Here is a 60,948-nt window from a genome sequence, read left to right as displayed (position 1 = left end):
AGCATGGGGACCAGCCTCAGCATACAGGATTGGGGGAGAAAGGGGGGGGTACACACGAGAGGTTTGGCCCATCTGAGCCCCTGGTCATGGGGGTTTGGGGATGCTGCACCAAGGCTCCGAATGCCCGGGGGTCTCCTGAAGCCTCAGGGGATGTGCCCCTGAGCACCGAGCTGGGTGCAAACCCGGGGGACCCCAACCTGCAGCTGCAGGGTGCAGGGACACGAACCAGCATACGGGGACGGCTCGGGGGCGGGGGGCACAGCTCACCGAAACCGTCGCAGGAGGGGTGGGGGTGGGGGGGGGATGCAAGTGGAGCCTGGCCCCCAGCCCCTCGGGCAGCCGGAGGTGCTGCCCCCCGCAGTGCATCCTGCGTTCAGGGCACCCCGGGGGGGGGGGGGGGGGGGGGGCTGCGACCTCCCCCGGCTGGAGCACAGATCTCCCCCCCCAAAAAAAGCCCCCCCCCAGCTATCCCACCCCCGCCTGCCCCAGAGCTCATGTCCCCCATGGAGGGGGGAGATGCTCTGCCGCCCCCGGGAGGAGGAAGAAGAAGAGGAGGAGGAGGAGGAAGGAAGGAGGAAGGAAGGAGGAAGGAAGGAAGGCAGCCGCGCTGGCGGCACTCACCGTGCGGGGTGGGCAGCGGCTGGACCCCCCCCCGCTGCCTACGGGCGCAGCATCTTCCCGGCCAGTCCCAGCCCGAGCCCGAGCCGGAGCCGGAGCCGGAGCCGGAGCTGGGCATGCTCGGGGCCCGCCGAGCGGCACGTGATGCCGGGCTGGCACCGAGCACCGCGGGGGGGCCGCCCCCGCCCCGCCACCCCCCGCCACCCCCCTCCCCGCGCTGTCCCCCAGCATCACCCCGGGGGGACCGCAACTCCCTCCCCCAGCATCGCTTATGGGGAGCCGCCGCCGTGCTACCCCCCCCCCCCCCACCCCCACACCCCCAGCCCCCCCTCCCGCAGCGCTGGGGAGGGGTGCTGGACCACAGTGCCCCCCTTGCATCCTGGGGGTGCATCAGTCTCCATCCCTTGGGGGTGGCAGCCGGGACTCATGTTCCCCGCCACCCCCCCCACCCCCCCCCACCCGCAGCCCAGCGTTAGGGGGACAGCCCAGGGCTCCCCCCGCATCCATCTCCCCGAGGGATGATGATCTCTCCCCTTAATTCCCAGCCAGGCCCGTGGGAGCCACTGCGGCACCCCCAGGCTCTGCACCCCAGGGCGCTGCCTGCAGGGAGAGGAGGCAGCACCCTGAGATCGGGGAGCAGAGCAGCTCAGCACCCACAGCTCGTCCTCAGGAGCACAAAAGGCCATTGCTTGGTGCCCAACATCGTGCTGAGGGCCGGTGATGGCTCAGGCAGGACCCTTCCCCAGCCCTATGCAGGCCCCCAGCCCAATGGCAGGGTGACCCCCCCAGACTGCAGAGCTGCAGCGCTGGGGAGCTGCAAACTCCAGCCCTACAGCGATGGCACCGTGCCCTGATCCATGGCACTGCCCTACTTCTGCCTGCACCCAGCCTGTGCAGCTGGAGGCTCGGAGCCCCAGGTCCCAGGGACCCTTCATCCTGGTGTGGGGACAGACGTGGTCTCTCCAGGAAGGAAAGCCCGGCGGCTGCCCTTGATCCTATAATCCCCCATTAACCACACGGCATTAGGGGCTGGGGAGGGGGCGGGGGGTGGCTTTCACTGGATGCTCTGCCTCCTGCTTCCCCCCCCCTCCTCCCTGCCTCCTTCCTCCACAGCAGCGGGTGAGATCCTCCCTTCCTGCAAGTCCACAGCAAAGACCCCCACACCCCCAAAGCCCCCCTCTCCAGGGTCACTGTCTGCAGCCATTCCTCTGCTCCACAGGCTGTGGGGACCTGCTGGGATGGCTGTACCCCCAAACTGCCCTCCTGCTGCCCAGGAGAGCCCTGAGAGCTGATAAACAGCCCACAACCAACTGGGGAGCTGCACTGATTTTGGGGGACCACCTCCCATTGCGCCCCCCCCCAAAGCCTAGTCAGGCAGCCCTAAGCACCCTGCCAGGTTGAGGGGCTGGTGGGTGCCCACCCCCTTGCCCAGGCGAGAGAGGCATCAGCCCCCACCCATGCCTCAGCCCAAAGGAGGGGGGGGGGTCTTCTGCAAGCAGGAGCGGGGTGGGAAAGGGGCCCTTTGTGGCAGCGGTTCCCTGTGGGAGCGCCCGGTAAGGGGCCAGGGATGCTGTCCTCCCGCACCTCAGGGCTGGCTCGCAGAGGGAGGGTGCCCAGCATCCTCGCACAGAGCCAGCGAGGCCCTTCCCCGCAGCCTGGCCCCGCACACGTGTGCGGCAACGTGCAGGGCACGCACCGCTGCGCCAGGCTCCGTGCCACCTTGTGGGTGCTGCTGCAAAGGCAGGAGCCAGCGCAGCCCACGGCGGCAGCCGGGAGTGGCGATGGGGGAAGTGTAGGGTGGTGGTGGGGGGGTATTTTGGGGGGGGGCGGGGGGGAAGCAGCTCCCACTCTCAGCACCCCACCTCCTGCTTCCACCCTCTCCCTGCTCAGCTGTGGCATTCCCAGCCGGCACGGTGCGCAGGGCATGGATAACACCTGGAGCACACGGTGACCATGAGGTGTGGGGAGGTGGTCCCTGCTGTGGGGAGGTGGTCCCTGCTATGGGGAGATGGTCTCTGCTGTGGGGAGATGGTCCCTCCTGTGGAGAGGTGGTCCCTGCTGTGGGGAGGTGGTCCCTGCTGTGGGGAGGTAGTCCCTGCTGTGGGGAGGTGGTCCTTGCTGTGGGGAGATGGTCCGTGCTGTGGGGAGGTAGTCCCTCCTGTGGGAAGGTAGACCCTGCTGTGGAGAGGTGGTCCCTGCTGTGGGGAGGTGGTCCCTGCTATGGGGAGGTGGTCCCTGCCGTGGGGAGGTGGTCCCTGCTGTGGGGAGATGGTCCTTGCTGTGGGGAGGTAGACCCTGCTGTGGGGAGGTGGTCCCTGCTGTGGGGAGGTAAACACTGCCGTGGGGAGGTGGTCCCTGCTGTGGGGAGGTAAACACTGCCGTGGGGAGGTAGTCCCTGCTGTGGGGAGGTGGTCCCTGCTGTGGGGAGGTAGTCTCTGCTGTGGGGAGGTGGTCCCTCCTGTGGGGAGATGGTCCCTGCTGTGGGGAGATGGTCCCTCCTGTGGGGAGATGGTCCCTCCTGTGGGGAGGTGGTCCCTGCTGTGGGGAGGTGGTCCCTGCCGTGGAGGAGCTTTGTGGACATGCTGCCAGCACGTAGCTCCAACCTGACCAGGAAGCTCACGGCCACAGCCCTTGCGTGGCGAGCCCCAGTGCGGCAACGTTGGTGGCTGCATGACTCAAGCACGGGGCTGATTCAAGGACACCTTGGCTCCTGCTCAGGCAGATTAGACCAGATAATCCCGGTGCTTTGCTCCAGCCCTCAGCCCGGTTTGGGATCTTTGCTCTCTCTCTCTCTCTCACCAGTTTAACCGCCATCCAGAGAAAACTCCCTGCGTGCCAGATAGGGACGGGCTCAAAGATCCCAACACCCTCACCCAGCAGGACCTGGAGCCCTGTGCCCCGCAGCAGCCCGCAGCTCAGTCTGTCTAGACACCAGCATCATCCCCGCCAGGGTCCCAGTTCCTGGACTGGAGGCAGGGATGGGGTGTGTGTGGGGGGAAGAGACAATGGGAAACACCCCACTGGGGTGAAGCGGGGCGATGCCTGGGGATGGATCCTCACCGAGTTACGCAGCGAGCACAGCCAGCTCTGCGCTGCGTGCCCCGGGCTGTGCATGCCCTGGGGACCCTCTGCAGCGCTGAGCTGCCTCCTACCAGGGTAAGGGCCTGGAAAAAGCCCCCACTTGGCTCCAGGGGACCTTTCCCAGAGAGATGACACAGGATAGGGGGGCTGGCTGGCTCATTCATGCTACCCCAGAGCTCTTGGAGTGTGTAGCTCCAAGCCTGGAGGTTGGTGGCCCTGCCTGTGGCAGGGGGTTGGAGCTCTGTGATCCTTGGGGTCCCTCCCAACCCAGACCAGTCTATGATTGTGTAGGAGCTCCCCATGATGGGATGGGGCATGATTTCCCGGTGCCAGCAGAACCAGGCGCAGGATTCAGGTGCAGGACAGAGCTCAGAGCTGGGCCTGATCCCTGCTAATCATGCACAGGGACTGCCACGGCCACACAGGGCCAGGGGACTCCAGCCTGGCCTTGTTATACCGTGACGAGTTTTAGCCCCTTGCCAGTTCTCTGTGCACAGGGCTTGGCTCACCACAGCATCCCAACAGCCCCTGCGACACGGCCCCGCAATGCACCTCCTTAAACCCACACACTGCCTTCTCCATCACCAGCTCTGGGCTTGTTCAGCTGCTGGGACCACATGACCAACACAACCACAACCACAACCACAACCACATCCACAGAGGCTCGGGACAAGCCACAGCAGGGCCAAGAGCACACGCTCCTGCTGTCCAAACCCCAACACGGACCCTTGGCTACATCCTCTAGTGACTGCTATGCTCCAAAGCCTCCCAAAACACATCTTTACAGCCCTGGTCCTCCACAAGGTTGGACCACAGCAGCCCACGCTGCCCCTGGAAAGATTTTGGGAGAAGCTGTCCCTGGGCAGAGACGAGTGCACCCTCTGAGCAGCAATGGCACTTGCATGGGGGAGGCAGAAACTTCTCCCCCCAGGTTACTTCTCACTTACTTGATGAAGTACAAGCTCCCATGCGGCGTGGTGTCCACCTCCCAGCCTCGGGGCAGCCCTGGAAGGAGAAGGCAGAAAGTGGTGGTGACCCTCCCTCACTCTGCACAGCCCCTGCCCTCCCCCTGTGCAGGCTGGGGGGGTTTACACTGGAGCAGGAACTTGCCCAAAGGATCTGCTGCTGGATGGCTGGCAACACTCAGCATCACCCTGGGGTCCCACTTCACCAAGGGGTGACTGCAGAGGAGACACCCCCCTCACAGGAGGTGGCACAAGGAGAGAAGAGGAGTGTGTGGGTAGGGAGCCCTGGGATGATCGTGCCACCCATGGGGTGCTGTGTCCTGCTGTGGTCAGCTCCAACTGAGGTTTGAAAGGAGCTTGGGCCCCTTCCCATCAGAGATGGGGGTTCAGACACTGCAGGGAGTCTCTCTGAGGAAGGGGACTCCTAAAAAGCTCCCCAAAACCATCTCTCCAGCTGGAAACCCCACGCCGGAGAGATGCAGCATCACCTCGCGCATCATCCAAAGTCCCCCCCCTACCCTCCCTGGCTGAGAGGCAGATCCTGCTCACTCGGCTTGTCAGGGTCTCCACTGCCTTCCTGAAGGGTTTCCCTCCCCACTCCCAGACTCCTGTCACTGTTTGGGGTGGGCAGAGACCCGGGAGCTGTCCCTTACCGGCGCAGGAGAAGTGTCCGCTCTGGATGGTGTAGCCTGTGCTTGGGTGCACCCAGCTTGTGGACTTGGTGTCATCGCTGTGGAAGACAAGGAGCAGAGCTGTCAGCACCCACAGCAGGCAGGGAGCCCTTTCCCATTGCTGGGGAAGGGTCTTTGCACCACAGGGTGACTTTTCCAAGCCAAAGAAATGGAAGGAACAGATTTTAGAAGGGAAAAAAGCCCCCAACCCATCGGGCTGGGGGAGCGGAGACCCTCCCCCAGGAGAGAGAAGTGGTGGGAAAGATGACTGTGATAGGAAAGCAGCCAGACACAGAGGCTTGAAGCAGGGGTTCCCAACCCAAACTAAGCCCCCAAGCCCCTTTGGCCCCTCCAGCCATGCACTCAGGCCCCCCCACCCCCCTGCTGAACCCCCTCACCCCCCAGCCGGCCCCGCGAGCTGCCCGGCAGCACCGTACTTGATGAAGAAGATGCGCCCGTCCCCGCAGACTCCGTAGGTCCACCTGCCCGGCAGGTCCAGCCAGTCGATGTCATCCCCCATGGGGGGCAGCGGTGGGGAGAAGAACAAAGGAGGTGGGGGTGGGGTGGGGGTGGGATGGAAGAAGAAGTTGGGGCGCAGAGCAGCCCCGCGCTGCGAGGAGGGACTGCACCTGGCTCAGGAAGTGCCAACCAACTCCCAGCCTCCCAGGGAGCAAACACTTGCTCAGCTCAGACCTTCCACCCGGACTCTGTTTGCAGCAAATAACCCGAGAGGGAGGGAAAGGAAAAAAAAATCCCAACCAAACCCATCACCTTAACCCTCTCAGAGCCGGGCTGCCACCCTGCCTGCGAGCTGAGCTGGGGTTCAGAGGGCATCCTCCCCAGCACCGTGGCACGGCTCTCTGAATGACTCTTCAGGGCCAGCCCGTCACAGCTTCCTCCGCTGCCTACTCAGTGTAATTACTGTCAATTAACTCGGGGTGAGTAATTATGGAGTTGTTACTTCCCTCTCCTGTTCATTTTAAACAATGTCAAGTTCTTCTCCCCGTCTGATCTGGCAGGCAAGCCGAGGCTGTATGTAGGGCACCCTGATGATTATCTGCGGTGCTTTTGGAGCTGCCCAATGGGTATTTTCTCTCTGCTTGTTCTTAGGTGTCAATTAAATGTCTTTTAAGGGGAAAGGTGGGGTCTGGGACGCACCCCAGGCTGGGTGGCTGTGAAGGAGGCAATTGCTCTCGTGTCTCAGCGGCGCCTTTGCAAAGCTGCTCGTGGCACGAGGAGGAAGATGCTGGTTCAGGAGAGACCTGAGAGGTGGGAAGGAATGAGACCGTCCCCAAAGCAGGGGGGAAAGGGGTTTGCCCTGCCCAGCTGAAGTGCAGTCCCCACATCAGAGGCAGTTCCCTGCCAGGGTTTGGGGAAACCAGTTCACCCAAAGCCTGGGGAAGGTTCTTCCTCATAGAGCTCTTTGAATCACTGGGTAGGAAAAACACGTCTGGTTACTCCCAGCCAGCTGGTGGGGAGAGCACACGATGGGACCCTGGGGTAGCACGGGGCGATGCCGTGGTCCTGAGCACCCATTCACCCTGGGGAAGCTCCATTCCCTCAGCTGCAAAACACGGACCAAGCTCATGTCCCACCTGTGCTGTGGATGTGGCTCAAGGTTCCACAGGGGCAAACCCACGCTCAGACCTGGGGAGCTCAGAGAGCAGCTCCCCAGGGTTACCTTGTGCACTGGTTTCCTGCAAGAGGGGAGTTGGGTTTGGGCTGAGCAGGGGTAGTGTCACCCCTGAGCCTGCCCTGGGTTACGGTCACACCTTTATCACGCTCCATCTGCAGAGTTAACTGTCAGTCACCACCACAGGAACTCCCAGGGCGTTGATACTGCGATGCACCCCGAGATTGGAGAGGTCACAGCATGAACCCAGGGAGGCTGCTCTGCTTCCCCTGCCCCTGCTCTGCCTGTGCAGGGGTGGCAGTGCTGGAGCCAAACCCCAGTGAAGGAATCCCAGGGCTTAAACCTCAGGAGCACACCAGCAGCTCAGCATCAGCTGTGGTTCATCTCAGGGCAACTCAAAACTGGATGGCTGCGGGCAAAACTGCCACATGAACCTGTTTCCATCATGGGATTTTTTGGGGGGAACCCCCCACTCCTCCCCCCCAGCCAGCTCTGGCCTGGAGATGGCTCAGGCACAGGCTGGCTCAGGGCAGAAAGAGTTTTAGAAGGTCAAACACAGCAAGGGGGCTGTTCCAAAGGTGTCCTAATGCCATTTCAGTCCTGGGGAGGCACTGTGGGGATAACCATGGTGATCCTGGGAATGGTGGGTGCTCTGGGCCACCCTGCCTCTGCAGATGGGCTTTCCTTGCTGGGAGCAGCCTCTAACCCACGTCAGGGTGTTATGCCACAGCATCCTGGGGACCTGGGGGGCTGGAAGCAGCTCCTGAGGGTCATCCAGAGATCTCTCTCTCTCGTGACCAACGCTGATGACTTCACAGAGACGGGAAATAGAAACCTTCAGAGAACCAGCCTGCTCTGCCATGCCAGGGCTGGCACCTCCTTGGGCACAGCCCTCCCTTTCCAGAGCCAAACCTTTCCCTCTACTGCTGGATTATCCACACACACCTCAAGGGGGGGTCTCCAGGAGCAGGGCTGTGCTGGGTAAGCTCATCTGATCTGAAAATATTTCCTTCCTGCTCTAGTAACCCCAGGGAGGGAGGGAGGGAGGGATGAATCTCCACTGTACATACTCTCAGGGTCCCTCTCTCCTCTCCCTGACAGTCAGATGGGATGGAGTAATCCAACACGAGCTTCAGAAAGGAGAAGGAGGTGGTGACACCCCCCCAACACTGGGTAAATAACGCCCAGATTGTTGGATGGCTTTGTAGGACCTTCAGCCAAGAATCCTGAGCAGCTCCAGGCTCTCTTCTGCCAGGTAAATAAACACATCAGCTTTTATTGCTTTCCACAAGAGACTTTTCCCCCTGTTTCTTGATACGTTAATCCCATGGAGATTCAAAGGAGAAACTCCAGCTGGGGGTGGGTGGGGGGGTTGGTTTTCATTTGGCTTAAAAACCCTTTTACAGGTTCCTTACTCACAACCACTCCAACTGGGAAGGATGGGGACAGCAAGTGAGGTTTTCTTTGCATGACCACCCCATTTCAGGGTTTCTACTGATGATCCCAGGGAAGCTCCAGCAGCATCAGGTGCTGCCACACCACTGTGCACCCTTCAGCAGGGACACAGAGGGATGGGGCAGCCACAGGTCTCCTTATGGGACCATCCCAAGAGCAGAAGCCTACGTGCAGGGAGGCCCACCATTGGGAAAGGTGTTTGCATCAGGACTGGGCACAGGGAGGAGGTGAAGAAGAAACCCCAGCAGATTTATGGGGTACAGCCAAAAAAAAACCCCAGCCCCAGCAAATCAGATGTCTTCCAGAGATGTTTGGCTGCCAGCAAACCTGGGCCACCACATCACTGTTGTGTGGAAGATGCTGGGATGGCCAGAGGGTTTCACCTGCCAATGTGCTGGGAGCAGCTCAGCATCACGGTCCCTGTGGAGCAGCCACCTCCTCCTCCTCCATCCCTGCAGTGCTGAGCCTTCACATCAAGCCACACTGGGAGCACACAGAGAACACAAGGGCTGTGCTGGGTGAGCAATGGCCTGGCACAGGCACCGCTGTGGGTAGGGAAGGGTGTCTGGCCCCGGACACCCAGCTCCCAGCCCATGGTGGGTGACCTGCCCTGCTGAGGAAGGGCTGACGAAGTTTCCCTGCCTGGAGTCGTGGTGGATCAGATGTCAGGAATGCCACAAAACGGGTGTTCCTGCTGGGAAGGGGATGGTTACTGCACCTGCCCCACATTGGCCTGTCCCGCCCAGATGCTCCCTCAGCGCAGCACCCTCAGGCCACGCTGCAGGGATGGGTAGGAGGGGACTCCACACTGGGGGACCCACGCACCCAGACGTGCCTTAGGGTGTCGGTGGCCCTGGCAGTGTGTCCAGCTGCACGTCCTGTACAGCTCTGGCACCATCTCCTGGACAAAAGCTTCCCCAGAAGGGATTCCAGGAACGCAGCTGCAGAGCGAGTCAGGCCTGACACCCCACATACCCCATCACCAGCCCGCAGCACGCCCCCCCAGAACCTCAAGCTGTTATCTCCCCCCTTCCCCTTTACACCCCCCAATATCCATCCAACTGCTCAAAGGTCCCAGCTGGGAGCCAGGCTGGGACAGGGCAGCCATGACACCCACAGTGCTTCATGCTCCAGGAGTAGGCCGGAGCTCACCGCTCCTGCTTGGCGTTCCCAGCTGGAGCCCAGAGCCCAGTAATCACCTCCAGCAAGAGGGAGTTGCTAAGCACAAAGGGCTAATTGCTTCATGCTCTTTATGTCTGGTTGTAAAGTGCCCATAATTTGATAGATAGGGCGAGGGAACGCCGTTGCCAGGAGCGCTGGTGGGTGCTGCTCAGCAGATCCTACCGGGCTGGTCCACTGGAACCCAGACACCCCACAAGCAGGTGTTTAAGAGCCTTTGATCATCCATCCAAGTAACACGTTTACAGCAGGCACAGCCACCCCGGGATCTCCAAACCCACCTACTGCTCGTTTCCATAGCTCCCAACAGCCAGCATGGGAGGAGGCACTGGAAGGCGCCAACGTAACATCCCCCAGCTCCAGAGCAGAAATCTTTTTAACCTGCTCCTGCTTCTCCTTTGCCAAAAGCCTTGCTTAACCTCAGGCCTGCCCCAAATCCTATCAGCAAGCTGAAAGAGCAGGCCTGAACCAAGCAGCAGGGTGCGTGAGGAGGGGAAGAGGTGCCAAACCCAAACGTCCCTGCTGGGTCTTTGTTTCTTCTCAGCACAAAGTCCCTGGGAGAGTCCTGGGAGTGGATCCCAACCAAAGGCTGCTCTCTGCATGCACAAGGGCTGTGCTCTGTAGCTGCTTGGTGTCTCTGATGTCTGGTGTCTCAGAGACAGGGAAGGAAGCTTGCTGGCATGTCCCACGGGGCATGGAGCTGCTGGCGCTGGGCTGGCACACCCACAGCAGGGTAGGAACAGCAGCTCCAGAGTAACATTAAACCTGCTGCTTCCACACACCTCCCTGGAGCCACTGAGCATCCAAGCCCTGTTTTCCAAGCAGGACCTTTGCTCTGCTCCATATGTATTGGTTATTCTTTGGGGCAGGGAACTTGCCCAGGGACAGGCAGCGTAGGATGGTGCCATCCAGAGCTGGCAGACCCAGGCAGTAGGACTTTAGCTGCAGCAGCTGCCTTGCAACCAGCTGCAGGGGGCTGGTGTGGACCAGGTTTGTCCCCTGAATTGGTAAAGCAGGCTGAGAAAGACTGCCTTTCCCACAGATGCTGCAGAGCTCGGAGCCCAGCCTGCCTGAGCCAGGTCTCCCAAATGGGCCTTTTCCACTGGGACCTGTAAGGACCATCAAGTCCAACTCCTGGCTCCACACAGCCCCAGCCCAGTCAGAGCATGGGGCTGGGGGCATCATTCAGATGCTTCTTGCTCTCAGCCCAGCTCGGGGCTGTGACCCCTTCCCTGGGGAGCCTGTGCCAGTGCCTGACCTCCCTCTTAGTACAGAATCTCTTCCTGACACTCAGCCTAAACCTTCCGTGGTGCATCTTCACACTGTTCCCTTGGGTTCTGTCCCTGGTCCCCAGATAGAGATCAGTGCTGCCCCTTTGCTCCCCTCAGCAGGAAGCCACAGGCTGGGGTGAGGTGTTCCCTCAGCCTCCTCTTCTCCAGGCTGAACAACCCCAGAGCCTTCAGCCTCTCCTCATGAACCTTCCCCTCCAGACCCTTCCCCATCCTTGCTGCCCTCCTCTGGACACTGTCCAATAATTTCCTGTCCCTTTTGTCCTGTGGTGCCCAAACCTGCCCCCAGGACTGGAGGTGAGGCCACCACAGAGCAGGACAATCCCCTCCCTGGACCAGCTGGCTATGCTGGATGCACCCCAGGATACAGCTGGCCCTCCTGGCTCCCTAAGCAGCAGCACACGTGGTGATCACAAGGGGAAGAACAGAGACACCAGCTCACGTGCCCAGCAAAACACCACGTCATCCTGGAAACATCCAACAGGCCAGGAAAGCCAGGGATGCCCCTGTGCTCCCACAGCACAGCAGCTACGGAGCAGCCAGTGCTTTTACTGCCACCAGCCTTACTGTGAGCACCACAGGAGGGGCAGGTGGGTGCCTGCCAATGGGTGCTCACACCTGCTACCCTCACCACTCACAGACAGCTTGTACCAGCCTCCCTTTCCCCACCACTCTGTGGCAAGAAACCCAGGGTTATAGCCGAGGTACAGCCCCTTGGGTTGAGGCTGTGTGGCTGGAAAGCAGCTGGCTGTCCCTGGAATTACACTCAGGGTGTGATTCAGAGTCACCAGTGCCTTCTCCTGCTTGCCAGCTTCAGAAGAAAGTCACTTTTGTGGGACCAGAGCAGCTCTACAGCACCGTGAACCCAGAAATGACGTGTGAGGGGACACAGTGAGCAGCGACGACAAAACTAGCAGCTGACTTACTCCCCGTGTGCTCTGCTGACAAACAAGTTCTTAAGTCCTGTGGAGAAGACACAGCTACCAGAGCAAGAACAATCCTCCCCTAACACAGATAAATTGCCAACTAAACTCTGACTGCAGACCTCGGTGCTGATGGAATAAAGAAATCCCAGCAGGATTTCTACATGCCAGATGGCATCTGGATGCGTTGCCAGGCACAGAGCAGCTTTCATTTAGCTCACTGATGATGTTTCTTTAAGCTGAAGAAAGAGAAATCACAATGTTCCTGTTTAAGGCAGATTTTAGAGCCAGAAAAACAGGTGAATACAACTTTAAACCAAAGCCCAGGGTGGTTCCCAACACCGGTGTTTAAAGCAGAGAACAAAGAGCATCGCGGGAGGCTCAGCCCCTGTTTATCCTTGTCTGGTCCAGCAGCTTTATTTATCCCCAGGATGCTCTCAGAGAAACAAACACAGCACCGGGGTGTTTTAGAGACAGGATGAAATATGGCTTGTGCTACAAGAGAGGAGCAAACAGCACACAACCCCATTCCAGCCCTGAGCTCTCAGCAGAGCTTTTATTCAAGGCAGAGGTGAGGTGAAAGCTCTCCCCTAAAAACATCCCTCTGAGTCGAAAGCTCTCCCCTAAACATCCCCCTGAGTCGAAAGCTCTCCCCTAAAAACATCCCTCTGGAAGAGATGTGACCAACCCCTGGCCCTTGACCTCATTCCAGAGATTCCTACGCCATGAGAACTACCCCTGACTTGTCATCGGAGGAAATTCATCAGCAATATCCTGACGCCCAGTCAGCCCAGTCTCATTTCCCAGTAAAAGCCTGGAAATCCCTGGAAAAGCCAATTTGTGCCCAGAAACCACTCCAGACACCTTCCCCTCTTTGAGATATGAAGCTGTCACCCTGTCTGCACCCACGGTAGTGCTTCCAGCCTCCTCTGTCCCCACCAGCTGAGGGGCACAATGTCCTGGAGAGCACCCAGAGGCACTCTGGCTTCTGGAAAACTGTGCTGGAATCAAGATATTCCCTAGTCTAAAGCCCACAGAGGGATGGATGAGCTTTACAGGACAGAAAAATCCCCCATTAAAGATACCAAGGCTGGACACCACCACACAGGGTGGGGCATTGCCACCTTCCTGTGCTCTCACGTGTTCCGAGCTCCTTCCCAAACATTTTTAGCCAAATTAATTAATAACACAGAACAAGGGAACAAACCCCCAGGTTCTGGCTCTTCTGAGCCAAGATCAGATGTTTGGCACCTTGGAGTCACTTCCACTCAACAAGGTGACACCTCAAACTTGTTTCTGTGACAAAGCCTGAAAACACCTTAAAACCCCACCCTGAAATATCTTTAAAGCACGTGGTGTTCCTACTTCACACTGTAATAACCAGCTAACAAGCTTAAAACATCAGATCTCAATAGATGGCTTCAATTAGGGCAACTAAACATTTCCACCCTGCTTACACCAAGCCAACACCTCAGTTGCAACTTGTATTTTAGCTTCAATCATCAGCAGTGCAAAGAGCTCAGGTGATCACACCTGGCTTGGAAGGCAAGGTCACAGGGGACAGCACCTGCTTCAAAATGCCCATAACCACCTCCAGAAACACCCAGGGTGATGAAGAAAAATTAATATTCTCATAAAATCAAATATACACAGAGAGAAATAGGGGTTTCATGGTTACCTGAGGCCTCCCACAAGTTCTTCCCAAGAGAAACTGAGGCAGCGTTATCTTGCAAATCTCTTTATTACAATGTACAGATTAGTTCTGAAGAGCTTTATTATGTACAGAAATAGAACTTTCCATATAAAAACCCAACAAACTCGACACAAATCAATTAAAATCTGTATAAAGCCAATGTTTGAAGGTTTTCTGACTTCCTCTAAATTATACAAAAATAAAATCTGATAATTACAGTTTTGATTTAAAGTTCACCAAGTGTTATTATTACTGTCACTTACACACAAGTCCTTTATAAGCATTTTAAGGTGTGTTGTGGGGAAAATGGTGACAACCAAAGCTTAGCTTGCTTTTGAGATCTTTGTGGTGATGAATTTAGTGTTAATTTGTAACAGCCACTTTGAAAACATGAGGTTGGAGGGGGGGGGAAAGCTTACCCAAGCAGGTATGTTTCCATGAGAATCAGCTCAGGGTGCTCGATACGCTGCAGGTTGGGAAGAAAAAAAAAACTTTCTTCAGTGTTAGAAGTGTTTTGGAAGTAATTTTTAATCTAGTTTACATCCAATTTGTCAGTTCTGTTCATTCCCAGCTGCTGCCTTTTCCATGCCTCTGCAAACAGCAGCTCAGGATTGGCAGGTGTTAATTCACAGCGCTCCAAAGCTTCTGCCAAGGACCAGGAAACCAAGAGGGTTATCCAGAGTTAACAGAAGCACCACTGAGTTCTCCAAGATCAAAGCAGCTGGGAGTGTCACAGAAAAAACAACTGGATTGTGTTTTACCAAGAGCAATGAACAGCATTTTTACTTGTCAGTCACACTTGGACCATAAATCAAGGCAATTTCTATTGGAATTCTACATTTAGCATCCTGTGTGCTTGTTGCTCCTTAGCAGAACTCCTGTTAGCAGGCAAAGGAACTCCTCAAAGAATTAGCAAGGTATTTCACAGGATTCAATGATGATTAGAAATACAATTTCACAGCAGAATTCTCCTTTGGAATAAAGGAGAATCCAGATTTTTTAATGCCACAGATATTAAAATCAACATTGCTGCATTGCTTCCATGTAGCCAGTCCATAAGGCTGCTTGTTTGGGTAGGTGACAACTCTACTGCAGTTAACCCTCTCAATTTCAGAATCAGAACACTTCTAGCAAAGGCAGTATTTCAACTCAAAGAACACACCTCATGCAATAAGAATAAACCCAAAAGCTCTGACATTTTTAAGACAGAAATGGCCAAAATGATGCCAGGGTAAAGCAGAAATTCAGTAAAGCTCTGTGAAGGCTCTTCTGTGATTTCCTTTCTAATTAAAAATTGAAGTAGTTTCTAAGCCTGAAGTGTTTAGGAAAGGGAAACCATTCTAGTCTGCTGAATAATTTATTCACACAACTTCATACAGACAGAGAACACACTCTTTGACGTTTGGTATTCATTCCATTGCATGACCTCATCATACCTGCTTGGATAACAGCCACACAAGATCCTTCAGGTCCAAACACGTATCCAAACGATGCTTTTTATTGACTTGAAACAACAATTAAACACTTTTTAAAGTTAGGAACATAAATAAGAAGTGTTTTCCTCCCACTGAGGACCTCAGTTTTCAGCCCCCCCCACAATGTGAAATGTTATTTGGGTACCAGATGAACAAAAGTGCAGGCGCAGAGAGGTATTAATACTGGCTTTTGGTAACGAACACAGCAACCTGTAGCCAAAGAGAATTCTCCTTACAAGTACCAAAACCAAACATGTTGGATACAAGGAATATGCATAATCATCCACTTCAATACACCTCCAGAAAGCAGAATCAATTACAGCAAAGTTCTTTTAAGATTTAAGTTCAGATCTAGGGCCTATTCCCCTTTGTGTGGCTACCTAAACTCAACCTACCAGCCAAAGCATTGGTACGTACTCAGAAGCTTTTAATGATTGATTGGGATGTGGCTTTTTGTTGCCCTGGGAGCAAAGAGGTTTGGTGCACAAGCAGCCAGCGCCCTTTGGAACAGTACTGAGTCATGGTATTTGTATTTAGATAAAGAGAAACCAAAGGGCTCGTAGTGCACCAGTGTTTCCCCAAATCCCCCAGTATGCCAGACTGGAATATTAAGACATCAAAGCACTACAGACACACTTCAAACACTAGATATGCAAACCTTGGACCTTAAAAGGAATAATCTGCTCCACACAGTAAAGTTAATGTTATTAGCTAACAAAAGGTGAGACTTTTATACAAATTAGAGAAGATGGAGAACCACGAGGAAGTAGCACGTACCCCTAGAATCTTTAAATCAAAACTGCAATAACTAGGTTCTGAGCCCCATAAATATATCCTTCAAAATAGGTTTTGCTTTTTCAAAGTGCAAAAATTCAACTTAATAGTCACCACTTCTCCACATACGGCAGACAAGGCATTTTTTTGGAATGGATTTAACCCAAAATCAGTCTGTTTCTCAAGTGTTAACTTAAAAAGGAATGCAATTATACCACCCTTACTCTCCATGACACTCAGAAAGGTTTGTTTGGATAGCAAAACGGGGACACACAGGTATTAGGGGGTTGGCTGAATATTGAACTGGGCAAAAGAAAAAAAAGGGGTTGAAATCTCACTTTTCTCCCCATTTCAAAATAGCACATGCAGCTGCCGCTTCTCAAAGATGCTCATGAGTGCTTAGGGTCACACAACTACCAAATCTTTTAAGGTGCTAGAAGAGATCAACCCTTTTGTAGTAGGTTTCTTGGAGTCTATCAAATACTCTTTGCCTGTGCTCTGTTGTGAAGCAGTATCCTATGGCTTCTTCTGTTTCTTGGATCCGTTTCTGGAACCTGCATCCATCTCGTGCAAGCTCTTCCCAGGGTCCTTTCCGATCCTCCTCGCTGCTTACATAATACTCAGTAACTTTTTCAAGGAAGGTTACCTGGAAAAGACAGGGCATTTAGTAAAGCATTAGCCAAATACTCATGCAAGAGGGGCTTAATAGTTATTTACACATGCTATTTGTTTTTAACAGAAGTTGTAAGTGTCTAAACCAGTGTGAAGCCTCAGATATACTCAGCGCAGAGTGTGAGCTGGTAGCATACTTCACCTCTCACCTTTAAAATCAACCAGTTGCCAGTTTCCTCCCTCCAAAAGCAGTGCTCAAACTACTGCAGTGTCTAAACTGCAGGCAAAGGGGCTTCTTCAGGCTGACAGCAGAGTGTTCCCCATGAAATAACAGCATCCCCAACATCAGTACTGAGTCACACCCTTACACACAGTTCAAGCAGGACATGCCAGAACACTCACTCAAGGCTAGAAATATGCTATCTGCCAAGATCTCCAGTTACAGAACAATGCTTCTTCCCTTTTTTATTATTGTGTCAGCTTCAGCAGCGTAAGCAATCCCCTGAGTCAGCCTGTACTTCAGCACCAGGCAGAGAAATGACACTATGCTACCCAGAAGGAAGCCACACTCATCGCTACGTGACTGGAACAAACCCTCTATTTAGAGCTGGTATCAAATTCCAGAGGGCTGAGGTTCACACAAGGAAACGAAGTAAGAAGGCAGGGCACTTCAAAATGCATCATGAAAACTTTCACTCTTCACTGTTTTTGAAACTTATAAAGCTATTTGGGGGAAAAAATATTACAGGCTGAGGATCTGAAGAGTATTTTAGACCACAGCTATATACTAAGGACTTATCAAGCAAGAGCCCAGCTATTTCAGGCTCTTATTGGATTCTGTGTGGTGTTTCATTTGGCTCTAAACCCAAGGACAAACTAACAAGCTGTCAGAATCAGCCAACACTCAGAGAAAGATTCCTGAAGCCAAGCCAAACACAGTGGTTTCAGATGACCCCACTGAACCTGGAAGGTCAGAAAAACAGAACCTGTGCTAAAAACATCACTGCTCCTTCCTTGTGTCTCCCCAACACACAGCCCTAGTTTCACACCTGACTGATGGTAACACAGTGAGTGCAGAGTGAGATTGTTTGTAGTAATAGGGTCATCCCCCAACATTCAGGAAGGGCCATCTCCCACCCTTCAGAGGTGACCTACAGGAACAGTCACCAGGCTGTGCTGAAGGCAACCTGACTGCAGTGCAGCCATCCCAACACTGCACGTGTCTGTGCACGCCATGGAAGCTCTGCTAACTCCCAAGCACAACAGAACACTCCCAGGCTTTATGCCTTTACAAACATGAACCTTGCTGCTGCTGGGTTGCTGTAGGACAGACAGGGAACAGCCTTCAGTGTAATAAAGGATTTGAAGATTTCCCAGGAACAGCTCAGGTCCCTGCTCAGCAATCTCTGCTGTTTCCCAGAGGGGGCTCATTAAGTACCTGCTTCCAAGCACACGGAGCTGTTACATCAGCTTATCCCTCTGTGAGTTCCTACCTTAGACTGATGTAAAAAGGATGTAAGTCACCCTTGGGCACAATTACCCCAATTCTGTAACCTCACACTCAATATTGCATCCAGCTCATGGTTCTTTCACCAGCAACAGATGACAGCATCAGACAGCCCAAACAACAGACTGGTAAACAAACATTACCAGTATTCAGTTTACACTCCTGAGACACCACGAGGTTTTGATGTCAGGGCAGGATGAACAGCCCTGCCTCACAGCCTTTCAGACAGATATCAGGCACAAAGGACCTCATGCAGGAACAGGTTGGAGTATTTTCTGCTTAAGCTCTGAGTTTATCCTGTGTGAGCTGTTACATGCTACTTATCCCTAGAGAAACCAGGTATGAAGCTACCTCCAAGCCAGGCTCTCAACTAAAGGGAGTAAACAAATTCCCCCCAGTTCTAAGAAATCCAGAACTTTTCTAGTGCAGGAACTTTTTACACAAGTCACACCAATCGTTGAGCTATCTGGCAAAGCTCCCACAAAAGCCACCTCATATATAAAACTTAGGAGAGGTCAAATTTATTGCTGTTTATCTGAATCCTAGTGTATTTTTTTCTTAATGCAATGAAGCTCATAAACACACCTCTGGTTTTACATCCTTTTGATCAACAACTGCTGAATTATAATCGAATGGAAATGGCAGCTGTACTATACTTTGTATTGAAACTTCAGTGGTTTAGTGTTGCAAGTGTTAACTGACACCAGGAGAGTTCTTCCTACTCCAAGACACTCAAGCAGCCTTGCCCAAAGTCCCCAAACGCTTCTGACGCTGAGTCTCGATGACATCACGTGCCCACAAAGGTCCTAAAAATACCCTTATCAACATTATTCATAACAGCAACTAGTACTTTCCAGAGGGAAAGCTTCACGTCACAGTTTCTCTGTAACCCAGTTTTCGGTCTCAACACAAACACAAACCGAAAAACTACTCCCTGAAAAGGGAAACTGAGCTTCAAGACTAGAAATTTTAAGGAATTCCCTGCCCTGTGTCACTGAGTTACAACAGCTACCCTCACGTGCAGATGATGAGGCACACTCATTTCAGCCCAATTACACCATAAGCTCAGAGGCATGACGTGCCCACTGCTCTGGCCCCAATCCTGGCACAAGTGACCTCTCACCTGCTAAGGGAACACATGGCACAATGGAGGTTTGCTCCTGGGTTAGTTTCTTTTAAGCATCCCCCCCAAAACCCAAAGCCATAAACAAAGTGTATATACCTTTTTCTGCTTGGTCCTCCTGCATTTCTCCCCAGAAAGAATGCCAGGCTGTGCAAAGTCAGTGACCCCACAGTTATGTCTGTCCAACTGCACCCGACAGACAGTTAAGTGACTACGCTCAGCTGTGACCCAAGGTGTCCTCTCAGCTCCTTTTAAGCCAGGTGTCCCTTTTTTCTCTGCTGTTTGAAAGGCTGCCGTGAAGTTTAAGGGATTATATGGATCATCTGAGGTACAGAACGAGTTCCAGAGTTTCAAGTTTTCAGCCTCATCCACACTGCTACAGTCCCACTCATCCTCCTCTTCAGAGCTAGGGTGAGGAGACGCTGAAGAATCTTCTGCCCATGAAGAATCTTCCTCCTCCTCCTCTTCCTCCTCCACATCCAACATATCCTTTCCCAGATTATTGGCAGATGTCTGAATAGAGGCTGTGAAGTTCTGAGGGTTGTATGGATCCAAACTGTAGAAGGAATTCCAGAGATGGAGTCTTTCCCCATCCTGGCTACCAGCATCGGAATCTGAAGGGACGCCTTCACTGTCAAACCCATCGTCATCATCATCATCCCAGTCTTCCTCATCACCCACACTCTCATCCTCACTGGAAGCTCCCCCTATAATATAGTCTATTAATTTATTAGTACAGGCAGGTCTGGCTGAAACCAGAAGGTTTCGCTCTATTTCCGATTTCCTGTCATCCTCTTCAGTCAGGGCTTCCCCCTCAAGCGTCCTCTTCTCAGGTGAAGCCCTTACACCCTCCGTCTCAAAGGGATCCCCCCCTCCAGGTTGTCTCGCGGTGTCGCTCAGCTCCTCGGGCTGCTCCTGCCGTCGCCCTACCTCTGCCTGACAAACGCCCTTGTGCTGATGCTGCTCTTCCTCCAGGCTGTGATAGCCGTGGTCCGGCTCTGGCACCGCCAGCCCACTGCTCGCCAAATGCCAGTGCTGGAGAAACGCCAAGTGCTTGCTGCGGAGGAACTCGGCCTCCGCCAAGGCGCTCCGGCCTCGCAAGGCTTCGGCTGGAGCTTCCACTCGCAGGGGCTGGGGCAGGTGGCTCTTGCCGGGGCAGCCCTGCTCCAGCCCCAGCACGCACAAGTCCACCCGCGGCACGGCAAAGGCCGCCAGGCTGCTGCGCACCGGCCCCGTTCCCCAGAGGCCCGGCGGAGGATCCGCGCTACCTTCTCCTCGCCCCTTCTCCTCAGGCTCCTCCGGCCGCATCTTCTCCGCGGGCAGCTCGGACAGCAGCAGCAGCGGGGAGGGCTGGGGGCCCTTGGCGGGGCAGAGGGAACTGCTCAGCGCGGGGCCGGGCAGCAGCCGCTGCAGCAAAGCGGGCAGCGGGGAGAGGAGCTGCGACATCAGCCGCAGCCAAGAGAAAGGCGGGCTCGCCTGAGGCGAGGCGCCGGCTGGGGCCGCGCTGGGCCCGGCCATTTTAGGCCAGGCGGCGGCTAAACCCAACCGGGCGCGCCCCAGGCTGGGGCCGGCTCGTTCCCGGCCGCTGGGCTCCATGAGCGGCGGCGGGCAGAGGAGACTCTTCAGCGCTCCCAGCGGGGCGGTCGGGGCTGCGGAGCGGGGCTCCGTGCGGGGATAGCGGGTCCGGGGGCTGCGGGTCGGCGGGCGCGGCAGGCGGGACGGGCGGCGGGCGGTTCTCCTCGGCTGTTCGGCTCCATCCTGCTGCGGGCTGCGGCGCAAAATGGCGGCGCGGGGGCGAGCGCTGCACCTCAACCCTCCGGCGGCCCCTCCGAAAGGGCGGGGCCGCTCCTAAGGCGCAAGCGCGCGCCCGCCCCCTTTCAATCAAGCAGCCCCGCCGGCGCTGATTGGTTGAGGGGCGGTGACGTAAGGCCCCCGCCTGCCTGGGGGTGGCCACCGGGGTTGAAGCCCCGCCCCTCCCGCTGAGCGGGGATTGCATCAGCCGCGGGGTGCGGGCGCGCAGCAGCGCCCCCTCTGGCGGCGGGGGGTGGCCCAGCCCTGTCCCCGGTACCGGGGCGGGGGGGGCGGGGGGGAGGGTTGGGGGCGGGGAGCGGCGGCCCCGTCCCCGTCCCCGTCCCCATCCCCAGCGTGGGGAGCGGCGGCCCCATCCCCGTCCCCGTCCCCAGCGTGGGGAGCGGCGGCCCCGTCGCCATCCCCATCCCCGTCCCCATTCCCGTCCCCATCCCCATCCCCATCCCCGTCCCCATTCCCATCCCCGTCCCCATTCCCGTCCCCATCCCCATCCCCGTCCCCATCCCCATCCCCGTCCCCATTCCCATCCCCGTCCCCATTCCCATCCCCGTCCCCATCCCCATTCCCATCCCCATCATTCCCGTCCCCATCCCCATCATTCCCATCCCCATCCCCATTCCCATCCCCGTCCCCATCTCCGTTCCCGTCCCCATCATTCCCATCCCCATCCCCGTTCCCGTCCCCATCCCCGTCCCCGTCCCCATTCCCATCCCCGTCCCCGTCCCCGTCCCCATCCCCGTCCCCATCCCCATCCCCACCCCCATCATTCCCATCCCCGTCCCCGTCCCCGTCCCCATCCCCATCCCCATTCCCGTCCCCATCCCCATCCCCATCCCCAGCGTGGGGAGCGGCAGCCCAGCCCTGTCCCCGGCCTCGGTGGGGGGCCAGCGAGCAGCTCACCGCTGCCCTTCACCGGCCCCTTCACGGGATCGGCTCGTCAGCCGCTGACCGCGGCACCGAGGGAACCGTGCACCGGCCTCCCGCATCCTCCGGGCAGCCGCCTGCATTCCCCCGCCGCCGTGTTACCGGGCGGGATAAGCCCCCCCTCAGCCACGCATCCCCTCTCCCCTCCCTCCCCTCTCCCCTCCCTCCTGCCCCCCGGCCCGGCCCCGCTCGGTAACGGTATTTCAAACTTTTAATATAAAGGTTCAGTCCGTTATTCTCGATCCTGAGAAACATTTCGTCCGTTTACGGAGCTCTCGCTGTAAACAAAGCGCCACAGGCACCAAGCCCGCAGCCCGGCGCGGGCATCCCGGCCCCGGGGCAGCCCAGGAGAGGGGTTATCCATCCCCACCGGCACGGGGAGTGGGCTTAGAGGGGAGGGGAGCTGTGTGCATCCCCCCCTTCCTTCCCCCCCCGCCCCCCCACCCCGCTCTCCTTTGGGAGCGAATTCCCTGGGATGGGGAATTGCTGGGATCCAGGCAGGCTGGAGATGGACCCCAACAACACAGAGCAACACCCCCCCCACCACCCCAAAACCACCTCCCACCCCCCTCCCGGTGCCCAGCCGCACGCCGCTCATTAAAAACAATTAAAATACAGATATCCCAAAGGAAGAAATCCCCCCCTAAAATATCCCCCCGGGTCTCCCTGCCCTCCCCTCCCCACGTTGCTCCCTTGACACAAGGTAAACTTAAAAAAGACGGCGCTTGCGGCAGCACCCAGTGACACCCCAGCACCCAGCGACACCCCCAGCACCCATCCACACCCCCAGCACCCATCCCCAGCCGGTCCTTGCGGAGCTGGTGGAGCTGTGGCGATGGTGCCATGGGTCCCCAGCCCCGTCTGGGGGAGCTCAGAGGGTGGCGTGGCTGCGGGATCCCAAAGCGAACCAGCCCATCTTCTCCTGAGCCAGGTCCAGGTCCCGCAGGCGGATGCCCACCTCCCCCAGGAGGATGTTCTCCCAGAAGCCTTCCTCGCTCAGCACGCTCAGGCGCAGCTCCCGCTGCTGCAGGTCCCCCCTGGGGATCCCATCGTAGACGAGCTGCAAGGACAGAGAGGGTAAGACCCTCAGCTATGCCCACCCCTCACCACCCCAGTCCCTACCCCCCAGCCCCATGGCCCACCTACCATCTCGTTGTAGGTAGGGTTGCAGGTTTTTCGGGCCACTTTGGTTTTCCTCTTGGTTGTTTTTTGGGGGTCGGGCAGCAGGTAGGTCTTGACATAGGGGTCAGGGTCATTGCCATCCTGCAATGGTGGCTGTGGGGCAGAATTAAGGGGTGGGGGGCACACACCCTGTGAGTGCAGCAATGGGGCAGGCTCCCCCCACCCCGCTGCCAGCAGGTGCTGTGGACCTACCAGCCCTCGGATGTGCATCACCATGATGAAAAGCTTGTTGTTCTTGTAGGAGATGGAGAGCTTCACCTCCCCGCCAACCTTCCCCAGGGGCCGAGCCCAGGTGGTGTCTGCAGAGGAGGAGAAGAGGGGTGCAGGTGGGACAGAAGCCTCCCCCACCCTCACCCCACATGCTGCCGGCACTGCCAGCAGCCCCCCTACCTGCTGGTTTTGGGGTGGGGTTGGTGCCAGCTGCCTTCTCATCCCGTGGCAGCGGGTGGAAGAAGGTGTAGATGAGGTCACACTGTGGGGCAGGGAGGTGATGTTAGCGATGAAGGTGATACCTGTGTCCCCCCAGCATTCAAGACCAGTGCACTACATGGTGTGCTGGTCCCCAAACACTTCCCCACCTCGCTGATGGCCCCATCCCCAGCTCTCAGGAAGCAGCACCCCTCCTCCCTTGTTGGGACCCCCTCCCCCCCCCAAACCTCCACACCTCTGCCACCTCGGGGGTGGCGTGGATGAGGTGCCAGATGTAGCCGTTCAACTCCTCCTTCCGCCGCTCGGCCACCGCTTCGCCCCGCGACCGCCCGATGACAAACCGGCTGGGGAAGCTGTGGGGACGGACACTCAGCAAAGCCCCCCAGGGTATGAAGGGGGGCGTGTGAGGGGGCAGCAGGGAACCCCAGGACTCTGCCAAGGGTCTGCAGGGGGTTACCTGGGCAGCAGCGAGGAGGGAAAGAGGAGGCGCAGCTTATTATGCAGCTCCTGGAACTCCTCGAAGGTCCGCTGCACGAAGGTCACCTCGCCCGGGCTCTCCCGCTGCACCTTCACCACGTAGATCTGCAGAGAGATGGGGGTGGGATGTGGGATGAAGGCCCTGGGGATGCCCCAAGCCTGTGTGGGGAGAAGCACCGCGACAGAGCCACCCAAACCCTCCCTTCCCCTCTCCCCAGCTGTCCCCACTCACGTAGCCCTTGCTGGGGTTGAAGACCCTCTCGTGGCGGCAGAGGAAGACGTCGCGGATCCGGCCGGATGTCTTGATGGTGTGTGCGCGGGGGGCGAAGGAGAGGGTGGGCCGGGCCTCAGAGCCTGTGAACTTCATCTGCGCCAGGTTGTGGATGAAGAAGTTGAGCTTGGTGGCCACGCTGCCCAGGCTGGACTCAATCAACCTGCAAGGAGGCCACTGGGAGCTCAGCATGGAGGAGCTCCGCGTGCCGAGCTGGTGCCTCCATCCGAGGGCTCCTTCTGTCCTCTCCTGTCCCATCACCCCCCTCTATCCTCTACCTGGTGAAGTAGGTGGTGGCATCAGCATCAGAGTCCTGTGGCCTCAGGGCATCGTAGACATACTTGAGGTCCTCCAGGTCAGAGAGCTCGGGGATGCCACAGGAGAGCATCTGGGAAGGCAGGCAGGGGGTGAGGTGAGGTGAGGTGAGGTGAGGTGAGGTGAGGTGAGGTGAGGTGAGGTGAGGTGAGGTGAGGGCAGGCGGTGGCAGGGAGACTCCTCTGCCATGCCAGGGTGGGGGAACACAGCTGTGTGGTCCCCCAGCTCTCACCAGCCCCAGGAGGTTGAGGAAGAGGTGGGTGTGCTTGCGGATGAGGTTGTAGGCCTGGCAGCACAGGTCCACAAAGTCATGGAAGCGGCTGGAGGGCTTGTCCCCCCCATTGATGACATAGGCCATGTCTGAAGTGAAGACGAACGGTGCCCGGTCCCTGCGGAAAGTGATCGTGACCGGGGCTGGGGGGATTTCCCCACCACCAGGAGATTTCCCCCATGAAACTGGGGTGAAGCCCAACCCTAAAGAGCCCCAGCCCCACAGGGATGAGTCCAGGGAAGGGGGAAGGGGACAGCAGAGGTTTCCTCACCTCTTGATGTTGCCAAACATCTGCGCGTGGCCCAGGAACCTGCCAAAGTCGATGTGGAACATGTGGCCAGTGGTCTTGAGCATGATGTTGTCGTTGTGCCGGTCGCAGATCCCCAGCACGTACGTGGCCACACAGCAGCCGGCGCAGGAGTAGATGAAGTTCTCCACAGCCTGGGAGGAGGGAGGGAGTGATGGAGAAAGGCTGGATGTGTTGGGAAGCGACGGGTCTCGTCGCTGGAGACAGGAGCATGAGGAGATCCTGCCAGACCCCTCCTCACCTTCTCATATTCATCCTCCTTGGGGTTGTGTTTCTGCAGCCAGTCTGCCAGCGGCCGGTCTTTGAAGGAGCCGGTCACACCATGTTCCACCTGGATTTTGCGTAGGGTCTCAGCGTTGGGGATCATCTCCACCATGCCTGGCAGCCGAGACAGCGGGGTGAGACCCATTCATCCTGCACTGAGACCCCCAACCCCCTTCTGCCACCAACCCAGCTGCCCCCCATTGAGTGGCAGCCTGCAAAGCCACGTTCCTACAGATGGGCTGGTGGGATCAGCCCCAAAAAAGGATCACGGCTACTTGCAGCAGCTCCTCTCTAGCAGAACCCCAGGACCTCCTGTGGCATCACCAGCCCAGGAGGACCTGGGGCCCGATGCTGCTGGGGGACACCCCGATGCCAGGTTACCTCGCCCGCGGCCGGTGGAGAAGCAGCGGAAGATGACCATCCGCATGTCCAGCCCTTCCTGCACCCAGATCTTATTCATGATCCGGATCATCTGCAGCGTCAGCATGTCCTGCCGCAGGTCATCCCCGCACTGTGAGACACACAGGGAGGGGAGAGCCATCAGAGCTGGGGGAGTGGGGTGGTGGGGGCAAAGCCAAGCCAGCTGTGCCAGAGATCTGGGCATTGCTCACCTTGAAGATGACTCGGATGTTCTCCCCAAGGGGATCAACGTTCTGGAAGGAGAGCTTCAGGGGAACGGCGTTGGAGTTGAAATAGGAGCAGTCCTGCCACGAGGAAGAAGGCAGCCAGCCCATCAGGGTGAGCTTGGTGTGGGAGGAAGACCACCCCCCCTCCGACACCCCCAGCTCTGGCACTCACCCGGGCCACGATGCCCTTCACCAGCAGACTGGGGCTGAGCGGCAGCCGGCATGACCCATTTGCCTTGAAGAACTGCTTCACGTCCTCCAGCCCCTCACGGAGGATGCTCTGTGGGGCGGGCACGGGACAGGTGGTGCTGAGACACAGCCCAGCATCCCCCCTCCCCCTCCACAACCCATCCCACCTCCCCAGCACCCACCTGCCGTGCGGAGGGGGCAGCATCCCGCACTTGCTGGGCCAGCCTGGCCAGCGTGTTGACCAGCAGGCACTGCCGGTCAAACTCCTCCCGCAGCCCCTTCCCGCAGCAGCAGAGCAGGGCTGCCAGCAGGTACTGGTACCGGATGCTGAACTGGGAGTCCTTGAGGCCATCCTTCAGCAGCCTGCTTGGAGCAGGGGGACGTGGGGTTAGGTGAGCACCAGGGTCCCCCCCCATGCTGCTCACGGTCCTGTCCCCCCGTCCTTGTACCCACCAGAAGAAGTAGTGGGTGATCTTCAGGTCACAGATGGCTCTCTTCATGAGGAAGCGCACCAGTGGGCTGTCCAGGTAGCACTCGTACTTCAGGGCCTGGACAGGGGACAGTTTTGGGGTACACAGCAGGATCAGTGTGCGCCCCATGCTGCATCCCAGTCCTGGCACACACCCCATGCGATGTCTGCGCCCCAGCACATGCCCCACACCACATCCCAGTCCCAGCACACACCTGGACCAGCTGGGGCAGGTAGTCCAGCAGCTCAGTGTCAGAGATGGAGTCGATCCACTGCACGGCTGTCCTCCTCACCTCCTGGTCCGGGAACCTGCAGCAGGGTGTGTGTGTGGGGGGAACAGGGACAGCACCCTCAGCACCCACCTCATTCCCACCGCTGCTCGCATGGGGTAGGGCAGCAGTGCCCAAGGATGCATCCCCCAGCACATGGGTGCCTTACGTGGCATGCAGGAGCCCCAGGGCGTCTTGGTGGCTCATGGATGTCCACTGGCTGAGCAGGGCGTAGATGTCGGGCAGGCAGCCCCACTCCCAGCTGGGAGCACTGGCCAGCAGCATGGGCAGCGCTCCGGGCGCCGCGTGGCAGTAGTAGCGCTTCTCCCACAGCCGCTTGCGGTCGGCATCTGTCAGCCTAGGGCAATGGAGGGGGTGGGGGGCACAGCACAGGGCAAGGGTGGGATGGGATGGGCAGGTTGGGGATGGGGCACACCTTGGTGTCCCCCCCCACACCCCCCCGTGGTGTATGGGACACTGATAAACCCCCTCCAAGCCCTCCCTGCTGCCCCACCACAGCTCTGCCCATAGAAAAGAGGGGTTGGTGGAGAGCAGGATCCTGCTTGCATCCCTCCCCCTGTCCCCCCCCACCCCCCAAGCTGGGCCAAGCTCAGCAGACACATCTGCAGGGTGCTGGGGGCTGCCCCTCATCCCCACGCTGCCCCCCGCTCCCCAAGGGACAGCCAGGACATGAGCACCCATGCACAGGGTGACAGCTCTGGCTGTGCCCCCCCTGCTGCCTGGGGGCCCCTGAGTGAGCAGGGCTGGCTGTGCACCCCAGGCTTTTTTTGCCAGCACCATCCTGCGCAGCCCATCCCGGCGCAGCTGCTGCCACCTGATCCTCCTGTTTACAGCCAGCGCCAGAGGAGCCCAGCCAGCTCAGCTGTGCCAGGCTGGACAAGGGGCCTGTCAGCTGTCCCCACTGTGGGGGGATGTGGCTGGACAGACCCTCCCCAGAGAGGGACAAGCCGGGCAGGGCAGAGCACAAGAGGACCAGCGACAGGCAGCTGCAGGCAGGGTCAGATGGGGGGATGCACATGCTGGGGTGATGCTGGGGGGAGCTCAGCAGAAGTCCCCCTGGCAGGGTTAGGCTGTGTCACCCCCCCTGCCCGGGCTCCTTACCAGTAGAGCGATTTCTTCTGCATCGCCTCCCGCAGCTTGCGCTGATCCTCCTCCCCCAGGCTGCCGAACTCGTACTTGGGGCTGAATCCGGCGGCCGGCGGGCTGGTGAACTTCACCCCAAAGGCAGAGGTGGGGAAGTCGATCTGGGGCAGAAGCAGAGGGTAAGTGGGGGGCCCTGTGTGTGTATGTGTGTGGTGTCCTGGGACCACCCCCCTCCCCATCCCATCCCATCCCATCCCATCCCAGGAGCTGGGAAGCACCTGCAGGATGACGCTGTCAGGCTGGTTGAAGTTGGGGGCACTCGACCTGGCTCTTGAATTGTCCTGGGTCGCTGGCCACAAGCCCAGGAGCTTTCTCCCACAGGTCAGGACTCTGGAGGAGAAGGAGGGGTGAGAGCCTGGCACTGGGGGCAGGAGGGAAGGGATGCTTGTCCCCAAGCTGAGCCAAGGCGCTGGGGACCCCACGGCACTAAGGCCCCTCCTTCCCAACCCCATGGGTGCCACAGCGTGCCATCCCTGCTGTGGTGGGACCAGCTACGTACTGCCTGAAGTTGAAGAGGGGGGTGGTCACCCAGCCCAGGGCCTCAGGGACCCGCCGCTGCTTGTTGGCGTCGGAGGAGCTTCCTGGGGGTGGGATGGGCACGGCGAAGAGCGTGACGCTGAGCAGTGTCTCCCGTGGCAGATGGTTCACCTGGACAGGGAAGCAGATCCTGCAAGAGAGCAGCCAGCAGCTCAGCCGTGCTGGGGACGGGCACTGCCAGCGCCCCGTGGCACCGACCAGCTCCCTGTTTTGGGATGCCAGGCATGCCCTGGGAGAGCCCAGCCCAACAGACACCCTTGCTGCTGGCACTGGGGGTGCCGTGTCGCCCTCCCCCCGCCCCTCCCCCAGCATGGGATGGAGGTCCCATGCCACGAGCAGACTCCCCATGGTTGGGCAACCGGGTCTGGGGAGAGCCAGCTCGGGCACCAGTTAACCCTGCTCCTCTCCATCCTGGGAAGGTGACCGCGGGGCAGGAGGGCTGCCATGGAGGGCCCCCCCCACTGCACACTGACCTGGTCCCACAGCCCAGGGGGGGCTCTGTGGGACTCCAGGGCTGAGGTTCCTCTTCGATGCTCCCGGGGAGCCCAGGGTGGCAGCTACATCCCACCCACGGGTGGGCACAGGCTGGCGGTTGCCCCTCAGAGGGCACTGGCAGGACCCCGCTCCCCGCCGTGCCGCTGGCCGCTCGGCGCCTGTCCTTGGGAGGCACCGGCGCCTTCTAAAATTACCTTGTCCCCATCCCCACCTCCCTGTGCTGCCACGAATGCCAGGCATGGCGAGGGCTTGGCACAGCCTCCCTGCCTGCTCTCGGGGCTATTTTTGGAGCAGATCCCCTTTCCTGGGCGAAAACACGCAGGTCTGGGGAGGGCAGGACTGGCGCTGGGGCTGGAGTCATTCCCAGGGATGACACAAGGCTTTCCAACACCCAAAAATACTGGGGAGAGGCGTGGAAAGGAGCCACTGGAGCAAGGGAGGAGGAGGAGGAGGAAGCAGGGGATGGCACCGTGCACCCCATGCCCTGCCCCACGCCATGGCTGGGGTGCTGCCTTACTGCTGGTCCCATATGATGAGGTGGAAGAGGTATTTGTAGACGTGGGCCTTCCTGGTGAGCAGGGGGCTGCACAGCTCCTTGCCGCCGTGGCTGAGGGAGCAGGAGAGGTAGAAGTCTTCATAACTGCAGGGGGAGCGAAGGGAGATGTGAGCTGGGGGAGCTTTGCCAGGGGCAGGGGAGCCAGCACCTGCGGGGGGATTCACTCCACCATGGGGCAAACCCCACACAGTGGGGTGGGGAGGATGGAGGTGCTGCCCCTTCTGCATCTTCCCCAGGCTGGTTTTGGGAAAGGAAGGGGGCACAGAGCTGGGAGCCCCCATCCCCATCTGCCACCATGCATACCATCACATGGGAGGCTGCCGGGGGCGGGGTGGAGGGGGATAGAGTGGGGGGGGGGGGATGTATTGCCATGTGGCAGGTGCCGAGCGACAATCCAGGAGGGGCTGCGGGGTGCCAGAGGTCAGGGGGATGCCGGCATTTCCCAGGCTACCCCCTTTGTTTGGAGCCAGTCACCGGGGGAATACATTAAGGACAGGACAAAGGCGAGGGGTCCCCAGCGGGGCGGCTGCTGCTGGCGCCGCTGCCTCGCACACCCTCCCTACAGCGGGCTCCAGCCGCCCGCCCGGACCCCCCCTCGCCCCCACCACCACCACGTGGGGCTGAAAGAGGGTAGGGGCACTAAGGCACCTAACAAAAGGAGCACGCTGCCGAGGCAGGGCGAAGGCACCGCGGCCCTGCTTGTTGCACCGGGGCCATCTGTCACATCCCCGGGGCAGCAGTGAGCCTGGGAGAGAGAGAGATGCAGCAGCCCCTGGGATTCCTGGGATTGGAGAGCATCCAGGGGCTCCAGCAATCCCTCACTGCCCAGGCAGCATGAGCACCCCCATATCCCTGCCCTTTAGGAGGCTTGGGGTGGGTGGGTTAGCTCTTCCTCCCTCCATGCCTGTTGAAGATGTGGGACACACACCCCACTCTTCAGCCACCCAGGAGAGGGACACCCCTGCTGTGGGCTATCCCAGGATGGGCTGAGCAGGGAGCAGGCAGCTGCCCTTACCTGGCAGCCCAGGTGATGGGGATGCGGTGGGTGGCATAGACGGTGAAGGAGAGCGGGCAGGAGAGCAGGCGAGCCTCCTGCACCGCTCCCTGCTCCCGGCTCCCGTGCACGGCCGTCTGGAAGTCGGCGTTGAAGGTGCTGCAGTAGAGCTCAACCAGGTTGAGGATGGCGGCTGTGAGGCTCTCCACGATCCTCTCTGATGGGAAAAAGGGAGAGGGGTGAGACCTGGGGGTGCTGCCAGCCCCACTGCCCCCGCGCTGTCCCGCTGGGATGGCGTTGGGGTGCTGCAGGGGCCCCAGGGATGGACCCTGGGCAGGTCTCCCTGGGATGAAGCAAGTGAGAGGGGGAACTTCAGGCTGAGTTCACAGGGAGGAACAACACCCATCGCCTCCAGAAAGCCTCTTCTCTTAAGCAGAATGGGTTCAAACACATTTTTGGCCTTCATCATCGAGGGGGAGGGGTTGGGGGGGGGATTAAAAGCACCAAGAACTCGAGCCCAGAAGGGGAGGAAGAGAACAGAAATACCTCGATTTTCCCTCTTGGCCAGAACATTTGGATCCTGTTGAGGAAAAATAGAAAAGAAACCACAAGAGCAGCATCAGCAGCAGCCCAGTGCTGTCAGCAGGGAGCAGCGAGCCAGGACAGCCACTTTATGTAACCAGCCCAGGCTCCTCGGCTGCAGGAGCAGGGCCAGGCAGCTGCCTGCTCCCAGCTATTGAGGAATTTTCCACGTGGTACAGCAGAAGGAAAGAGGGAATAGAGTCAGATATGAACATGTGCTTCCCCTCTGCACCTCCTGGCCAAGCTTCCTGGTCCCGCATCCCCCCCACTCTCCTCCTCCAAGGACTGACCCCCCCACCTCCTCCCCAGTGCCCATCACTTACCTTCTGGATCTTGGGCTGCATGCGGGAGGGGCAGGGGGGCATCTGGTTGAGGGCTGCAGTGATCTCCTGCGACTCCACGGCAGCCAGGGCGTTGCAGATGGCCATGACCGACTGGATCACCCGCTCTGCCTTCACTGGGAAGTCTCCCTGGAGAGCAGAGGGAGGGGGCTGACATAGGACCCCCTGGATAGCTGAAGGGGGGGAGAGGCTGCTCCCTGCAGCCCACACACCACTGCATAAGGAGATGCACCAGCCCATGCCATCATTCCCCCTCCTTTCACACCTCTCCTCTGACTCATCCTTAGAGCCCCAGAACAAAGAGGGGAAAAGACCTCACAGCAAATGAGGTCAGATGGCCCCAAAACCACCCCCCTTCCTCCCTGTGCTCACCTCGGCTGCCAGGAAAGCATCCACCTCATTGTGGAAGGTGTCGAAGAGGAGACTCAGGGCCTGCCTAGGGGACAGGGAGCAGAGCTCAGCCCTGGCCAGGTGGGCACCAGATGATGGGAGGGGGAACCAGTCCCACCATGACCCCCCCTTACCTGCTGATGGTCTGCTTGATGGGTCTCTCCTGCAGATGGATGTAGTGGTTAAGGGTGGAGGGGCTCTGGTCATCATTTGCCTGGGGATGGAGAGATGCCGTGTCACAGCTTGGCTGCACCCAGCTGCTCCCACAGCGAGGGAGGTTGCCACAGGCACCCAGCCCCATGTCACCTCCCCCAGCACCCAGGCACCCACCGTCCTGGCCAGGTCGCTGCGCACACCCTTCCTCTTCATCAGCTGCAGGCGGATGTCGATGTCAAACTTCCTGCAGTGCTGGATGTACTCGTGGCTGCCCAGTGCATGCTTGCTGTGGGGACAGGGACCATGCACTGAGCCTGACACCCCTCTCCACCCCGTGCCAGCCCCAAAATTCAACCCAGCACCCCCCAGCCCAGCAGCCAGGCAGTGCTGGCTGGGGCCACGCTGCCTGTAAACAGAGGGTCATGGCAGCGTGCTGCTTGCACGAGGAAACATGAAGAATAAGCTATTGTTTTGCCTCCTTCCACCCTCCAGAAAGCTGTGCCCAGCCCAGCCAGCACCACGGAGCTGGGAGCGGGTGTGGAGGAGCCTGTCGTGCCTGGACCTGCCTGCCTGTGAGTGGGAGCAGAGCTTGGACCTGAGGAGCTGGAGGATGCTGAGAGCGGGACCAGGGCGAGCCACAGTCTGGTCCTAGGACCACGGGCAGCCCCCTGAGCATCCCCCCCAGAGCACCCATCCAAACCCAGGGAGAAGGAGCTGATTCAGCCCCCGGCACCGTGCCGAGGGGGTGTGGTGGGAGGCTCCAGGCAGGGTGGAGCTGCAACAGCAGGATGTGTCAGCGGGGTGGGGACAGGCACCCCAGGGACTCACGGGGCTGTGGGGCAGAGGGACACGGTGTCCGATCAGTGCGTGGCCACTGGTGCCACGTCCTGCCCCATGGCCAGGATGGGTGGGGGGAGTGAGGGGTGTGGGGAAGGTGCTGCAGGAAGCCTTGCCTGCACCCATCCTGTGACCCCCCTGCCTGTGTCCCTGTGCTCCTCTGCCTGTGTCCCTGTGCCCCCTGCCTGGCCCTGTGCCCCCCTGCCTGGTCCTGTGCCCCCTGCCTGGCCCTGTGCCCCTCTGCCTGTGGCCCTGTGCCCCCTGCCTGTGGCCCTGTGCCCCCCTGCCTGGCCCTGTGCCCCACTGCCTGGCCCAGCAGCTCAAGCTGGTTTATGGAGCTCATCAGCCTAACGGGCTGAGTGTGGAGAGTTTTGGCACTACCAGCATCTCCCCTGACAGGGGAAGCCGTGGAAAGGAAAGATGGGTGACAAAAGGGCCTTATATCCCAGGGCTTTCTCAAGGGTCTTTGGAGCGCCCTGGGAGATATGGCAGCGCCACTGGCTCCCAGAGAGATGCTCTCTCAGATGGGCTGTCCTGCTTCATGCCCAGGACGCCAGTCCTTGCCCAAAAAGCAGGAGGTTCATCCCTTTGGGAAAGGTCCTCCAGGCTGGCAGGGTCTGTCCTACAGCTGGGTGGTCCCTGAGCCCCCCCCAGCAGAGGGTCACGGTAGGGCTCAGATGTACGGCCATGCCGCTGTTCCCATGGGATGCTAACAGCCTGTCCCCTTGCACACGCGTGTGCACACACATGCACACGGTTGCTCAGGTCATGAGGGCTCAGTGCTAGTGGGAATAAGGGAATAAGCCCCTCAAAGTGCCCGTGCCAGGCAGGCAGGAGCAGGGACTGGGCTCCGCTCGCCCTCGGCACGGGTGCCACGCAGGCTCTCCCGGGCCAAGCGATTCCCAGCCGCCCCTTTAGGGCCTAAACCAGCAGCTCCTGGAGGCCGTGGCAAAGCTCCCACAGATTTCCCATGGCAGGGCCAGGCCCAGGCCCAGGGCAGCACTCCAGCAGCGGGAGCTGGCTTGCTGCATCGAGCCGCTGGGAAGGACGGCATGTGCCTCTGCATGCATAGCTGCTGCATCTTCCTCTGCAGGGAGCTCCCCCCAGCCCTCAGACCCCAAATCCCCTCTGGGAAAGGCAGTGAGGCAGGGAGGGCAGGTCTCAGACCCCATCACCTACCCCACTGCTCCCTCCCCTCACTCCCCCCTCCAACATCCTTTCTCCACCTTCCCCTGCAATGGAAATGGACTGGGAGAAGCCAGGCTCTGCCCCCACCCCCCTTCCTTAGGGACACTGCTGTTATTAATACCCTTCCAAAGAGCTTTTTTTGGCAGCTTCCTGGTTTTCAGACCTCACTCCCGGCACATGGGGGTCAGTGTGACAGACACACACCCTGCTGCTGGGAAAGATGCTCCCGACACGCTGCTTTTGGAAAGAGCATCCCCCCCCATCCCAGGAGACTGGAAAAGGTGTAGAGAGGATCCTGCAGCCAGGATCAGCCCCAGCCATCCATGGGGTGAGCACGGTGGAGCACATGAGCCCTGGGATGCCTGGGTTGGGTTGTTCCCCCTTTCCCCAGCACTCACTTCTGCAGGAACTCCTCCAAACCACAGATCTTGAGCACAAAGTCCTCGACGTCCACGGTCCGCAGCTCATCGTGCGTGTAGCACAGCGCCTGGTAGATGAGCAGGTCCACGGTGGAGGAGCCTGGAGGGAGAAGGAGCAGCACCATGAGCCCCTTGGGAATGGTGGGGACACCCCCACCCCAAGACTTCACCCGGGAGGTCGCTGGGGTGTCCCCTGATTTGCTGCAAGGGGGGGAAAGGGCGAAAGGGTGCTCGGTGTGGGGTGCTTACAGTCACAGGTGAAGGTGAGGGGCTCCCGCAGGCTGTCACACACCACTGTCACCTTCAGGCTGATGCCGTGGCCCAGTTGCTCAGGACTGAGGTTGACAGCGCTCCACACCAGGCCAGTGAGGGAATAGTCCTTGGTGCTGTAGCCAGACCGCAGTCTACAGAGACAGGGACAGGTCAGAGATGTCCTGCTGCGGGTTTTTTCACCCAACCGCCCCGAAATGCCTGTGTTGGGGCATCGTGCAGGGAGAGGATCCAGCCTTGGGGTGCACTGAGAGCCCTGGGAGGAGCTCAGGCACATGGAGTACTCACATGTCCAGCATATGGCAGAAAGCAGCCACCTCCTCATCCCGCTCCTCGGAGACTTCAAAGAGCTCGTAGCCACTGGAGAAGGAGTGCGGCTGGGGGGCAACCTGCGGGGTGCAGCACGAGCCCATCACCTGGCTGCAGGACTCCTGGGGGGGGCTCCAGCCTGCTGCCTGCCTGGGATGGGGTTTGCTGGATCCCTGGGTAGAGCACTGGGCACCAAGAGCCTTTGCCCACCCTGGTGCTGCTCTGCAGCAGCACGGACCCCACAGCCGGGAGACCCAAGGTCTCCTTGCTCCCTGCCCACAAACCCAGCCATTTCCCACATCCCCACTGGGGACACTCCCCAGGGAGACAAGGGATGGGCAGAGCTGGACCCAGGGATGTGGTAGGATGGACAGGGGCTGTCCCCAGGCCACCGTGGTGCTGCAGCAAAGCCTGGCTCAGGCTGCTCTCCCACAACGGCACAGGGGCAGGCGGCACCGCTGTGCCAGGCTCCCCCCCCCCGTGCATGGGGGTCCCTGGGCCTCCATCGCTCTTCTCCAGCAAACAATGGCCCCACTGTCAGAGCAATTAACCCAGCCAACAGCTAAGGGGAGGCAGAGAAAGACAGAGAACACAGCAGCCGCTAAAGACAATTTTAATGCTCTTTTTTAATTAGCCTCTGGCAATGAGGAAGCCCAGAGTGACTTATGCAGCCCCCGCCGGCAGCCCCAGCTGCATCCCTTGCTCCCTGGGGAGAGGGAACCCTGGTTATGGATCCCCTTCCTCCTCTTGATGGAGGGAGGGATGAGCTGCACCAGAACCAGGGGTCTGCCCCTGTAACGGGCATCCCAGTGAGGACAGGGGAATGGGCAGTCCCAGGAGAGAGACAGGCAGCACCACCCCACAACACCTCCTCACACAGAGGGGAGATATCCTGCCTGCTGCTTGGCACAGGGAAGGAGGGAGCTGGGATTGGAAAGGACATCAGGAGCCAAACAGGAAAGCCATTGCTCCACTCTTTCTGGAGGTTCCTGTAATATTTCATGAGCTGGCAGGACACAAGCCCGCTGCAAACCACCTGCAATGTGGCCCCCCTGGGGATGAGGACAGGGATGGGAGAGGTTTGCACCCCCAGCATGGCAGCTCCAGGCTGTCTGAGTGCCAAGTCAGGCAGGCTGCAGGCTCTGGGCAGTGCCTGGGCATCAGGGTGTGTGGAGAGGTGCCGGAGCATCCTGCCTGCTTGGCAGCAGTGTGGCAATGACTGGGTGGGACTCTCCCTTCTGCTTGGCTTCCCAGGCCCTGTTCACTCACCCCAGAGGGTTACAGCCCCAACTGCATGACCCTGCACCCCTTGGGGAGCTGTGCAATCAAGGACAGTGCCTCAGCGTGGGGAGACTGCGATGCACAACCAAGACTTGAGGAGGAGCCACAGCGACGGGATGGATAAAACCAACCAGGACCAAGGGAAACGCAGCAAAGCCACCACCATTCCAAGCTTTCCCAGCACCTAGGCTCCATCCCAGTCCCACTCCCAAGGCAGGGAGAGAAAAGCACCTTACCGGATCGACGGAGATCCTGCGGTTCTTGTTGGGTGCCAGGTTCTTCCTGTTCCCGAAGCGGGAGACGTACGTGCGCGGAGGGATCTGAGGGGGCATGGTCTTGCTCCGTGCCACCGGCTTGCCACTGGACTCCTTCTCAAAGATGCTCCTGCCCTCCTTCCAGCCCCGGGCAGCTTCCCTCAGCACCTCCGACTCGTAGGTGGACTTGAGGTTGAGGCAGGTGATGGCATCGTTGATGCCGCTGTAGTCGGTGATGCCGTAGGGATCCTCCTCGGAGATGCGGCGCCCCAGCAGTTTGCCGTGAGCCCGCTCGTGGGCTGCGGAGAACATGTTGATGTCCTTGGGCTGGGGTCCTTTGGAGGATGGGGGGGACTCCTTCCCCAAGTGCTGGTTTCCCTCAGGGGAGCTCCAGAGAGGGTGCCGGGGAGGCAGTGGGGGTGGCGAGAGTTTTTTAGGGGAACCGCCCCCGCTGTCGTGGGGTGAGGTGCCGTTGAGCGGCTCCCCAAGGAAGTCCCCCCCTGACCCATCAAAGATGTACAGGTAGTCCCCAGCCAGGGGTCCCTTTAACCAGGGCTGGGGGTCCGGTTGAGGAGGGCTGGGACCAGGGGGAGGTCCAGGCACAGGGGGACCCTCGGGTGCTCCCGGGATGTTGCAGCTGAGTGTGGGATCAGAGCCAGAGAGGCCGCGTGCCGCTTTGATCCCGTCGCAGCCGTTCCTCTCCACGGGGTCATCCCAGGAGATGAGGGGCCGCTCTCCCCTCTGCTTAGCCCTGCTCTCCTCCTTGTCCTGCCGCAGCCGCGACAGCGCGTCGTACTCCATCTGCAGCGCCTCGGCCAGCGCCAGCTCCTTCCGGCTGATGCCCACCGACTCCAGGGACTTCCAGTGCTCCCCATTGCCGTGCTTGGCAGACATCTCTCCAAGGACTGGGATCTCTTCCTCCCCGGGGCTCAGGGGTCAGGAGAAGGGCATGCTGCACCGCCAGCCACCCGGGCGGAGGGGAAGGGAAGGGCTAACGGCTGAGCATCGCTGGCAGCGCCCTGGTACAGCCCTTCCTCTCTGCAGTGGGAAGAAAGGAAATGTTTAGGGGCTCAGCAATGCTATGGGTTAAATAAAGAGGTGGTTGCTGCCTGACACCCCCCCCACACACACCCTCCCTGGAGCCTGTGACCACCAGGCAGGCAGGGCTGGCTGGCCCCACAGCAGCTGGTGGGGCTATTGCTGGAGCCCACGTATTTCCCCGAGGATAAAATAAGCTGCAGAGTGGGGAGGGCAGCAGGGCCAGTGCCTGCAGCTGGGGCTGACTCAACCTGCAAGGCTGCTGCCTGCCCTGCTCCTCCTGCAAGGAGCCTGCCTGGCACCAGCTTCGCTGGGTGACGATGCTCTGGTGGGTGAGGACACGGTGGGAGTCGCCTCGCTCATCTCCAGGACCACCACAGCTTGGAGGAGATGACAGATCCTCCAGCAAAACTAGGGGGGGTTTGAAGCAGGAAAGGAGAAGATCCCTTCATCCCACCCACATGGGATGAGGACACTCAGTCTGCAGCATCCTGGGCAGCCAGGCACCAACCCATGTGGTGGGTCCCACGGGTTTTACCGGCAGCACGCTGCTCTCTCCCTGTCTGAGGGTCACAGTATCCCATCCCCAAGCTCTGTTTCAGCAGAGGGAACGGCAACACCCACAGCTCACTGGCTCCCACTGCTATTCCCCAGCTCTGATGGGCCTGGGCTTCCCCAGCAAGCAAGAGACGGGGCACAGTGCCAGGGAGGGGCACAGTGCTGGGGACTTGGGCATCACACCCAGCTCTGATGATAACCACTGGCAGCCCCAGCCCCTCACACAGCCCCCTCTGAGCCCCTCCACAGCCTCTAAATCCAGCTACTTCACAGCATTTGGCTGTGTGAGTGGAGCAGCCGAACAGCCGGACTGGGAACCACTCCCTGGCCCCCGACCAAAACCCGCCAGGGGCGGGACCACAGGGGGGGCCCTGCTCTGTCCAGCCAGCATCACGCTCCCCAGGGAAGGATGTTTCACCTCCTCTTCCCTTCCTAGCACAACAAATAACCCAGTGGATGTTAAACAGAAGAGCAGAGTGAGCCCAAAGCCTCCGGGGACACCCAGCACTTGAGATCTCCAGAGCCAAGTGGCTGCTGAGTGTCCCCAGGCTGAGCCAGGGCTGGCTCAGGACCCTCAGGAAGGACAGAGGACCCCCACTGCCACCCCTTCCTCTTCCCAGTACCACATGCTCTGCATCAGGCAGGGGGCTGGGCAATGCCCTGATTTAGGGTTCTGGGTGTTTGGGAGCATCTCTGTGAGCACTGCTGAACCCCAGGACCCTCCCTCAGCACCAGTGGTGTGGGGAGCAGGAAAGTCCTTACCCATGAAGTCCAGGAGTGGGGAGAGGACCAGCAGACCCTGGTACTGCCTGCTCCAACCCTCTGGAATGGAGGGACCCACAGGTCCAGGATGTGGACCTGTCCCCACCTCCAGCCTGAGCTGCACCAGTGACCCCCCAGTAGAGCAGAACCATCCTCACCAGGCTGGTCCCCACTGTTCCTTCCCAGCTGGGCTGTCGATTATCACCCGCTGCAGCCCCCGGACACACATCACCCCCTCCCCACCCACGAACAAGCCCTGCTGACCCCGGGAGCAGATGGCTGCTAATGAGCCTGGCCCTGGCTTCACCTGCCACCAACACATTTCCTGCAAACAAGGCGGGTTTGACCCCCCCCCCCCCCTCCTCCTCCTCCTCCCCTTCCCCAGCACCGATCCCCTCTCAGCACCCCCCACCCCAGCATCAGGCCAGCCAGGCACCTCACTCAACCAGCATCTTCATGCTTCCCAACTGGAAAAATGGTTTGGGAAGTGGGGGGGGACAGGCTGGAAACGGTCCCTTCCCCAGCATTTTGGTCCCTGCTGACAACTTGAGGCTTTTCCCAGAAAAATAGAAATCCCAAAAGCTGGCAGCCCTGGGCTGCTGGAAGTGGAACAAAGCAAATCTGCTTCTGACCCAAAAGCAACAAAATCCAACCGATTTTTGTGGCTGAGGAAGCCACAAGCTCGTCCTCATCTCCAAGAGAAGCACCCGGGTCCTGCTGAGGTTTTGAGTGGAGAAATGGTCCTGCCTGGTCGAGACGGGGATCCTGTGGGGGCTGGTGGGGTGCAGCTGGACCTGCACTGGCACAGCCCTGGCACAGCACCGGCACAGCACTGGCAGAGCTCTGGCACAGCCCTGGCACAGCACTGGAACAGCCCTGGCACAGCACCGGCACAGCACTGGCAGAGCTCTGGCACAGCCCTGGCACAGCCCTGGCACAGCCCTGGCACAGCACCGGCACAGCACCGGCAGAGCTCTGGCACAGCCCTGGCACAGCACTGGAACAGCCCTGGCACAGCACCGGCACAGCACTGGCAGAGCTCTGGCACAGCCCTGGCACAGCACTGGAACAGCCCTGGCACAGCACCGGCACCATCCTGGCACAACCCTGGCACAGCCCTGGCACAGCACCAGCACAGCCCTGGCACAGCCCCGGCACAGCACCAGAACAGCCCTGCAACAGCACTGGCACAGCCCTGGCACAGCCCTGGCACAGCCCCGGCACAGCACCAGAACAGCCCTGCAACAGCACTGGCACAGCCCTGGCACAGCCCTGGCACAGCCCCGGCACAGCCCTGGTACAGCCCTGGCAGAGCACCGGCACAGCCCTGTCACAGCCCTGTCACAGCCCTGGCACAGCCCTGGCACAGCACTGGCAGAGCTCTGGCACAGCCCTGGCACAGCCCTGGCACAGCACCGGCACAGCACCGGCACAGCTCTGGCACAGCCCCGGCACAGCACCAGAACAGCACCAGAACAGCACCAGAACAGCACCAGAACAGCCCTGGCACAGCCCTGGCACAGCCCTGCAACAGCACCAGCACAGCACCGGCACAGCCCTGGCATAGCACTGGCACAGCACTGGCACAGCTCTGGCACAGCCCCAGCACAGAACCAGCACAGCCCTGGCACCGTCGTGGCACAGCCCTGGCACAGCACTGGCATAGCACCGGCACAGCACTGGCATAGCACCGGCACAGCCCTGGCACAGCACTGGCACAGCCCTGGCACAACCCTGGCACATCTGGTCGTGCCTCTGCCACGAGCCCCCAGGATCCAGGGATGGGAAGCCACGTTCACTGTGGGCACTGCAACCTCGTGGTGTTCACACCAGCCACGCAGGAGGGGCCTGTGCACACCCCAGGGGATGGCACCTTGCCTGGGGACACTGTGTGTTTGGTCACTTCTCTCCCCAGCTGGCACAGCAGCTGGACTGAGGAGACTCAAACCATGTGGGAGAGCCCCCAGCACCCTCCAAGCCCTTGGCCAGGGGCAGAAGTGATGCTCAGCCAGCACCTCTCACTCCTGCTCCTGGGATTTCGCTGAGCAGCTGCTTGTGTTGCCACCAAACATCTCTCCCCCCCCCAGCAGCCTGGTATAAAAACTACCCAGGGCTGTGAGCTGCTCTCAGCACGGGAGCTGCTGAGGTGAGGGCTGAATTCCAGAGGAGCAGAGACAAGCAGATTTGGGGTTTTTTCCCTCCTTTACACACTCCCACTACAGCTACCAGAGGGGTCATTTCCTGACTTTGGATTTCCTGGTGTTTGCCACGGTCACGTCAGCCCCAGGAGCCCCATCCAGCCTGGGATCCCACCTTTTGGAGAAATGCTTCACTGCAGGGCTCATCCAGAGGCACACAGGAGGGAAAACTGCTCCTCTCTCCTGGAAACCCATCTCCCTAAATCCCAAACCAGGGTGTGACACAACTTGCTGGCCAGTTTGCACCAGCACAGCCTTGTAAGGGATGCTGCAGCCTGGCAAGGAGCCTCATCCCCTGTGCAACCCCACCAGCAGCTGCTGCTCTGCCCTGTGTGGCCACAGACCCCCTTCATCAGCCCTTCCCAAAATCCAACCCCCCCCCCCAGCCCACCAGCCAGTCCTGCTCTGCTGTGGCTCTTGGGGTGTAGGATGCACAGGAGCTCTCACCCTGTCCCCACACCTGATGGGACACTGAGGGACAATCCCAGCCTTGGAGCATCATGTTGGGAGGAGGATGAGGCAGAACCAGGCCAGGCTGGGACACACACACCCCCCAGGAGGGAGCTCAGCATCATCTGCAGCCACGCTGTGCCTGCTCCTGCTCCCAGCAGCTGAGCAGCACCTGCCCCATGCAGGGAGGGGTGGGGGAAGCCGAGCAGAAAATCATCCTTTGGGATCCCATGGCAGAGGCACCACTGCAGCCAGCTGTGCCTCCCCGTGCCAGAGCAGGGACCCACTGTGCATCCCAGCTCTCCCCATCCCTCCATCCGTCCGCCCATCCATCCATCCATCCATCCATCCATCCATCCATCCATCCATCCCTCCCTCCCTCCCTCCCTCCCTTTCTCCATCTCTCCCTCCATCCATCCATCCATCCATCCATCCATCCCTCCATCCATCCATCCATCCCTCCCTCCATCCATCCCTCCCTCCATCCCTCCCTCCATCTCTCCCTCCATCCATCCCTCCATCCCTCCCTCCATCCATCCCTCCCTCCATCCATCCCTCCATCCCTCCCTCCATCCCTCCCTCCATCCATCCATCCCTCCATCCATCCCTCCATCCTTCTCTCCATCCATCCATCCATCCATCCCTCCCTCCATCCATCCCTCCATCCATCCATCCCTCCATCCCTCCCTCCCTCTCTCCATCCATCCCTCCCTCCCTCCATCCCTCCATCCCTCTCTCCATCCATCCATCCATCCCTCCCTCCATCCATCCCTCCCTCCCTCCATCCATCTCTCCATCCATCCATCCATCCATCCATCCATCCCTCCCTCCCTCCATCCCTCCATCCCTCCATTCCTCCCTCCATCCCTTCCTCCATCCCTCCCTCCCTCCATCCCTCTCTCCATCCATCCATCCATCCATCCCTCCCTCCCTTCCCCCTCAGAGGCAGCTGCTTCGGGAGCAGAGAGAAACGTCCCAAGCATCTGGGAAGACATCAAACATCCGAGGGGGAGGAAGCACACAGGGGGCTGTGGAGAGGCACCTCCCCGGGGTGTGGGAGCTGGGGATGGAGGTTATGCCTATCAGGGACACAATTCACACCCATTTATAATCCGGGCAGAGGGAGGAGCAGCCCTGAGGAGGATAAAGCACCAGCCTTCACCTCTGGGGCTGCGGGTCCATCCATCCATCCCCCTGCTCCCACTCAGCATTCCCAGCCGCCCTGCCCAGCCAGGAGGATGGTGTGGGGCTCTTCCCTGCCTTGGGGACACTGAGCCTGCCCCTGGCTGTGTCCCCAGCCATCTCTCCTACTGGGAGGCACAGCATCTTGGAGGGGAGGGGGTGACAAAACTCCTCCAATGCTCTGCACCCTGGGGCTGCCCTCTCTGGCAGCAGGGATGCTCCTACATCTCTGCCTCTCACCCCATACAGCCCCCAGGCTCATGACAGACTCCTAGAGCCCAGTTCCAGCACCCACCCCCCCAGAGCAGGTGGGACCCAGCCCCATCTGCTTCAAGAGAAACTCTCCAGTCTCAGTTCTCCTCTTCCCCATCCAAACCAGGAAGGAAACAGGGTCTTTGGGGACCTCCCTGGCCACGTCACAAGCAAGGAAAGCCCTTTGGGTGGGTCTCCAGGTGGTGTTTTCACACAGCAAACGCAGGATTTTCATCTCAGATGGGTCCTGGGGCTCCAGGAAGGGCAGAGCTGTACTCAATGGGATGTGAAAACCGAAACCAAACCCCAGAGGGTTCCATTCCTGGAGCCACCCTCAGCGCTGTGAAAACACACAGCCCACCCCCAACCCATCACCTGGCTGAACCAACTGACAGAAGCACTCACAGAATGGCATGATCTCCCCCCCAAAAAAACCCCATCCCAGCAGATGTTTCTGGGGATCTCTATTCCCTGGATTGCAGAGAAAAAGCCAAACTCCAAAGGCACAGAGGGGCTGAGCTCCTGGGGCTTCCCAGAGGGATTTGGAGCTGTCAGCAGCATTTCTTGGTGAGGTGATAGGAAAAGCCTGGAGCTCATCCCTGTCCCCCAGCATCCATCCCTGCTTCATTCCCTATGGAGCTTCCCCTCACTGTGGGCTGGGCATGAAGGACACTGCTCCTTCCACACCCCACAGAGCCTTCCATCACCAGGACAGACCTGCAGCACTCACCACAGCAGCGTGGAAACCTCCAGGATCCAGCCAGCTTGTTACATGCAGCAAAATAAAAGCAGGCAGCTGCTGTGCCACACACACCAAGCAAGGGAAAAGTGCCTGGAAAAGAGCTGGAGCTGCTCCCTTCCAACCTGTTGCCTGAGTTTCTTCCCCTTCAAACGGTGCATCTCCTATTAATAGCCATGGCCAGTCTGGTTCCAGCTCTCTGGAGGAGGCAGGATGTGAAGCTGGCTGATGCCAAAGGCTCCTCCATCATTTTTTTTCCATGCATTTCCAGCCTAGGGAGGAAATCCTGCCTTGGGGAGATGGCTCAGGTTTGGGATGTGAAAGCCTCCCCCAGCTCAGGGTGGGATCCCTCTGCAGAGGGATGACCCAGAGCCCTGCACCCCAGGAGCTGGCTTTGCAATGGGGACAGTGGAGAGGACAACAGGGTGTCCCAGCCATGCACAGGGCAGGGGATGGCGTGGGTGGGGGGATGTCAGAGCCCTCTCCCCCCCACCCTCCTTTTGCATTGAGGTGTGACAGCCACATGCTCAGCTGCACAGCAGATGCTGGAACCTCACCCAGCACCTGCAAAGAGCTGGGGGTGTGTGGGGGAGGAACAGGGGTGGGACCCTTCCCACCCCCTCCATGGCAGCTCTGGGGCTGAGACACCCTGTATTGAGACACCCTGTATTGAGACACCCTGTATTGAGACACCCTGAGCTGAGACACCCTGGGCTGAGACACCCTGGGCTGAGACACCCTGGGCTGAGACACCCTGGGCTGAGACACCCTGTGTTCAGACACCCTGAGCTGAGACACCCTGGGCTCAGACACCCTGAGCTGAGACACCCTGTGTTCAGACACCCTGAGCTGAGACACTGAGACACCCTGAGCTGAGACACCCTGAGCTGAGACACTGAGACACCCTGGGCTGAGACACCCTGGGCTGAGACACTGAGACACCCTGAGCTGAGACACCCTGGGCTGAGACACTGAGACACCCTGAGCTGAGACACCCTGGGCTGAGACACCCTGGGCTGAGACACCCTGAGCTCAGACACCCTGAGCTCAGACACCCTGAGCTCAGACACCCTGGGCTCAGACACCCTGGGCTCAGACACCCTGGGCTGAGACACCCTGAGCTGAGACACCCTGAGCTGAGACACCCTGAGCTGAGACACCCTGAGCTGAGACACCCTGGGCTGAGACACCCTGGGCTGAGACACCCTGAGCTGAGACACCCTGAGCTGAGACACTGAGACACCCTGGGCTGAGACACCCTGGGCTGAGACACCCTGGGCTGAGACACCCTGGGCTGAGACACCCTGAGCTGAGACACCCTGGGCTGAGACACCCTGGGCTGAGACACCCTGGGCTGAGACACCCTGAGCTGAGACACTGAGACACCCTGAGCTGAGAGACCCTGAGCTGAGAGACCCTGGGCTGAGAGACCCTGAGCTGAGAGACCCTGAGCTGAGAGACCCTGGGCTGAGAGACCCTGGGCTGAGACACCCTGGGCTGAGACACCCTGGGCTGAGACACCCTGGGCTGAGACTCCCTGAGCTGAGACTCCCTGGGCTGAGACTCCCTGGGCTGAGACACCCTGAGCTGAGACACCCTGGGCTGAGACACCCTGGGCTGAGACACTGAGACACCCTGAGCTGAGACACCCTGAGCTGAGACACCCTGAGCTGAGACACCCTGTGTTCAGACACCCTGAGCTGAGACACCCTGAGCTGAGACTCCCTGTGTTCAGACACCCTGTGTTCAGACTCCCTGTGTTCAGACACCCTGATCTGCAGCCCCACCTCGCACCCACGGTCGGACTTTCCAAATTACTCGCCCCTCACGACTTCAGCACCCAGCACCCACTGCCAGGGCCGGGTTCTCTCTGTGCTCACCTCCCCAGGGGATGCTGGTGGTCAGGTTCCCCCCGGCACAGCACCTCCAGCACTCGGCTCCTATGCAAATCTTGGCTTCCTCTGTGGCTAGCACCCATCCCCGGCGTGGCTGGGGCGCGGGTGTACGTGCACCCAGCTGCAGCACCCTTCCTGGCAGCGTTCCTGCCTGTGTACAGCCTGCACAGGGGCTCAGCAAGGTGAGGAAGGGCTGGACTCAGCATCTCCCCAGGCTCAGAGCATCCCCGCTGCATCCAGCGCCCAGGGGAAGCGTCCCGGCCTCACGGCAGCGCTGGGAGGGGATGACAAGGAGCAGCATCCTGCTCTCCCTGCCCATGCTGGCCTCTGCCCTGTGGCTGAGAGGGCTTGGCTGAGCCCCAGGGGATGGATCCTGCTGCTGTGGTTGCAGCTGTATCCATGCCACACGCTCTTTAGGGCTGTTCCCTGCTGCTCTGGGGCTCTCCCAGATGAATTAGTGGGGTGCACTGAGGACATGCAGCAACTGGGGTGCATCCCCTGCCCATGGCACTGTGTTGCAGTGCAGGGAGGGGCTGGCTGGCCCCATGGCACACCAGAGCCAGCCCAGTCTGCAGTGGGAGCAAACTCCTCAGGCTGCTCAGCCCTGCTCTGCCCACTGGAGTTACACGAGCTGCAGACCAAGGACACACCACAGACACGTGCCCACCACATGCAGCTCCTCCAGAGTACCTGACACGCAGGGAAACACCTCACTCAGGGATGGGGCTGGGGATGCTGCTGCTACAACCCTGGTGATCCCTCCCCACAGCCTGGCCTCACCTCCTGCCTCACTGCCCGGGCTGGCAGCCTGCATGGGCTGAGCCTGTATCCTTAGCAGCATCCAGGCAACGCTCACACACCGAGCACCTACTCACACTGCAGCACCCAAGGAGGGCTGGCACCTGGCTGCCGGGCTGGAAAGGCAGCTCCAGGCAGCTCCAGCACCTCCCAGCATCCATGCAGATCCTCTCCCCGACCTCACCTCCCCTGGTATTTACAAGGGTGCTGCCCAGGAGAGGTGGGGCAGGTGCCTCACCGGGGCGGTTAGAGGGCTGGGCACCCCATTTCCCAGGTAGGATCCCCCCACCCCCCAGCTCCCATTATCCCCTCCATTCTTTAGGAGGAAAGGATTGATTTTTCTGATCACCCCAGTGCTGGTTCCCCCCAGGCCCTGATCCTGTGTCCAAACTCACTGGGGCTCAGCCTCACACACACCAACAGCCGTGGTTAAGTCAATCTATCTCCTTCCCTGGGGTGTGGGGGGGTAATAACTTGCTTCTCTCTGGAGTTTATGAGCATCTCTACCGGTGCTGCAGGAGCAGAGGCAGCATCACACTCACTGCAGCACCCCCAGCATCCTCCCGAGGGCTTTCTGCCCCCATATGCACCCACCTAGAGCCTGCACCGTGCCTGGGGGTGGGATGAGCTGACCCCTTCTGGGTCACCTGTCCCTGACAAGGGCAGGGGACAAGCCACACGCTGCTGACACGGTGGGAACCCCAGCCCTGCCTCTCTACTTTGCTGACCGGCAACTTGGCGATGTTCATTGTTCTGCTCATAAAAATAAACCAACTCCGCCCTCCCCCCCCCCCTCCCATCACCGGTGCCTTTCAAGGGACCGGACCCCGCACCCCACACCCTGCCCTGGGGGTGCAGCGCTCGGAACTACCCCCACACCCCTCTTCTTCCCCCAAAACCCCTCCAACCCGGAGCTTTGGGGGGTGGGGAGGTGGTGGTGGTGGGGGGGGGTGTGGGGTTCAGCCCTGGGAAAACCCAAGAACGGTGAGTTGGGGCTTTTTCCGGAGGGATTCACACCAGCCTGGAGCCCCCACATCCCACCCCCCCCTGCCCAGGAGGGGAATTTAGGGACCGATACAGATACATCCCCCCCCCCCCAGGGTTATTATCATTCTTTAAATAGGGAAAACCCCGGCACGAGCCCCTCATTGGAGCAGCCGGCCTGCTCCCCCCGCCCGTGTGTGTGTGTGTCCCCCCTCCCCATCCCCATCCCCATCCCCATCCCCATCCCACCCCCCCGGGGCTCAGCCCTACCTGCTCCGAGCGGGCTGCGGCGGGGAGCCGGGCCGGGCTGGGGCCGGGCCGCGCCGCGGCGGCGGCGGGAGGAGGGAGGTGGGGGAGGGAGGGAGAGGAGGGAGGTGGGGGAGGGAGGGAGGGAGGGAGGGAGGGAAGGAGGAGGGAGGGAGGGAGGACTCGGCGGACAATGGAGGGGCGTAGAGAGGCGCGGGGCCATCTCCCGGCGGCCCGCAGCATTGCACAGCCCCGGGGGCGAGGGGAGGCGGAGTTGCCCCCCCCTCTGAACCCCCCACCCCTCCACCCCGGTAACCCTTCCCCCCGCCCCGGCTTCCCGCACGGTGGGTGGGAGATGAGCCCTTTGCCGTGGCCTGAGCGTTGCCCCACCCACCCCCACAGCCCTTCCCCACACACCCCAGCCCCCCAAAAAGCTGCAGCTCCACCCCTGGGGTCCCCATCTGCCCGCTCCGGGGGTGCGGGTGCTGCTCCCTCCCCCTCCGGGGGGGCTGCAGGGTGGTGCTGAGACACCCTCACTGAGTCCCGCTGGGGCTGGGGGTGGGGGGGGGGCTTGTGCTGGTCCCCAGAGCTGCCCTAAAGTTGGTGGGGACACTGTCCTGCCCCCCTGATGTGCTGGAGCTGGGGCAGCAGTGGTTGGGAGCTGGTTTGGGCCCTGCCAGGCCCTCCCGGGGGGGTAATAACACCCCCAAAACCCCAGCGCTGTGCTGGAGAGCCACAAGCCGCGCTGGGAGGGCTGTGGGTCACCGCCTGTGGTTTGGGGTTAGTGGGGAGGAGGTGTTATCCCAGCCCCTCTGCTTCCTCTGAAGATGCCCAGGAGATGGGAGGATGGAGCTTGTTGCAGGATTGACTGCAACAGGGGGGAAGCCAAACTCAGGGGTGCATCTCAGCACCCCCCAGGCCCCATCTCCCTCCAGGCCCTGATGGAAGAGCATCCCAAATCGATCTGCAGCACCCCCCAAGCCCCATCTCCCTCCAGGCCCTGATGGAAGAGCACCCCAAATCCATCTGCAGCACCCCCCAGGCCCCATCTCCCTCCAGGCCCTGATGGAAGAGCACCCCAAATCCATCTGCAGCACCCCTCAGGCCCCATCTCCCTCCAGGCCCTGATGGAAGAGCACCCCAAATCCATCTGCAGCACCCCACGGGCTGCACCCACCCTCTGATGAGAATCTGTGGGATGGGGATGAGCTGCAAGCCGGGGGGGGGGGGGGGCTGTGGGTCAGGAGGAGGACGCCCACCCATTGAACACCCCAAAAACCGCTGTGCCAGGACAGACCCTTCCCTGCCCTTTGCGGTGTGTGTGACCCCTGTGAGACACCCCAGCTTCCCCTAGTGCTGCCCCCCAGGCCATGTGCTGGGGCTGGGTGGGAAGGTGGAGCCCCACAGTCCGTGGTGGGTGGGGGACCCTCCTCCCCCGGGCACCCATCGCCTGGCGGTGCTCGGTGTGGGGAGGGGGCAGGATGGGTTCGGTTTGTCATAACCGTGGCTGCAGCGGGGGCAGGACGGGGGGACAGACAGAGGGAGCAGGCAGGGGGGATAGGCAGGGGGAGCAGGCAGGGGGGCAGACAGGGGAGGGGGCAGCAGGCAGGGGGGCAGACAGGGGAGCGGGCAGGGGGAATTGGCAGGGGGAGCGGGCAGGGGGGCAGACAGGGGAGCGGGCAGGGGGAGCGGGCAGGGGGGCAGACAGGGGGGCAGGCAGGGGGACAGGCAGGGGGGATAGGCAGGGGGGATAGGCAGGGGGGATAGGCGGGGGGGAATAGGCAGGGGGCAGGCAGGGGGGATAGGCAGGGGGGATAGGCAGGGGGGCAGGCAGGGGGAGCAGGCGGGGGGGCAGGCAGGGGGGATAGGCAGGGGGAATAGGCAGGTGGAGCGGGCAGGGGGGCAGACAGGGGAGCGGGCAGGGTGGGCAGGCAGAGGGAGCAGACAGGGGGGATAGGCAGGGGGGCAGGCAGGGGGGATAGGCAGGGGGGATAGGCAGGGGGACAGACGGGGAGCAGGCAGGGGGGATAGGCAGGGGGAGCAGACGGGGGGACAGACAGGGGGAGCAGGCAGGGGGGCAGGCAGGGGGAGCAGGCAGGGGGGATAGGCAGGGGGAGCAGGCAGGGGGGTAGGCAGGGGGGCAGACAGGGGGGTAGACAGGGGAATAGGCAGGGGGAGCAGGCAGGGGGGATAGGCGGGGGGTAGGCAGGGGGAGCAGGCAGGGGGGATAGGCAGGGGGGTAGGCAGGGGGGATAGGCAGGGGGAGCAGGCGGGGGGCAGGCAGGGGAACAGACAGGGGCAGACGGGAGGGGACAGGCGGCGGGGCTAGGCAGGGGGGCAGACAGGGCGACAGGCAGAGGGGCAGACAGGGGAGCAATCGGGGGGGCAGGCAAAGGAGCAGGCAGGGAGTGGGGGGAAGTGGAACAGGCATCAGCGGCGAGAGCCCGATATAGAGGCAGGGGAGGCCGTTCCTTCAGAGCCCGGATAGCTCAGTCGGTAGAGCATCAGACTTTTAATCTGAGGGTCCAGGGTTCAAGTCCCTGTTCGGGCGAGTGTAGTTTTTCCGCTTCCTTTTTTTTTTATCCCTGTCTCCTCCATCCAAAACCTTTTCCAGGCCCCGCAGGACCCGCTCCAGCTGCCGGGGGGCTCCCGGCTGCGCCCCCGGACGCCTCAGTCCGGGAAGTGACAAAAAGAAAAGGCGGCAAAGCGGGAAAACAGACCCAGCAATGGCCCGAGCGCGGGAAAAACGCAACCGCCCGAACAGGGACTTGAACCCTGGACCCTCAGATTAAAAGTCTGATGCTCTACCGACTGAGCTATCCGGGCTCTGCCGTGGAGCTGCGCGGGCATCCGCTATCAGCGCGGGCTGCGGCGGGCGGGGGAGCGCTGGGCCGGGCTGCGCGGGGGGGGTCGGGCAGGGCTGCGGGGGGGCACCGCGGGGGCTGCGGGGAGGCACCGGGGGGCTCGGGCAGGGCTGCGGGGGAAGCACCGGGGGGCTGCTGGGGGGCACCAGGGAGGCACCGGGGGACTCGGGCAGGGCTGCGGGGGGAGGCACCGGGGGGGCTCGGGCAGGGCTGCGGGGAGGCACCGGGGCCGCGCAGGGGGGGCTCACACCGGGAGAGGCACCAGGGGGGCACCGGGGGGCACCGGGGGGATCGGGCAGGGCTGCGGGGGGGGGCACCGGGGGGGCTCGGGGAGGGCTGCGAGGAGGCACAGGGGCCGCGCAGGGGGGTGCTCACACCGGGCGAGGCACCGGGGGGCTCGGGCAGGGCTGCGGGGGAGGCACCGGGGGGGCTGCGGGAAGACACCGGGGGGCTCGGGCAGGGCTGCGGGGGGGGCACCGAGGGGGCACCGGGGGGGCACCGCGGAGGCACCGGGGGAGGTACCGGGGGGTCGGGCAGGGCTGCGGGGGAGGCACCGGGGGTGCTCGGGCAGGGCTGCGGGGGGAGGCACCGGGGGGGCACCGGGGGGACTCGGGCAGGGCTGCGGGGGGAGGCACCGGGGAGGCACCGGGGGGGCACCGAGGGGGCACCGCGGAGGCACCGGGGGGGGACACCGGGGGGCTCGGGCAGGGCTGCGGGGGGAGGCACCGGGGAGGCACCGGGGAGGCACCGGGGGGCTCGGGCAGGGCTGCGGGGGAGGCACCGGGGCCGCGCAGGGGGGGCTCACACCAGGGAGGCACCGGGGGAGGCACCGGGGGCTCGGGCAGGGCTGCGGGGAGGCCTCGGCTGGGGAGGGGGAGCTATGGGGGGCTCGCATTGGGCTGCGGTGGGTGGCGGGTGGAAGCGGGGGCAGCTCTGTGCCTTGGGGAGCCCTTACGGGGATATCGGCAGATGGACAGACACAGAGACACGCTCCCTCAGACAGACAGACAGACACGCACCCCATACACACCCTCAGACTGACAGACAGACACCCAGACAGACACCCACACCCCCCCATACACACCCTCAGACAGACACCCCCCCATACACACCGTTAGATAGACAGACACCCCCCCATACACACCCTCAGACAGACAGACAGACAGACAGACACTCAGACACACAAGTGCACGCACACAGACACCAACAGACAGACAGACAGACAGAGCTCCCCCCCCACATACCCCCTCAGACAGACAGATACCCCCCCATACACACCCTCAGACTGACAGACACACAGACAGACAGACAGACCTCCTCCCCCCATACCCCCTCAGACAGACACCCTCCCCCCTTCCCAGACAGACAGACAGACCCCACACACACTCGTACCCCCTCAGACAGACAGACACCCCCCCATACACACCCTCAGACAGACAGACAGACAGACACTCCCCCCCATGCACCCTCAGACAGACAGACACCCCCCCATACACACCCTCAGACAGACAGACAGACCCCCCCATACACCCTCAGACAGACAGACAGACACTCAGACACTCAGACACACAGACACCCACAGACAGACAGACAGACCTCCCTCCTCCCCCCATACCCCCTCAGACAGACAGACACCCTCCCCCCTTCCCAGACAGACAGACAGACAGACCCCACACACACTCATACCCCCTCAGACAGACAGACACCCCCCATACACCCTCAGACAGACTCAGACAGACAGACAGACGTGGCCGGGGCAACACGTGCCCTGTTTCCCAACTCGGTCCTCCCCTCCGGTGGGGGCGTTGCCCTCTCCCCCCGCAAAGCCGCCGCCTCCTCTCTAGGCGGAAGTTCCGTCGCGCTCTATGGCGCGGCCTGGCCGCCCCCGCGGAAGTCCCCGCGCCGCCATGTTGCCTCGGCGGGGAAGCGGCGGCGCCGCTAAGATGGTGGAGAGGAGCCCGCGGGGGGCGTAGGGGCCGCGTTCCCCCCCCAACCCCCGCCCCCTCCCCTGGATCCGGGGCTGCGGGGCTGCCTGGGGCCCATGGAGCAGTTGTAGGGTGAGCGCGGGGGCGCAGCGGGGCGGGAGGGGCCTGGTGAGGGGGGTGAGGCGGGGGGGGGGGGGGGGCGAAGGGCCCGTCACGGAGCTGCCGCTCCCGCCGCGGGGCCGGGCCGGGCCTGGGGGCCGCCTGGTGCTGAGGGGGGTCAGCTGGCAGCCGGGGCAGCCCTTCCCGGGCCGCTGCCATCGCGGGCGGAGAGACGCGGGGCCGGCTCGGGGGGGCTGGGCCCAGTCCCGAAGCCTCCCCCGGGGCTGAGGCAGCGGGGTGCCGGCGGCATCGCCCCCCCCCGCCCCCCCGGCGGAGCTGCTGACAGGCTCCTGGAGCGCAGTTCCAGTCGTATCTCCTCTCGGACAGGCTGAAGGAGTTCTTCCTGTCACTGCCAGGCTGGGGGTGGCGGGGGGAGGGTGTCTGAGGGGTCAGGAAGGGCGGAGACATGAGTGGGGCTGCCTCGGCGGCTCTTTTCCAGGAGGCGCCTTCTGCGCTCTGATCTGCCGCATCCCGGAGGGTTTTCCTGCCGCAGGGAGGGTGAAAGGGTCAGAGAACAGAGGCCTGGGCAGGCTGGAGAGCTGGGGAGGGAGGAACCAAATGAGGTTCAACACTATGATGATGCTGAGCTGGGAGGAAGGGATGATTTGCCTGAGGGTAGGGAGGCTCTTCAGAGGGGTCTGGACAGGCTGGACAGATGGGCTGAGCCCAACGGGATGAGGTTTAACATGGCCAAGTGCAGAGTGCTGCACATGGGACACAACAACCCCCTGCAGAGCTACAGGCTGGGGGAGACTGGCTGGAGAGCTGTCAGGCAGAGAAGGCCCTGGGGGTGTTGGGTGACTCCAGGCTGAACATGAGCCAGCAGTGCGCCCAGGAAGGCCAGTGGCATCCTGGCTTGTGTCAGAAATAGTGTGGCCAGTAGGTCTGGGGAGGGGATTGTGCCCCTGGGCTGGGCACTGGGGAGGCTGCACCTCGAGTGCTGGGTCCAGTTCTGGGCTCCTCACCATCAGAAGGACATTGAGGTCCTGGAGCGAGTCCAGAGAAGGGCAACCAGGCTGGGGAAGGGGCTGGAGGGCAAATCCTCTGAGGAGCAGCTGAGGGAGCTGGGGGTGTTGAGCCTGGAGAAGAGGAGGCTGAGGGGAGACCTTCTCACCCCTCCCCTGCCCTGCCAGGAGGGTGCAGAGAGGTGGGCGATGGTCTCTTCAGCCAGGGGACAGGAGATGGGACAAGGGGCAATGGGCTCAAGCTGCCCCAGGGCAGGGTCAGAGCAGATGGGAGGGAAAAGTTCTTCCCTGGCAGAGCTGTCAGGGCCTGGAACAGGCTGCCCAGGGAGGGGGCTGAGTCCCCACCCCTGGGGGTGTTTAACAGGGGGGAGATGAGGTGCTGAGGGATCTGGTTTAGCATGGGATGGGAATGGTTGGACTTGATGATCTTAAAGGTCTTTTCCAACCTGGTGATTCTGTGAAAAGCAAGTGGAGAGTCTGGCACCTGGGGAGGAATAACTGCTGGGATCAGGACAGGCTGGGGGTGACCTGCTGGAGAGGAGCTCTGTGGAGAAGGACCTGGGGGTCCTGGTGGGTGACAGGGTGGCCATGAGCCAGCAGTGTGCCCTGGGGCTGAGAGAGACAATGGGATCCTGGGGGCATCAGGAGGAGTGTGGGCAGCAGGTGACAGGAGGGGATCCTCCCCCTCTGCTCTGCCCTGCTCAGGCCCCACCTGGAGTGTTGTGTCCAGTTCTGGGCTCCCTGGGATCAAACAGACAGGGATCTCCTGGAGAGAGTCCAGAGGAGGGACAGAGATGCTGAAGGGCCTGGAGCATCTCCCCTGTGAGGAAAGGCTGAGGGAGCTGGGGCTGTTCAGCCTGGAGAGAAGAAGACTAAGGGGGGACCTGATTAATGTTTATCAATATCTTCAGTATGGGATGCAGGGGGAATGGGCAGCCCCTTTTCAGTGTCTGTGGGGACAGGACAAGGGGCAATGGCTGCAAGTTGGAGCACAGGGAGTTCCACACCAAGATGGGGAAGGACTTTTCCCCAGTGAGGGTGAGGGAGCCCTGGGACAGGCTGCCCAGGGGGTGTGGAGTCTCCATCTCTGGAGAGATTCCAGCCCCGTCTGGACGCCGCCCTGTGCAAGATGAGCTGGGGAGCTGCTTTGGCAGGGGGGTTGGACCCCAGGAGCTCTCCAGGTCCCTTCCCACCCCTGGGACTGTGTGAAGTGTGATGTGTCTGGGCTGTGGCAGAGCTGACAGGGCCTCTCCTCCCACTTGTTGTCTATCACAACATCACAGAGCGTTAGGGGTGGGAAGGGACCTTGAAAGCTCATCTAGTCCAACCCCCCCTGCCAGGGCAGCATCACCCTGACTAAATCCCACAGGAACATGTCCAGGCACGTTTGGAATGTCTCCAGAGAAGGAGACTCCCCAGCCTCTCTGGGCAGCCTGTCCCAGGGCTCTGCCACCCTCACAGTGAGAAAGTTCCTCCTCCTATTCCCAAGGAGCTTCCTCTGCTCCAGCTGCAGCCACTGCCCCTTGTCCTGTCACTGCCACCCCTGAGCAGAGCCTGGCTCCAGCCTCCTGACCCTTCACATCTTTAGAAACATTCCTAAGGTCACTTCTCCAAGCTGAAGAAGCCCAGCTTGATTTCACACCACAATTTCACCCTTAAGCCCCACTGTGCTTTTCCAGGGCAGAACAGAGTCTGGGCAGTTCAATGGTTGCTGTGTGTGAGCTTCACAACAAGGAGGTGGCTTCAGGGAGGAATAAATAACCCAAAGATCAGATCTGTAACATTTCACACCCAAGCAGAGTCACATCCTGAGTGTCTCCTCCTTCAGCAGTGGCTTGTGGACAGATGTTAACAGGGCTTGGAGTGAACTTTTAGCCATTCTCTTAGGAGCAGAGCAGGAGGACCCAGATGTTCATCAATACAGAGGCTCAGGAGTGAAACCTCACACAGCTCATGCTGTTGGAGATGTGATTAAGATAAGGGTTTATCTCATTTCTCAGTGCTGCCCACAATAAGTGATGATTACCTTCAGTTTGACTCCAGGTCTGAAGTGCTCAGCTCGAGGCAGGAGCAGCACTTCAGGGTGTTTTATAGCCCTTAACCTGAAGAAACTTGTTCTCATGATCTAATCACTTCTTGCTCTGTGCCTGAATGCATTTAAACCCCAAGAAAATCCTAATTTCATGTTACAGCAGAGGTGTGAGAAGGAACCAAGGGAGCACTGCCTCCTCCTAAGCATCCCAGCAACAAATTGTAGCAGCAGCTTCATGGTGATTTGCAGACCAATTTGCCATCCTCCCTTCATTGAACTGAAACAACCAGGTTTGGGGTGTCTCCCTACTTAACAACACCTGCAGGAAAGTGTTGCACAACATTTGTACTTCTTAACTGCTGGTGGTGATTAGCAGGTTTAATTTGGGTGGTTAACAGACCTTTGGGGAGCAGGTGGATCTTTAGCAGCAACAAAACTCAGTGTCAGGTGAGCTGCAGGGTGAAAAGGATGGGGTTTGGAGGAGAAGCTCTGGGTTTTGCTCTGGGTTTTACTTTGGAGCAGTTGCCAAAAGAAAAAGGAACTCTTAAAAAGTCAGTGTTGGGGTGAAATATTACAAACAGTGGCTGTTGATGCCTTCTGCAAGCACCAGAAGCTGTGGTTTAGGGAGGTTTTAAGTCTCTAAAGGAAATTTGACTTAGAAAACAGACAGCTGGCTTGTTCCTGTAGCCTGCTTGACCATATAAGTAGCCAAATGGAAAAAAAAAAACCCACCCAAGGAATTGTTTCTTCATGACTCCTGTGTGATTCATGGTTTCCTCAGAGTCACTGCTCTGCTTTGGTGTCATTTTCTTGTGCATGGAGCTCCAGAGCTGGGGAGGGAACAGCACTGGAGTTCACTGGTGCTTCCTCCAGCTGCCTGCAAATGAGTTGGGATGCTTTATGGTTGTGGGGGTTGAATTTTTGGTGATGGAACAGGTGGGAAAATAGACTTGGAGGGGGAGTTAAACAGTGCTCACTGGGCAAGAAGCTTCTCCAGGGTTTCCCCACCACTGGTGTTCCTGGGCAGCCTGTGCTCAGAGTGAGATTTGCTGTCTCACAGGACCATGGCTGGTGGCCCCTTTCATGAGGGATCTGCAGCCTTGATGTGTTTTAGGGCTTGGGATGATGGCAATCAGTAATGCCAAGGTTCATTTCAGTCAAAGGAAGTTTGTATGACTGAGAAACAAACCAGAAAAATAGCATTTATCCAAGACTGGAGGCAGGGTACTGCCTTGCCAGCCCTTCTCTGATAAACCCAGGACTGAAACAGTTAAAATGAGCTTTGATTGACTCTTAACCCAGGGCTAACAGTCCTTTTCCAGGAATGCTGGGTGGGGAGGGAATCCAGCCTGTCTCCCATTCTGTCTGGGGTTGGTTTTTCACACCAGCTCAAGCTCTTCAGCAGAGGCTGATGGGTTTGGTAACTCCCCCTTTCCTGACCAGCTGGGCTGGAGCCAGGAGCGGTTTTTGAAAGAGCAACTCAGAGCCCAGAGCAGCTGCAGCAGCACTGGGAGCCCAGCCAGGCTTATCAGAGCTGCAGGGGAGGCTTTGCTGAGCACCCTCTGGGGCTGCTGGTGTTTCTCTCCTGCTCAAGGACCCACAGATTCTTGGGAAGGAGCGAAAGGATTTGGGAAACTGAGGCAGCAGCTGACCCATCCTAAGGATCCTCCTGTTAGCAGAGAAGTTCCAGGTTGGTGAGTTTATTTTGAGGTGGTACAAAGTGCAGCTCAGCTTGAAAAGGGTGAAGGCTCCTGTGGGCATTACAGAGCAGAAACCTTAGTTAAAACTTAAGGCCCTGGTAAGGGCAGAGCTGGTTTTAGCTGTTCCAACTCTCTTCTTCTGTGTCACTGCCTAAATCTGATTGCTGTCAGGGTTATTTACCAAACCTGAGTGTTTGACAGGCTTTAATCAAGCTTCCATAAATAGGGTGAGGTGTTTGATCTTTGGGAATGATTTGATTCCTCCTAGAGCTTTGCTTTGGAGAAATGCAATGCTGCAAGGACCACCAGGACCTTCTCAGAGAGCTTTTAATAGGTAAAGCAGGGGAGGGATAGGAATTGAGGGGTTACCAGTGGCTGGTAGCTGAATTGGTGCTAAAGCACAGATTTTGGTCATCACTGAGGTGTCTGACTGCCTGGCAGGGAGATGTTCAGCCTGCTTTGTCTGCCTCTAAAGTATTTAGTTACATTCCCCAGGCATAAATCTGGTTGTTTTGCTTGTTTTCCCTTTTTAGTGTGGCTGATCATGCTGGCTCATGTTCTTTACAGCTCTGGTAATTTTTAAATTCACTAGAGCTGGAGAATTCTGTGAGAGACAACTTGGGTGTTGCTCTGAAAGTCTCTGGCTTCACATTTTCAAGTCTAATTTAAACCACTACATGAGTTAAGAGTGATCACTTCTTCCAGAGTCCCCACAGTGCAAACTTTCCCAGAGTTACATCTACACAGGCAAAGCCAGGAGCCAGACTCTTCAGTTCAGCTCCTGCTCTGGCCTTGATTTAACCAAAAGGGCAGTTGCAGAGCTTGTTCCAGCAGAAGTGGAACCAGATTTACACTGAAATGCAGGTTTTATTGTTACTAGGTCTAGGGACACAGAGGAATTTTACAGCTATAATGGTCTGAGCTTTAGTGCTGAGACTAAGGTCAGGTCAGACCTTTTCTCCAGCAGGTTCCAGTTACTTTTTACCTTCCCAGTTAATTTACACCACCTCTCTTTAAAGAAATAAAGTTTTCCAACCAGTTGTGTGGGGCAGATGGAAGGGAGGGACTGTGCTGTGACCATGAGTCATTACAGATCGCTCTGCATGTCAAGCTGTGCTCTTGGGGTGGGTGCTGAAACTGGGAGTAGGGCTTGATAAATTCTGATAGCTGCAGGATTTCCCCTTTTGTCCCTTTCCAGGAAGGCATCAGCTCCACCTGCTCACAGTTCCCAGCCTGCATGGAGTTTTTTTGGGGGATGAAAGGTGCAGCAGCTTTAGTGTGTTTTCAGCTCTTGTAAAAGCAGGTGGGGAATGTGTTAATCCCTGCCATCAGCACTGGCTGCTGCTCCTCCTTTGTGGGCAGTCAGGAGAGCTGCTGTCTTGTGGTGTATTCTGACTCAGCTTCTAATTCCCCCCTCTGATAAGAGGAGGTGCCCAGGGCAGAGTCAAAGCATCCCCAGTGCTGCAGCACATCTGTCCCAGCTGTTTGTTAGGCACTGGCAGAGCAGGAGAGGGACTCAGCAACTTGAGTGTTAACACAGAATATCTGTGCACCAGGCTAATTTTAAATGCTGTTTCCTGAAGCTTCTAAGAAGTGGAAGTGGTTAGAGGTCTCACAGGTACCTGAAACTTCTCCTTGCAGGTCTGTGCTGTGAACAGCTCATCACTGCCACGATGACAACTCCAGGCTCTGCCCAGCACCCAGCAGCTGAGAGTGCCTGCAGAATCACCCTGGGACAAGTTAACCAGGTAATCATCATTCCCACCTCCCTTCACTGCTTTCTCCTCACTCCAGCAGGAATTTCTTCCATCAAATCAAAGCTCTCCATGTACATCTACTCTACAGTCTGCTCTGCCCTCCTGAGGCCCCAGCTGGAGTCCTGTGTCCAGAGCTGGGCTCCCAGTACAAGAAAGATGTGGGACTGGTGGAGAGGGGTCAGAGGAGCCACAAGGATGCTCAGAGGGCTGGAGCAGCTCCCCTATGGAGAGAGGCTGGGTCAGCCTGGAGAAGAGAAGGCTGTGGGGGGACCTCATTGCAGCCTTCCAGTCCCTGAAGGGAGCAGAGGAACAGGAGGGGAATCAGCTTGTTAAAGGGCAGAGACTGGCAGGACAAGGGGGCTGGAGTGAAGCTGGAGGAGGGAAGGGTGAGATGAGATATTAGGGGGAAGTTCTTTGCAGAGAGAGTGGTGAGGGGCTGGAACAGGCTGCCCAGAGAGGGGGTGGGTGCCCCATCCCTGGGGGTGTTCAGTGCCAGGTTGGATGGAGCCCTGGGAAACCTTGTGTAGCTCCAGGCCTGGAGGTTGGTGTCCCTGCCTGTGGCAGGGGGTTGGAGCTCTGTGATCCTTGGGGTCCCTCCCAACCCAGACCAGTCTATGATTCTGTGATCTAAGTAAGAAGGATTTAACTTGCTGGAATAGGGCTTTTAGCCTGAGCAGTCTTCACTGTCAGACTGATGATTTATAAACATTTTAAAGGGGGAGGATGGAAAAAAGCAGTGAAAATGGGCCATGCAAGGAATTGTATAATGTATATTTATGTGCTGGACATATACTTAGAAGAATATGACATTCTTCCCACTACTGGACTGGCAGTTGCATTGGAGCTTTGTAACCCTGTACACTGAGCTCTGCAATGTCCCCCTCTGCTTTCTCTGGCATCAGGGAGAGTTTGAACATACCATACTCCTGTTATTGACCATTCCTAGAGCATCCCTGGAACAAGCAGTAGCTGCAGCTGCAAGCCAAGGTCACTGTGATAGGTGTGTGGTTTGAGTTCAGCAGCCAGGCTCTGTCACACCACAAACACTAGCTGGAGAAACCTGGTCTGCAAAAGCAGGAAGGTTTAAAACCTTCCAGAGCCAACACATTGCAAAAAGCAGCCCTACAATATGAGGGGTGGAAATAAACTGATGGGAAGCAAAATGATCCTCCCACTTGAAGCTTAATTTAGGAGCTTTGAACTGATGCCAAGTGCTGTGTGAAAGTGATGTATAGACTTGTTTATTCAGCCCACTGTGCATGAAGATGTAAGTAAATAGGCTCTGATATTAGCAGCAAAATATTGATTGCCAGCACTCAGTGTCCCAGGCAGCCTGGGGTAAACACTTCCATTCTGGCTGCACTGCAATAGCAAAGGGCCCATTTAAACATGATCAAGCTAACTAGGTTGCTTCTTTAATCAGAATGAGATGTAGAAGTTGTTACTTGAAAAATCCATTTGAGAGTGGTCATTAGAGAAAGGAATGAATGCAAACACATAATTTCATCTTATTAAAAGCCATGTGCTGATGCCAGCAGTTATTTCAGTTGTGCTGAGCTTTTTTACCCAGTGAAAAAAAAAAAAGCTGCTTTGGAGAAAGAGACTCAAGGCTGGATGCAAAACTGCTCTGGTGGAGCTTGAAAATGCATTTAGCAAACAGCATAATGAGAAAACAGAGCAGGCATCCACAGGGGAAACAAGGGGTTTGTACACTATTAGAAAGCAATGCAACAAATACTTTGCCAATACACAGCCTGATAGCTGAGCAATAGGTTATATTCATGACAAGCAATGAAACCTGCTGCTGGCCTTGGGTGGGAAAGCAGTGCTGCAGCTCAGGCTGCCTCTTGCTGAGATGCTACAAGCCTTCT

General features: G+C 59.4%; 3 protein-coding genes across 3 annotated transcripts in view; 1 reads left to right on the top strand and 2 right to left on the bottom strand.

Annotated features, from left to right (window-relative positions):
* Positions 1–14,971: 14,971 nt before the first annotated feature.
* Positions 14,972–20,691, bottom strand: PPP1R15B (protein phosphatase 1 regulatory subunit 15B). Its single transcript, XM_084275987.1, has 2 exons — positions 19,098–20,691; positions 14,972–16,402 (listed from the first exon to the last, which is right to left on the bottom strand). The coding sequence occupies exons 1-2, from the start codon at positions 20,592–20,594 to the stop codon at positions 16,190–16,192; spliced, it is 1,710 nt and encodes a 569-aa protein (XP_084132113.1). The 5' UTR covers positions 20,595–20,691; the 3' UTR covers positions 14,972–16,189.
* Positions 20,692–22,425: 1,734 nt separating this feature from the next.
* Positions 22,426–37,590, bottom strand: PIK3C2B (phosphatidylinositol-4-phosphate 3-kinase catalytic subunit type 2 beta). Its single transcript, XM_084275794.1, has 32 exons — positions 36,556–37,590; positions 35,018–35,118; positions 34,709–34,863; positions 34,439–34,559; positions 32,190–32,301; positions 31,994–32,073; positions 31,842–31,905; positions 31,452–31,598; positions 31,093–31,126; positions 30,568–30,763; positions 29,514–29,636; positions 28,464–28,631; positions 28,183–28,294; positions 27,923–28,065; positions 26,970–27,158; positions 26,747–26,840; positions 26,516–26,610; positions 26,245–26,425; positions 26,046–26,153; positions 25,859–25,951; positions 25,629–25,758; positions 25,225–25,361; positions 24,948–25,117; positions 24,638–24,794; positions 24,369–24,478; positions 24,052–24,253; positions 23,800–23,924; positions 23,578–23,695; positions 23,304–23,385; positions 23,106–23,212; positions 22,878–23,006; positions 22,426–22,791 (listed from the first exon to the last, which is right to left on the bottom strand). Exons 1-32 carry the CDS (start codon positions 37,465–37,467, stop codon positions 22,603–22,605), a joined length of 4,884 nt encoding a protein of 1,627 aa, XP_084131920.1. The 5' UTR covers positions 37,468–37,590; the 3' UTR covers positions 22,426–22,602.
* Positions 37,591–52,574: 14,984 nt separating this feature from the next.
* Positions 52,575–60,948, top strand: part of MDM4 (MDM4 regulator of p53) — a 21,668-nt gene continuing 13,294 nt past the window's right edge. Inside the window, exons 1-2 of the mRNA XM_084276086.1 lie at positions 52,575–52,596; positions 58,962–59,068. Of these exons, the coding sequence (XP_084132212.1) occupies positions 58,994–59,068 (75 nt within the window). The 5' untranslated portion in view covers positions 52,575–52,596; positions 58,962–58,993. The remainder of the gene's footprint in view (positions 52,597–58,961; positions 59,069–60,948) is intronic.

Source organism: Gallinula chloropus, assembly GCF_964237585.1.
Source record: "Gallinula chloropus genome assembly, chromosome: 27".
NCBI classification, from domain to species: Eukaryota; Metazoa; Chordata; class Aves; order Gruiformes; family Rallidae; genus Gallinula; species Gallinula chloropus.
This window is presented reverse-complemented; position numbering and strand designations above follow the sequence as displayed.

Coding starts and splice junctions, on each gene's coding strand:
- PIK3C2B (XM_084275794.1), bottom strand. CDS start 37,467: ATGTCTGCCAAGCACGGCAATGGGGAGCACTGGAAGTCCCTGGAGTCG. Junction 32,302..34,438: donor TTGGAGGAGTTCCTGCAGAA/GTGAGTGCTGGG, acceptor CTGTCCCCACAG/CAAGCATGCACTGGGCAGCC. Junction 25,952..26,045: donor TGAAGGGCATCGTGGCCCGG/GTGAGTGCCAGA, acceptor TCCTCGTGGCAG/GACTGCTCCTATTTCAACTC.
- PPP1R15B (XM_084275987.1), bottom strand. CDS start 20,594: ATGGAGCCCAGCGGCCGGGAACGAGCCGGCCCCAGCCTGGGGCGCGCC. Junction 16,403..19,097: donor GGAGGACCAAGCAGAAAAAG/GTATATACACTT, acceptor TGTCTTTTCCAG/GTAACCTTCCTTGAAAAAGT.